We start from the raw sequence: 53,845 nt of genomic DNA on the forward strand, positions 1-53,845 counted from the left end.
GGTTAATCGAACACTGAACACGCAGATAAGTGTGAACCATTCTGAAAACACTCCAATGTACCGGGTTACTCTAACGGAGAAACAATAAACGATAGTGCGACAGGATGGAAGGAGGCTGTTCGTGTAACTAACTCCGTCACTTTACGACCCAGACCCATCCCCGGGGAATGCGCCAGTCTTGGTAGCTACGTCAGGGAAGAGACATGTGTAGACATTTTGTAAACTAATGGGAAATCAATTTTTTTGAAAAAAGAACTTGCTGATCGGTTGTAGTGCTGAATGTCAATATAATCAGAGGAAATTAAAATATACGACATAACGACCTCCTACGAGGACAGTCAAACAGCGGGAGAACCAAACTGATGATCTCTATCAACACGGTGAATTGCTACAACACATATACTATCTGCGAGAGTAAACGTGATTATAGGTGGTGTAGCCGTTCTGTTGTGGAAAGTAACAACATTAGTTTTCTGATCAGTGTTTACCATATCTTCACTGACAAAATGTATATAATCTAGTATCAGGAGACAGAGCGATACGCCCACAAAGAGACACGTGCAACAACTCAACAAAGAGTGTCAGTATTGGCGTTGAGACAGACGAGTGACGGTGCATTGACGACGGAATGGAAAGCTGGTTGTGTTTCAAATGTATTGCTGTAGATCTCCAAACGAATACTGTGTTTTTGATACGCATTAAAATATATGGCAATTCTGTGCTGCAAGTCACAGTAATTCTCATTAAAACACACGTGTGTAGGTATCAGGCTCTCGACAATCACGCAAACCTTCAAATTGCGTATCGTGCATGTTCAAATTGCAAATCACCAGGAAATACATGTATTAATATGTTCAATTTTCAGTTCTGAATTAAATGTATTTTGGATGTACCTTCTGTGAAAAAAAACACAATTACTTTTTTTCTGCTAGGAAAGTTGCTGCATTGATTCGCATGTTGGGCAATTGTTTTCTTCCATGTTCGTTGGTAAAGGTCTTGCAATGACTTGCATCAATCAAAGCAGTGAGCCAGACCATCAGATCCCGTTAGTCACCCACAAGCATGGGTAGATAGAGGCGAATTTTAGCTCAGATCACACCAACGAGTCATACTCAAGACGTGAAACATCGAGAGTACCATGGTACAGTATTCACGTACATACGTTCGTTGGCATATCTATGTCATAACAGAACTCCATGTCACTGGTTCATTAGTGCCAAAGAGAAGCAACGTTGCCCCAATATACAGAGCAATATGAATTCACAAACTGCCATAGCCAAATGAATATTTGGAGAGGTCGGCAATCTGGATTCGAAGTTGATTGTGCCCTCTGGCAATATGTCGATCTCTACTCCCAGACTGAATGACCAGCGTCCGAGGCAAAGGCAAATGTGACGGAGCGGTCACTGGATAACAGTACCGTTTGGTTGTGTGTTAGGAGACACATAGGAAGATTTCCTCTGTGTAGAGAAAGTATAACCTCAAAATATATCATTGGCCGAAAACTAGGCATGCATAAGGTCATGGTGGATACCGGATCTCAGTCTCTCTTTGACACTTAATTTTTTTTTAGGGGTTGTGTTTGTGTTGGGGCCTTTTTGTGTGGTTTTGTTTGGTTTGGGTTTGGGGGGATTTTTTGTAGTCACAGAAAGAAAGTGCTGAGAAAAGCAAATTGAAAGTCGTTTTACTAGTAAAACCATAACTGTGGGATTTTCCACACGAATTATTCGCACTTTTTTATTCATGTATTTTATTCAACGAAAAATAGCGTACATATCTGAGGCTAAGTCATTAAGCAAGGGCTTGGTTGTTAAGTACTAGTATTTAGTATTGTAGCCCATCGGAGATGTGGAGGTGTTGTAGACTCTTCTAACGGGTCTGTCCGGAGCACCCCGTCGTGATGTAACAGAACACCTTATATATTGAACTTTGTGGATGAAGTCGTACGATATCCACAGCAATATGCCGGACTTTTTAGCAAAACAACAGTAAGAGAGCAATCATTTGATGTGCAGGAACAGGCGCCGTGTAACTGACAAGATACATGTGCCACGTATTTTGACATCAGCTGTCTTGTCACCTGAATCTCTGCTGCACATTACAGTGTGAAAAGAACATAGTTTGTTATTTTCAGTCAAGAAAATAAGGATATATTTGTTGAGAACGTATAGGTGAGCTCCTGATCCTTAAAACGTGGATACTAATCTCCTATCAAGGAAGACCTGATTCATTGGCCATTAGCAGCATGGGCTGCGGGAGACGAAGACGGCCATCCATAGTCCAGACAAATTGTTCGACTTCCATTTTTGGGAAGTCGCGGTGGCTGAGTGGGTTAGACTTCTGACTTTTGTGTGCTGGCGATCAGGTGCTTGACTCTTACTGTGCTGGCTCGAATCCAGGATGAGACACAACCCAAGTACCAGAATCTGTAATTTACTAAGAATGTGTAATCCAAAATATAACATAGGTTACATCTGACCACTTTCTAAATGGCGTTCTTTTTTCATATCCAACCAATTCAATCTTCAATACAAGCATGTCTTCACATACATGGTTTCCAACTTACCCACCCCTCATCCGGGCACTGTCACACTCAGGGGGCTATTTGAGGCCGTGAACTCGTGTCATCAATCGCAACCTCGGTGCGTTCTATGAAGTCAGATGACACATAACGTCGTTGTCGTTTGATCATCACCAAAGCGTGCATTTGACAGGCGTGGTTCAGTTCCTCATCATACTTAATGTCAAGAGATTCTAAAAAAACGACCAATTTGACAACATTTCAAAGGAAAGGAAGACGCTCAGTTCATAACTGAACTTATTGTAGGATCAACTTTCAACTTGATTACGTTTTTACTGTCTCACTTCTAACAACAAATCTCGGTTGTTGGTAGTATTGCGCTCTGACGTATCGACCCTTTTATCAATATACAAAATAAATCATTTTGTTATGAGCTAAAGTTAATAAGTGCTGACTTTGCCACCCAAATGTTGGCAGTTCTACTGCTGTGTAAAGTTACATCACAGGAGTCAGAAGTGTGGATTGAAATAATAAAATGGTATGCATTTTCACTACAGGGTTTATTCAGGCAATATCTGAACGGAGGACACAGAAACCGTTGCATAACACTTACATGGGTGTTGTATAGGTGGAGACCATATGCAACATATGGGAACCGAACTTCAGCCTTCGCCTTTACCACCGAGCACCTTACCCACTAGGCCATACTAATAGTTGCAAACTCAATTTCTTACTGCACGTAGAAGTGTCGATAGCGTCGATATTTTGGTCGACTTTAAATTGATCAACCTCGAATAACAATTTCTTGCTTGTTTCATATCAAGACAACGTAAAAAACGGGTGTTGTATTGTCCCTCTGCAGTTTATGGCACCAAAGCAGCTCGGAGAACAGCCAAAGGGTTTGGTCATCTCAGATTGGAAATGCCTGGTTGTAATGGATAATAAATACATGAAAAATAAAACCATTCACAGGGTTTAGAAAATAAACCTTTAAGCAGTCGTCGAGCTATCCGTTTTTCTGTAACCGTAGACGGCTGCGTAACAGTGTAGAATCTTCTTTTATAGCATCAACCTACTCATGTACGTTCCTCCAGAGGTTCATCTGTTCTATCCGCATAGAAAGTTTTACCTTGGGAAAAGTAAAATAGGGCAATGATTTAACATGATACAAATGAAAGGCATTTCGTAGGAAATATATCGAGTTAATATTGACCCGTGTGAAGCACGGTGGTTGAAACATGTATTTTGGGATGGAGGGAGCTTGTCTGTGTGGCTAACACTTCCCCCAGCCCCAGCCCCGGAGAATGCGTGGGTCAGGGAAGGGGAGTCTGCTAGCAATAACAGACACACTGAAAACCCATGGGGAATCAATTTATCAAGTACTACTCTCCCTGATGAACTGAAGTGTAGGCTGTCAATATGATCATAACAAACAGAAATGTCTCTCTCACACCGACAGAACAACGATAGCCGGACAAGGGGAGGGCGTAAGTCCAACGCTCTAGAACAGAGTTCCGCAATATATGCAAAGATGTACTTATGCATTGGGGCAGTAATTGCCATCATCGTTGGATAATCCAAGTATTTGCACCATGATTTCTTGCCCTAGATTTCAGTAGAGACCATAGTCCCATGTTGATTGTTGTGTTAAAAGTGTCTGTCTTAATACAACTACTCCATCACAAGGAAGAGGTGGCGTGGTAGACTTAAAGTAGTTTAACACTTAAGCCATGGACAGTGTCCATGACAAGTGACAGAGCCACGAGAGTGCTCCAAGCTATATATGACAAACCAGCGGTTGACAGAGTGAGCATTAACACCTGTCATGGCACTGTATTCCAGATTTCAACCAGAACAGAAAGCCTTTGCTGCTTGTAATATTGTTGATCATACGTCACCATCATATGATCAACGATCAAACAGCGGCTCATGCTTTTGTCTCCAAAGCAGTTTGTATCACTTTCTCGAACCTTTTAGCAAGTCTCGCTACTTTTCAAGATGATTCTTTCTCAAAAGCAGGATTTAAAATTAACTCCCGCGCAGGGAGCCACTGAATCGGAAACTTTTATAATAATCCATTAAAATTATGTTTGTGTTTGTAAACGATGATGTTTGTGTTATGTTTGTCAAATTTCGGAACGTCTTGGTTTGACACAACCATTCATTGATTTTCAAAGCTCTCTTAGCGGTAAGATAATGCCATACATTAACATAAACTTACGACTATCTTAGTGCTAAGGGAGCTACGAAAATCTAGGCCCTGAATTATAGAATGAGCGTTATTCTACATCAGCCATATTTTAACAAAATATCTCATCCTGTCAGTATTCCTTGCACATACTAGGCCATCTGGCCCTCAAGTGTACTTTATTTGACGTCACCACCAAGGTAGGTGTTGACCCTCTCCATAACGCATTATTGCCACGGTAGTTTATAGTTGTTTAAAATACACAAAAGACGGGTACTAGTTAAATCGCTGAGAAGATTTGCTTGATCTCCAGTTGCCTTTGTAGAAGTAAGTATCGTCATAAACAACAAATCATTAGAGACGAGAAACTTCAACAAGCACACCCCCCCCCCCCCCACCCACCCACCCCCACCCCCAGCAATAAAAGACCAGGAACACACAAAAAACGGAAATATAGCCTTTTAAGTAGTTGCCAATGTGACAAGTATGGTAGTCACAACATGAAAAGAATCCTCCATGTTTTGGTGGAATGGTATCAATACATTCCCTGACGATTGTGGCCTTTCAGTCGTCGTATGATCGGCGTTAAATAGACAAAACAAGAAGTGGAAAGCTCACAGCCAACAAAGTGACAGCTGTATTAAATTGTGTAGCCGGGACTAAACAGAGAAGTACACTCAAGAACACGCACACGAACGCGAACTACAATTGTATGTGTGCATAGAATAACATACACACACGTGCATACACTGACATACACACAGACACATATTCTCACGTGCGCGTGAGAACAATAATGCTGGACACGACATGTGAAGTCATTTCACTCCACTTGTATCTGCAAACAGCCAACAATTCAAACACTCCGGTGTATTTTCCGCCTATATAATGGACGGTCGGTTCATATACAATTTTCAGCTCTGTCTGCACCAGCTAGTTAGTGATGGAGAATCACACGGTTGTCTGCCTTCCCATTGATTCCTGTATAGTGTTGGCAATAACTCATGTAGTGTTTACACTGGGACTCCTCTCAACACTCAAAGAAACATAGCTCTGGTGTACCTTGTCAGCGTAAAGGAGGAGACGGCTGGAGAAGCGTACGTTCACTTTAATTTGCACATATATGGGTATTGTTTAACAACTCGCAAATTTCAACAAATATGAAAAAGGCTAATGTCACATTCGCACGTTTTCATGGACACTCGCCACACCGCACCTTCTACGAAGAAGGAGCATATCCAAGTCAAGATACACGCGCACTTGTTTCATTCCCGTATTACCCACACCGAAACTGCCCTGATAAACAGAACTTGAATGGGATGACTGTATGAAGTTACATCACAGGAATGGAAAGTTTCGATTGAAATGATATAACTGTAAACATTTAATACATGTTTCATTCCACGCCGAACCTGGCCTGTCACAACACTTGTATTGGAACATTGTCAGACAGTGTCAAACATACCGACTTGACCAGAGTGTTCATCTGATAGGCTACGTGGTATAGCGAGTGTTGAAATATTTGGTCCAAAGGCAATTTCTTACTGGCCCAATGTTTCAAAGTCAATTTCTTACTGACTCGGTGTATTCCGATTGCATCGATATTTTTTTAGAAATGTGACACAGTATCGACTTTGATATCGTATCAAATACAACATCCTCAAATAACCATTTCATAGTGGTTTTATTTGAACACAGTATTACAAACAGGTGCGTGCTTTCCTGCTCATGACAGTTCATGGCACACAAGCAGTTAGGTGAACCACAAGGTTTGGTCTACGCAGAGTTGGAATAACTGGCTATCATGGATTCGTTCACAGATGTCAATAAATGACATATTAATACGGTCAATTATTTTACATAAATAATTACATAAGAGTAATATAAGTCAGCTGATCCTTCAGAAGTCGTTCACCTGTTCTAATCTTATCAGAAGGATTCACATTGGGAGAAACAATATTGGGAAGTACTTTAACATGCTGAGACATGACAGGAATATTTCAAGAATAAATCGAGTTAATATTGACCCACATGAAGCACAGTGGTTGAAACATGTATTTTGAGATGAAGGGACCTTGTCTGTGTAACTAACACTCTCACTACCCAAGCCCCACTCCCGTGGACTGCGTCAGTAAGGGATGGGGCACCTGCAGGCAATGACAGACACTCTGTAAACTCACGGGGTATCAAGTTATCAAGTACTACTCTGTAGTACTGAATGAAATTTGCCCCTGTCACTCCAACAAACAAACCTGCTCTGTTATGACAGACAGCCAAGGAAAGGGCGTATGTCTACAACATGTATAACGATGTAGTGATATATTGGGACAATATTTGTTATCCAAAGCGCTCCCGAGTTGTGCATGTTGGTCAACCTGATTATTAGCACTGTGACTTTTTGCCCAGGCTGTCAATATAGACCACAGGCTCGTTGTCAGACACTCAGTGTCAGTGTCTGTGTCAGTGTAAATGTTGCTTCATCTTATGAATGAGAAGAAAGTATGACATGGACGGCCTATCAGAAACATGGGACAGATCAATGTCAGTGTTCCACAAGTGACAGGACGATGCAGCGGTTGACAGTGGCTTGACAGTAATTCAGATATCAACGAATACAGAATACATTTGTTGCAGATAATATCACTGATGATTCAGGTGATGCATAATCGTCTACTGATCAAGTTCAACAGTCGTTTCTACGACAGTTAACTGTCAGTTCTCTGGCCGTGAACACTTATCACTACTTTTGATGATTCTTTTATTGAAATTCGATTTTCACGTGTTTTAGTGTAAACTATATCTAAGGCGGACAGGCAGCCATTAGGTCTGAACACACAGAACATCACCAGTGTGGGCTGTGGGAATCTCTCTTAACCAAATGGATCCCGAGTTTTGTTTTCTGGCGCACACTTTCATGAAGTTTGAAAAGTGAACGCTGTGCGAGAATTGCCCTCGCGTAATCCTGGATCTGCGTGCGGTTATACAATTACACAGAAATGTAGGATATTTTAATTTCCTATCCGTTGATATAAATGTAACTGCGACTACCTTAGGTTTTGAGAAGCAGACACAGTTAAATGTTGTCCAAAACTTAGTGTGCGTTAAAAATCAGATAATTTGTCCGAGTTTTTGTATCGTGAACCGATAAAACACTCTGCTACGATTTGTTTTTTAATTTGTCATCTTTACGGAAAGTGTGAGCGAAGAAAGTGCAGCCTGATGTCTAAACGACATAAGTGTATATGAAATGGATTTGTGTGCTACAAATGCTGAAGATCAATTCTTACCCGGATCTTCTCGGGGTGCGAATACGCTCAACATTAAAAATTATCTGCAATAAATGTCAAAATTTAATTTTCTGCTATGACGTCAAACGTCGACGGAGGGGTCATATACGTATAACGAGAAGGGGGCATAACACCGCTATGTTTTACATTAGGTCAATGGACCTCATATCACATGGCCAGAATGTTCTGTGGATACGGACAGTATATTTTCGTTATGTTCACAGTGAATCAAACTATTCCAATACACATTTCCCCAATGTTTCACAATACATTTCGGTAGTTTCACAATTGATATGAAAAGATGCTAATAGAAAGAGAGCAAAGCAGAGAAAGCAGGTAATAGCGATTTAGATGGCCCTATCCTATGCATATCTTAGTTCTTCGATTCTTATATTATCCTGTTTTTGCAGATGCTAGTTCACACATTTTGCAGCATTACTAACGGAGTAACAGCCACATCTTCAAGCGTATTGAGATTACCGAAAATGATACACCATTTTAACTGACGCCATGGCATGTTTTGTGCATTGTGTGACGTAGGAAAAAGACGACATGCACTGGTTTGCTGATTAGCAAATATCTCACCTAGTTTCCATTGACTGTGTAAATGGCTTCTATGTCAGAATTCAACACTGTTGAATGTTGAATTAGATATACTTCACGGGAGTAATTATTAAACGTGAGAATGGAACTTTGACAGCACAGCCCAGTGAAATGAGTGTATACCTTTGATGGTGCGATATTTAATTTTGACATGAAAAATATTTTTCGAACCGAAGCGGGGGAAATGCGTTGGACAACATTTGTAGATAATCCGGATGAGGTACAATACTGACTGACAGTATAAGGCATGTAATCATCCACATGTAATACCCTGGATACTCAGCCTGGTTGCAAGTTGAACTACTGTTGGCAAGGGATGACTATTACTAATAGTGTAACCAACGTGGAAGAGAAAGTGAACCTGTGGCAAGGCGTCAACACCAGATCGAGCTATTGTTGATGTGTGACTGTTGAAGATAGAACAAGCTCGCTGTGTTCTAGTCTTATCAAGGCATGATAAACTGATAGCTATCCAAATCTGTTTTCTTTGTCGTGTATCACCGTATCCAGTATTCCAGTTATATAACCAGACAATCCTGTAATCAACATCATGAGCATCTATCTACATAGAATACATATGTCAATCAACCACGTCTGCAAGATCACCCGATCCTCTGGTGACAAGCACTGGTTGATGAAGTCCAATTCTAACCCGGATGTTCACGGGTTAATCACTTAAGAGAAACACAAGTTCAGGGAATTGAAAAAAAATACCAGCAATCAGAACACTGACAGAAATTTTGGATGCGGATCAACGATTTGCGGAACCTGGATTGCCAGGATTCATAAGTACTAATATAGGTCTGAAACACGCCACAGAAACATGCACTCGTGATGGAGTTTTCTCCCCGTCGGTTCGGATTGATTGAGCATGGAGACGCTCGATGATACCAGACTACAGGCAATTGATCTCAGTAAGTGAAAGAGCAGCACATACAACCTATCATTGGCCAGAGCGCGGACGGTTTTGAAAGTTCACAGAATGTAGGATTGAGGAGACAAAATACAGGAGTCAGGAGACACATGTAACAGGGCTCAACATGTTGCGTTTGTGTTGATACTGACGGATACTGATATTGTAAACTCCCAACAGGATGTCTGATTACATGTATCTACAGTGACTCTATGTGTTCAGCTGTTCCAGGCCAAAGATGAAGATGACATGTCAAAATTAATGGGTGAACAGGTATGACCTCTTCTTAAATGTAATCCCCTTCCGGTTCCATCACAGGGAAGTTCGAAATAATGCCAAACTTGGAATGCTTACCAGCAGGAGCACGGGTATAGTGCTACCAATCCTGGAAACATTAGGTAAACTTGGACCGTTTACCAGCAGCAGCACGGGTATAGTGCTATCAACCCTGGAAACATTAGGCAAACCAGGATTCGAACCACGATCACTGGCTCCTTACGTGCTCATGGGACGCAACTGCCAACATGAGAAATACCCTACAAACACATCGATATGATGAACCATTCTAGAAATACTAGTCTGCACCAGGTCACCCGAACATAGCAGCAATAAATAGCAGTAAGGCGGGATGGAAGGAGGTTGTTTGTGTCACTAACACCGTCACTTTACTACCCAGACCCACCCCCGGAGAATGCGTCAGTCTTGGTAGCTACGTCAGGGAAGAGACATGTGCAGACATTCTGTACACTCGTGGGAGATAAATATGTAAAAATAAATAAATAAATAAATAAATAAATAAATAAATAAATAAATAAATAAATAAATAAATAAATAAATAAATAAATAAATAAATAAATAAATAAATAAATAAATAACAATTTCGCTGATCATTTGTACTGCTGGTTATCAGTATCATCAGAGCAATTGAAACATACTTTAATAACGACCTGCTGTGAGGGCAGCCGAAAAAAACGTTACCCTTCAAACTGTATGACTTACTGAAAAACTATCAAAGACGTTAAAAGGTATTAGCTTACAAGGAAGGTGAATAATACAACTTTATTCAGATCACGAAATCTTATTTTCAAATGTATTCATATTTAGCTGAGGAATTAAATTGTCCTATTTTCGATCATTCCAAAATAAACAAAAATCAGTGATTTAGATGTCCAAAAGAAAGGTTGCAATAAAATTTGGTTTTTGAGATAAAGATGAACCATTTATAGTCAGTCAACGTTTCTTAACGATTAAGACAAGAAACAACTGCTGTAGAGTGTGCAAAATTGTTTTAAAAAATCATTTTTATGTTTTCAGGCTTCTGAAACATTTTCTGCTAAATTGGATTTGTGAAAATAAGTAAAACGTGGGTTTTAGATTGTGAAAACTTATTTAGAAACATCTAATATTACCTTTGTTAACACTGTTGCTTACAAAGTAACTTTTTTCTGTTTTCTGTTGGCACATATCAATATCAGTCGCAAACATGTAGCAATATTCAGTCAGGATTTGCATCCATTTCACGTGTAGAATGATTCTCTAGGGTATAAAGAGAGACTAGAATGCATGATATGATACACAAGTACGACGAGACATACGCCACGATTAACAGCTGAAGAGAGAGAAAGAGCCATTGGGATGGTGCATTTGGGATCAACATACAATACTGTTGCCAACACCCCGGAAACTACCGTATCACGGTTATAAGACTCATTCAGAGCTACAGCAACTAGAGTCACTGTAGACAGACCAAGAAGTGGACGTCCACACATCACAACGCCAGCTGAAGATGGGTAGCTCCATCATGAAGGAGGAGAGTAACATGCCTAATGGCGTTTAGTACATAATGCGGTGTAGGCGTTGGACTATTCAGAATAACAACACCATTTTCCATCATCCTTCTGATAACTGTTTGTCACAAAATGTCTAGATTGTACATCTACTATCAGGAGACAGAGCGACACGCCCACAAAGAGACTTGTGTAACAACTCAATGAACGGTGTCTGTAATGGATGTGAATAACATTACCGTTGACACATGAGATCGGCGGCGCCGACATGATGGAAAACTGCTGTAGATCTCCAAACAGGTACTGCATTTCAATAGATATTAAAATGTCTGGCAATCCTGCTTTGGGTCATTCCTATCAGCAAGTCACATTTATTCTCATAAAAAAACACTTGTGAAAGTATCAAGCTCTCGACAATCACGCAAACATTCAAATTGTGCATCGTGCATGTCGAAACTGCAAATGTTTATGAATATGTTATATTGTATTTTTGCTTTTGGGTTGAAATGTGACCTGGTATCGATTTTGACATCCAATACGACATCCTTAAATAACCACGTCTTGTTTGTGTCACTTTGAGACAGCATCACAAACGTGCGTGTGCTTTCTTTCTCCAAGCAGTTCATGACACACAAGTAGCTAGGAGAACTACAAAGTTTGGTCTACTCAGAACTGGAATAACTGGCTGTGATGTATAAATGAAATACGTAAACGATTCACAGGATTTCTATATAAATTGTACGTTTGAGCTTTTTAACCAGTTTCCTGTAACCAAAGACGGAATAGTCTCTTAAAACATCAACTCATTTTACGATCCTTCAGAGGTTCACCTGTTCTAATCGTATGAGAGGGATTCCCCCTGGGAAAAGCAATATTGTGAAGTAATTTAACAGACTGAGAAATGAAATAGATGTTCAAAATAATTCGAGTTAACATTAACTGGAGTGAAGCACAAACCAGTGTTGAAAAAGTGAACACCGGTCATGGCACAGCATTCCAGATTTCAGCCAATACAGAATGTCTATGCTGCTTATAATATTGCTGATCACAAATCACCATCGAATGACCAACAATCAAACACCGGACCATGTTTTTGTCTCCAAGGCAGCTCGTATTACTTTTTCCGACCATGCGCAAGTCTCGCTCCTTTTCAAGATGATTCTTTTTCCGAAGTTGGATTTTCATGTGTTTTAGCGTCATTCATAAAATCAACTCTCGGGTAGGCAGCCATTGAATCTGAAAATATTTTTAATAATACTTTGAAATTGTATTATTTTTGTAAACGATGATATTAGCGTTATGCTTGTCAAATTGCGGCTGAACGTTTTGGTTTCACACAATCATTCATCGATCATCCTGCCAACCTGATTTATAGAACTATCGTCACATAAGCGATATTTAATGAAATAACTCATCCTGTCAGTATTCCTTGCACTTACTACACCACGTCTCTCCATCAAACACTCTTCAAATGTTCTTTGTTTCATATCACCACTAACGCTCGTCTTGACCCTACCAGTGCTGTACCGTTACCAAGGTAGTTTATAGTGGTTTAAAATAGGGAACGGCTATTACAGCTATTTTAACCGATGAAAAGATTTGCCTCATCTCCAGCGGAGCTGTTATTCTGCATGTTTTGATTTGTTGTGGGTTCTAAAAAGCCATTGTTGAAGTAAGTATCGTCATAAACAACAATCACTCGCGTCGAGGAACTTCAACAAGGACAAGAACCCTCGAGCAATAAAAGACCAGGAACACAAAACTTACAGCTGATATCTAGACTTTTAAGTGGTTGCCAAGGTGACAATGGAAAGGCGAAAGCATGGTTGTCACAACATGAAAAGAATCCTCCATGTTTTGGTGGAATGGCATCAATACATTCTCCGACGACTATGGCCTTTCAGTCGTGGTAACACCGATGTTAAATAGACAAAACAAGAAGCAGGAAGCTCAGAGTATGATGTCGTTCTTTTTTAACGCGCCACGCTATGGCAATTTTAGGACACCATATCAGAGTTGGTTTTGCAAAGTGATGGTAGTATGTATTAGTATAATTCTGGGGACTAAACTGAAAAGCACATGTGTATACACTGACACACGCTTGCGCCCGCACGCACGCACGCACGCACGCACAAGTGCACGTGAGAATAACGCAATTAACGCAACATTTTGTACTATTTCGCTCAACCTTGTAGTCCCAAACAGTCGACAATTCAACACTCGAACAACATATCTCATTTGTTTGTAACAATGTTCTATGGTGTGTTGACCCTTTTATGAGTGTATAAAATAAATTATTTCTGTTGTTAAATAAAGTTCACTATACTACCTTTGCCATCCAAATTGGGTGACTTTATGAAGTTAGGTCACAGGCATGGAAAGTTTTGATTGAAATGATGAAACTGTATGTGGTTGCACACACAACACTGGCATGGGAATATTGTCACACCGTGTCAACATTACCGACTTCCGCGCTACCAGAGTGTTTTATCTATTAGGTTACAGGTTCCAATGTCAGTTTCCTACTAACCCGATGCGTTCCGAATGCATCGATATTTTTGTAGAAATGTGACACAGCATCGAGTTTGATATCGTATAAACACAACATTCTCAAAAAATCATTTCGTAATGGTTTTATTTGACTGCAAAATTTTAAAAAACGGTGAGTGTTTTCCTGCTCCCGGCAGTTCATGGCGTACAAGCACTTAGGAGAACTACACAGTTTGGACTGAGTTGGACTACCTGGCGGTCATGGTCACTATGCAGATGTCAATATGTGATATAACCAAATGATTTACACACACACACACACACACACACACACACACACACACACACACACACACACACACACACACACACACACACACACACACACACACACACACACACACACACACACACACACACACACACACACACACACACACACACACACACACACACACAAAATATATATACTCAGTCCAAAGTGTGTAGTTCTCCTAAGTGCTTGTACGCCACGAACATATATATATATATATATATATATATATATATATATATATATATATATATATATATATATATATATATATATATATATATATATATATATATATACACACACACACACACACATATATATATATATATATATATATATATATATATATATATATATATATATATATATATATATATATATATATATATATATACACACACACATATATATATATATATATATATATATATATATATATATATATATATATATATATATATATATATTATGCCTTTGACCTATTTTCAAGCTATATAAGTTTCCTGCAATCAAAGACGGACAGCTTTTGAAAGCATCAACTCACTTTACGATCCTTCAGAGGTTTTTCCTCTGTTCTAATCTTATCAGAAGGATTCACATTGGGAGAAACAATATTGGGAAGTACTTTAACATGCTGAGACACGACAGGAACGTTTCAAGAATAAATCGAGTTAATATTGACCCACATGAAGCACAGTGGTTGAAACATGTATTTTGAGATGAAGGGACCTTGTCTGTGTAACTAACACTCTCACTACCCAAGGACCACTCCCGAGAAATGCGTGAGTCAGGGAAGGGGCACCTGTTGACAATGACAGACACTCTGTAAACTCACGGGGAATCAATTTACCAAGTTCCCCCATCCCTGATCAGATGGCTGCCAATATGATCACAACAAACTGAAATGTGCAGCTGTCACTCCGACATAACTACCTGCTATATGACGACAGTCAGACGATGGGAAGGCCAGCATGCACTGGGACACACTGGGGCAGTAATTGCCACCCAGAGCACAGGCGAGTTGTGTATCATTGGTCAGTCTGATTATTATCTATGTGTCTGAATACCAGTACCAAACATCAAACACACCAATATATAGCTGATGATTCTTGCCATACAGTTTATATTGTCTGACAGTAGCTAGGAAGGAATGCTTGACATCTGCAAACAGAATGAACAGTGTCTACTTTATCGAATACAGCATTATTGTATTACATACGTACCTTATTTTCTCACTGAAAAGGACATAACTCGGCACTTGTGCATTCACTGATCATCCTGCCAACATGACTTGTAGGACTCTTTCTATCAAGAAAACATGCCTCTCCCTTCAATATTCTTTTCTCCAACAACACCCACACGGCCCCCTCAAACTTTCCTCAAATGCACTTTGTTTGACGTCAGCACTAATACAGGTTTTGACTCTCTCCGTGTTTGACACCGTCTGACAATGTTCCCATACAAGTGTTGTCTCAGGCCAGTTTCGATGTGGGTATTGCGGGAAGGAAACATGTTAAATATCTACAGTTTTATCATTTCAATCAACATGTTCCATTCCGGAGCAGTAACAATAGTCATTTCACTGCCTGTCTCGATGTCAAAGTCAACATTGTAAACTTAAACAGAAAAGATTTATTTTGTACATTGATGAGATGGTCAATACACCATAGGACAATGTCACCAAAAACAGAGATTTAGAAGTGAGGTAGTTAAAACGTGAACACGAAAAGCTGATTCAACAGGAATTTCATTTATGAACTGGGAATCGTCCGTTCCTTTGAAATTCCGTCAAACTGGTCGTTTGTCTGAATCTCTTGACATTCAGTATGATGAGGAACCTGAACCGACAAATGCTCGCTTTGGTGATGATTAAACGACATTATGTATCATCTGACTTCATTCAATTTGACAGAACCGAGGTTGCGATTAATGACGCGTGTTCGAAGGCCCCAATTGCTGCCGTGAATGTGACAGTGCCCGGATGAGTGCCAGTGCCGGGATGACAATGGAGATTGAGGGAGGGGCGGGGAAGCTTCAGAAACTGCATCAGCAACATTTGTAGGGGGACGCGTGTACTGAACCTTGATTTGGGTGGACACAGTGTAACAAGTCAACCCTGACCACGCAGTGCCTAATGTGAGGGCATGTGGTCAGGCGTCTAGGCTATTGGTCGAGTTCAGAGGAGGAAAGGTGCCTGAGCGGGCTAGGCGGCTGTCTTCGTGTGCTGGCGATTAGGTGCCTGACTCTGAGGATGCGAGTTCGAATCCCGGACGGGACTCAACCCCAAAAAGTACTAGCATTTGTACTTTACTAAGAAAGTGAAATCCCAGATATGACATATGTAACACATTGTTTTTATGTGTTGATCACCATCATTCGCCAAAGTTGATAGACAGGATGACACTAGTCCTTTTAACGACCACTGGACGATACTCAACCCTAGCATTGGGGCCTATGTATAACAGCGCCCCCAAATCAGGCACAGAACAGAACTGAGATGCACTGGGTACTCGTTGTGTAGCCTGTCAATGTAAAAAATCCTGTAATTAATAAGTTGCTCTTACCCAAGAAATCGTCCTGACAGTTCCTTCGTTGCTTGTGCATGGGAAAACCGGGAACCTGACTTGTCGAAGTCGTATAGTGCTACAACAGTGACGGCTGGGATGTTAGAATGTGTTCAAAGTGTATTTTCTTTCTTCATAGGAACGTCCGGTGAGGCAACAAGTGCTAAGAGGACAATAACCCTGTTTTCTTGTTGAAATTCCGTGCATGGGTTGTTAAAGAATGTCTTAATATAATGGACGAAATATGTTCGGCATATTGGTATATTTATGATTGATATCTCAGCAGTAGGTCATTGAATATGTAGATCCTTATTCATAATTTCAAATTTTACATAATATATATCCCTAGCTATTTTTGTCCAGTATATGAACCATTCGCATGCACACTCCTCCTATACACTGACGTGGTACGACAGAGTTGTTGGTAGAGAGGATTACCAATGTAAACATTACATTAGTTACTGCCAGCAGTACATTGGAATTGATGGGAAGGCAGACAACCATGTGATTCTCTATCACCAACTAGCCGGTGCAGACAGAATTACATCTTGTACGTGAACCGCCCGACCATTATGCAGGCGGAAAATAGGGGGAATGACTGACCTTTACACTGAAGTGTTGACTGGTTGGCTGTTTGGGCATACAAGTGGAGCGAAATGAATGCAGTGAGAGTATCGTTCTCAACCGCACGTGTGCGTGTTCGTGTGTTAGTGTATACATTTTGCGCGTTCTTTTGTGTATACGTGTGTGCGCATTCGTGTTTATGTTCTTGTGTGTCCTAGATTGTTTAGTTCCGACTACCAGATTATTAACCAGTTAGAAGTACTACTGTTTCGTGACATTTCACTCCACCCGCTACACCCACAAAGTTCAGACATCTCAAATTTTCTGGTGTAACGGCCATTTATTTCCATATGTGGTAGTGTGGGAGGGGATTTAGTGTCCTTGCACGTCTAATCTACAATACAACCTGATGTACGCTCACCCTGCCCGAAAGTCTTTGGGCATGAACAAAGGTCAGTTTACTTGCATCTCCTCTAAAACACGTGACACGGCGATTACCTCCCGCTGTTTTGAAAGCGTGTGGTTTTACGCCACCTTTAACAATATCCCAGCAATATAACACCAGAGACGAGGTTATACATTGTATCCACATGGAGAATCGAACACAGGTCCTTTGTTTGAAATATAGAATTGGGATTGTAACAAGAGCTCATGGTACTTGACAAGATTGCAAGAGTTACCTCGCTTTTTCCAGAGGAAGATATCTTTTGCACTTTACTCCTTTACTTCCAAATGACTAAATAATTTAAATCATCTCTTGAATAAGCTGAACGAACTGCCACATGTAAGCAGGGATTCTTATCACAGGTGCGAGACGGTACCACTTGAACCTGGAAAATTGCATGCACTTTACGACATTTTTAGGAACATTTTGATCATCCGCTTTAAATTCAAGCACAGGCAAACTGTAGCGCAAGTGGGTTTGCGCAGCGTAGAGAATATGAACCGTATTCATATATGCCAGCGATGCGCTTCGCTCGCATATATGAAGACTGGTCATTTTCTCTACGCTGTGCAACCACATTTGCACTACAATGTGCCTGTGATTCAAGAAGCCAGAGTATTTCATTCGTGATAAGAAATAACGTACTCTAAATTGTGGACGTTGTGCAACTCTGACAATATCAGAAGCTTGCACGTGTTCATTCACGAACCACTAGTTTATTCAACACCTTGTCATTACGTCAGAGGGGCTGTGGTGGAAGCCTTGTAGTTAAAGCGCTCGCTCGTCACGCTTGACCTGGGTTCTATTCCCCACATGGGTACAGTATGTGAAGTCCATTTCTGGTGTCCCCCGCCGTGATATTGCTGGGGCATTGCTAAACGCGGCTTAAAACTAAACCACCTCACTCATATACTAGGGACAGAACTACTGAAATCACATGAAGCAAACTTTGTGTCTGTAAAAGAGAACCTGACCTAGTCGAAAATTGGTGGCATTAAAATATTCAGGTGAAGAGGTTATTTGTGTGTGTTAATTCAAAACTAAAGTTTTTGATCAGAAAACACATGATCTCTTCAAATGTAGTTTCAAAGCTTTATGTTCCCAGTCTACATTAACTTTAGTATGTTAAGTTACTGAATGAACAGGCAACAGTGTTACCATGGATCTACGACTTTCAGTCATCAAGTCATCTGTTTCTCTGTTCTGTTCTATGCGTGGCTGCACCATAACTGTGTTAGTATGCATCATCAAAGTTGTACACATCCACTTTAAGCTTTACCTGGTATTATGCCAGCACTCTGGCAATATTTGAACTATTATTCAATTCACTCACTCATACATTGTGGGGAATACCGATAATATAGTGTTCCTGTACAATTTGATATGTAATATGTGTGATAGAAGTCCTAACTAAACTATTACTGTATGCATAATTATGCATATATTCAGCAGTGTCCCCGCTTGTTTCCCTTTTTGTTGTTTACCAATATACTTATGTTATGCAATCAAGTTAGGACCATTCAAACCTATGAATAACTCCCTGGTCATCAGAATGGTGGAAATACTTCTGGTTTCATGTCAACATCCGTGTTCTTCAATTCAGACCTAATATTAACAAATCATTAAGAAACAACTTGATGCTGATATTTTATTTGATATCAAGCACATCCATTGACTGAAACAGATCTAAGTAAGTAGACATACCAATAAATATATCACAGTTGTGCTTGCTAAATACAGGCATTGTTGTTGGTAAGGGGATACACCCCACATAAAAACTGACCAGTCCAAGCACCTGCCTATGAATGGAACAACACAAGTGACCTCACTACACCATACTGAGTCAGACAAGCAAGGCCTGAGTCAATACATGATCAGATTTAGAAATGAATTTGTATTTTCACTCATCCACAAAACAAACTGTTGGATGAGTACCCATCTGTCTGAAGGTGAAAGTGATGGTCACAAGAAATCCTTACAGTCACAAGAGACAGGTTAATTCCTAGCGGTGGCCATATGTTTATTCAGTGAGGAATATCTAGGATAAAACAACAGGATAATTTAGGATAATTATCAACACTCGATTACCGTTTGTACTAGCAAGAGCTGGAAAGCATCTTTACTTAGTGATGATATTTGAACTGAACACTGACACTGAACAAAACTTCCGTCAGTTGTTGGACCCTACTGAAACTGTTGTCATTGTATAACAGTTGTCATTCACAAAGACACCTGTAGATAGTTACAGATTAAAACATAACACCATTTAATGAATGTGTAATGTAATATTAATACTCTCCTAAAGTCCTGATATGTGGTCCTGAAACTGTTCCCATGGTGACCCCGTCAAGAAACCATCTGTCCTATCTCAGCTGAGTTATTTGACAGTGGAACTGCCAAACCAATGTAACAATGCCAGATAAGAACAAATCATTGTAAGAAACTTGCACTTAATTAAGCACTTTTTAACGCACAAGTATTCACAAAAACATGAATGGTATATTATGGTACCCAAGAGCACTTTCGAAGGGTACATACATAATGACCAAAATAAATATTTTATCTGACTGTAAAAAACATATCAAGATGTTGTCTCAAAAACAACTTTTGCTACTTTTTATTACAAAGTGTATATCAAAATATAAATGGGTCACACAAACATGTAAACACTGATATCATTTCACACTAATCTGTACATTACTATTTCAATGTCGATATATACAAATAAATTACACATGTTAATATCATGCACATGTTGAGAAGTTCCTCCAAGTTTGATGCTTGCACCATCCACGATGGTCTGACTAGATGCCTCCTCTGACCTCAAACCCCTCATCTCTCAAGGTCACTTGGTGACATACACGTCTCCACCTCACGTCGTTTCTGCATCAGACTCTGAAACAACAGGAAACAAACTGTGTTCATGTCTTTTTTATTTTCATATGACAAAAACCTCGGTGGATTTTGTGAAAATGTCATCCTCTGTAACTCCAGGGCTCATAATCCAGTAAACCTAAACCATCCAGTGGATCCATTCCTGTGGTCATTGAGATATAGTAGACATTGAATATCACAAAGAACACAAAGAAGCAGAACAGAATGATTCAAAGGACAACAAAGTAACTATTGCCAGAGATATATAATGTCCAATAAACAACTCTAAAGGCATTTTATATTGACCTGTGGCTACATTGATGTACAATCAACCAAATCACAGACCACCATGACGTCCTGTATTTAATGTCGTTCTGTGACCAAAAGAATCTGGGTGAGAAACATAGTTGACTTATGTCCCTGTGGCTACACTGACACGCAATCAACCAAATCAGACCACCATGACATCCTCAGGACACCTGCCTCCCATGTTAAAAAATAACACTGACCTTCTTGAGAGTGGAAAGTTGTTGCAGGATCATGTCCTGCCTGGCTGTTGGATGACTTTTAACCAGATCAGGGTTCAGAATGGGATCCTGAAAGGCAGGAACAACATGTTAAATGTACAGCAATGACAAGACATACATGTTCTTATTACTTACTTGTTGAAGATATCGCTTTTTAAAAATTTTACACTGTTATTACATATAGTGCAATAATATGCTGTATGTACGACAGCAAAGTGGTTCATGGTTATGACATCACAATACTAATACCTGTGTCACAATAGTATGAGACATTGCTTGACTCACGGAAAGCTGAGAGTCATCACTCTCTTTGAATTACTAGGAATGAAGCACTTTGCTCCAGATTATTTTGCTAATATTGTGTGAGTAATAAAAAAAATACTAAACAATTTGTAATACCATATTTATGAAGCTTGTGAATGATATTGGTATCTAACTTGCTTTTGTTTGTTAGATACCAAACCATTTACTCGTTTCATAACTATGGTATTACACAGGACATTGTGTAGTATTCTCTATATATCTACACAATGACCACAAGGAGGCAGACAGCAACTGGTGAAGGCTAACTTTCATCCTTCTCCCTTTTCTAATCCTGATTTGTTTCATTTTTAATGACAAGCATATTCCAGCAATGTATACGTTAGACGTGACAATCCAGTGATTGACTTCATCAGCACTGACATATGCATCTGGGCAATGATGACATGCATCAACAAGTCAATAAACCCGACAACCAACACACCAAGCTGCTTCTCACAAGAAGAATTGCTTGCTGAAAGACATTATTTTGAATAGTGAAATGATCTCTACTTAGTAATTAGATGAAGATTTTCAGGTTTTCTCAAAGTTTTTTTCTGTCAAAGCAGCAACCTATCATCCAACACAAACTGACACATGTGACTGAATCAGCCAGATGAGACTCTTTCTCCACTAGTTATCACAAACCTAAACAGAAGGTCAGAGGGAAATTGTGTTTTACAAACACAAACTGACACATGTGACTGAATCAGCCAGATGAGACTCTTTCTCCAATAGTTATCACAAACCTAAACAGAAGGTCAGAGGGAAATTGTGTTTTACAAACACAAACTGACACATGTGACTGAATCAGCCAGATGACACTCTTTCTCCAATAGTTATCACAAACCTAAAGAGAAGGTCAGAGGGAAATTGTGTTTTACAAACACAAACTGACACATGTGACTGAATCAGCCAGATGAGACTCTTTCTCCAATAGTTATCACAAACCTAAAGAGAAGGTCAGAGGGAAATTGTGTTTTACAAACACAAACTGACACATGTGACTGAATCAGCCAGATGAGACTCTTTCTCCAATAGTTATCACAAACCTAAACAGAAGGTCAGAGGGAAATTGTGTTTTACAAACACAAACTGACACATGTGACTGAATCAGCCAGATGAGACTCTTTCTCCAATAGTTATCACAAACCTAAACAGAAGGTCAGAGGGAAATTGTGTTTTACAAACACAAACTGACACATGTGACTGAATCAGCCAGATGAGACTCTTTCTCCAATAGTTATCACAAACCTAAACAGAAGGTCAGAGGGAAATTGTGTTTTACAAACACAAACTGACACATGTGACTGAATCAGCCAGATGAGACTCTTTCTCCACTAGTTATCACAAACCTAAAGAGAAGGTCAGAGGGAAATTGTGTTTTACAAACACAAACTGACACATGTGACTGAATCAGCCAGATGAGACTCTTTCTCCAATAGTTATCACAAACCTAAACAGAAGGTCAGAGGGAAATTGTGTTTTACAAACACAAACTGACACATGTGACTGAATCAGCCAGATGAGACTCTTTCTCCAATAGTTATCACAAACCTAAACAGAAGGTCAGAGGGAAATTGTGTTTTACAAACACAAACTGACACATGTGACTGAATCAGCCAGATGAGACTCTTTCTCCACTAGTTATCACAAACCTAAACAGAAGGTCAGAGGGAAATTGTGTTTTACAAACACAAACTGACACATGTGACTGAATCAGCCAGATGAGACTCTTTCTCCAATAGTTATCACAAACCTAAAGAGAAGGTCAGAGGGAAATTGTGTTTTACAAACACAAACTGACACATGTGACTGAATCAGCCAGATGAGACTCTTTCTCCAATAGTTATCACAAACCTAAAGAGAAGGTCAGAGGGAAATTGTGTTTTACAAACACAAACTGACACATGTGACTGAATCAGCCAGATGAGACTCTTTCTCCAATAGTTATCACAAACCTAAAGAGAAGATCAGAGGGAAATTGTGTTTTACAAACACAAACTGACACATGTGACTGAATCAGCCAGATGAGACTCTTTCTCCAATAGTTATCACAAACCTAAAGAGAAGGTCAGAGGGAAATTGTGTTTTACAAACACAAACTGACACATGTGACTGAATCAGCCAGATGAGACTCTTTCTCCACTAGTTATCACAAACCTAAACAGAAGGTCAGAGGGAAATTGTGTTTTACAAACACAAACTGACACATGTGACTGAATCAGCCAGATGAGACTCTTTCTCCAATAGTTATCACAAACCTAAAGAGAAGGTCAGAGGGAAATTGTTTTACAAACACAAACTGACACATGTGACTGAATCAGCCAGATGAGACTCTTTCTCCACTAGTTATCACAAACCTAAAGAGAAGGTCAGAGGGAAATTGTGTTTTACAAACACAAACTGACACATGTGACTGAATCAGCCAGATGAGACTCTTTCTCCAATAGTTATCACAAACCTAAACAGAAGGTCAGAGGGAAATTGTGTTTTACAAACACAAACTGACACATGTGACTGAATCAGCCAGATGAGACTCTTTCTCCAATAGTTATCACAAACCTAAACAGAAGGTCAGAGGGAAATTGTGTTTTACAAACACAAACTGACACATGTGACTGAATCAGCCAGATGAGACTCTTTCTCCAATAGTTATCACAAACCTAAACAGAAGGTCAGAGGGAAATTGTGTTTTACAAACACAAACTGACACATGTGACTGAATCAGCCAGATGAGACTCTTTCTCCACTAGTTATCACAAACCTAAAGAGAAGGTCAGAGGGAAATTGTGTTTTACAAACACAAACTGACACATGTGACTGAATCAGCCAGATGAGACTCTTTCTCCAATAGTTATCACAAACCTAAACAGAAGGTCAGAGGGAAATTGTGTTTTACAAACACAAACTGACACATGTGACTGAATCAGCCAGATGAGACTCTTTCTCCAATAGTTATCACAAACCTAAACAGAAGGTCAGAGGGAAATTGTGTTTTACAAACACAAACTGACACATGTGACTGAATCAGCCAGATGAGACTCTTTCTCCACTAGTTATCACAAACCTAAACAGAAGGTCAGAGGGAAATTGTGTTTTACAAACACAAACTGACACATGTGACTGAATCAGCCAGATGAGACTCTTTCTCCAATAGTTATCACAAACCTAAAGAGAAGGTCAGAGGGAAATTGTGTTTTACAAACACAAACTGACACATGTGACTGAATCAGCCAGATGAGACTCTTTCTCCAATAGTTATCACAAACCTAAAGAGAAGGTCAGAGGGAAATTGTGTTTTACAAACACAAACTGACACATGTGACTGAATCAGCCAGATGAGACTCTTTCTCCAATAGTTATCACAAACCTAAAGAGAAGATCAGAGGGAAATTGTGTTTTACAAACACAAACTGACACATGTGACTGAATCAGCCAGATGAGACTCTTTCTCCAATAGTTATCACAAACCTAAAGAGAAGGTCAGAGGGAAATTGTGTTTTACAAACACAAACTGACACATGTGACTGAATCAGCCAGATGAGACTCTTTCTCCACTAGTTATCACAAACCTAAAGAGAAGGTCAGAGGGAAATTGTGTTTTACAAACACAAACTGACACATGTGACTGAATCAGCCAGATGAGACTCTTTCTCCACTAGTTATCACAAACCTAAAGAGAAGGTCAGAGGGAAATTGTTTTACAAACACAAACTGACACATGTGACTGAATCAGCCAGATGAGACTCTTTCTCCACTAGTTATCACAAACCTAAAGAGAAGGTCAGAGGGAAATTGTGTTTTACAAACACAAACTGACACATGTGACTGAATCAGCCAGATGAGACTCTTTCTCCAATAGTTATCACAAACCTAAAGAGAAGGTCAGAGGGAAATTGTGTTTTACAAACACAAACTGACACATGTGACTGAATCAGCCAGATGAGACTCTTTCTCCACTAGTTATCACAAACCTAAAGAGAAGGTCAGAGGGAAATTGTGTTTTACAAACACAAACTGACACATGTGACTGAATCAGCCAGATGAGACTCTTTCTCCAATAGTTATCACAAACCTAAAGAGTAGGTCAGAGGGAAATTGTGTTTTACAAACACAAACTGACACATGTGACTGAATCAGCCAGATGAGACTCTTTCTCCAATAGTTATCACAAACCTAAAGAGAAGGTCAGAGGGAAATTGTGTTTTACAAACACAAACTGACACATGTGACTGAATCAGCCAGATGAGACTCTTTCTCCAATAGTTATCACAAACCTAAACAGAAGGTCAGAGGGAAATTGTGTTTTACAAACACAAACTGACACATGTGACTGAATCAGCCAGATGAGACTCTTTCTCCAATAGTTATCACAAACCTAAAGAGAAGGTCAGAGGGAAATTGTTTTACAAACACAAACTGACACATGTGACTGAATCAGCCAGATGAGACTCTTTCTCCAATAGTTATCACAAACCTAAACAGAAGGTCAGAGGGAAATTGTGTTTTACAAACACAAACTGACACATGTGACTGAATCAGCCAGATGAGACTCTTTCTCCAATAGTTATCACAAACCTAAAGAGTAGGTCAGAGGGAAATTGTTTTTTACAAGCCAAGCTCCCTTTGTTTCCTGTTTGGTAATTTGGTAAATGTGAATGAAAGGTTAAAACTTAAATGCCAAGAGAATTTTGTTTGTCATGTTCAATAAAGGTCACATGCATCCAAAATATCAAACATACCTAAAACACAATTATCACTCATTCATGACATACAATGTACACTGCTGCTTGTAAAAACAAGAGTCATCAGAAGATGACATATCCCCCCGGCCCCCACATGTTTGAAAGGACAAATAATCTGAGAGTTACTCATTGTTTTTTCAGACTAAGTTTGAATTGTTTCCATGGAATTCATGAAAATTATAAATGCCATATATCTGTAACCAGCAAAGTCACAATTTCAAGATCTGTCTCATATATCTACCAAGATCTGTTGAAACATATGAAATGGTTTGGGGTCTGCCACACATATCTCAAAAGTTTTACTAACAGATATTAAGAAGTTTTTGAGTTCTGCTCTGGAAATGAAACCAACCTCTCACTTTTCAGACAAGGTCCAAAACGTTTCCATTGAAACCGCAAAAATAATAAATCACAAAAACCTGTACATTGCAAAAGGCACTACTTTAGGTTCTGATTGATATATCTACCAAGTTTTGCGGAAAAATATTGAATGCTTTTCTGAGTTATGCTCTGGAAACAAAATGATTGCGGAAGGACAGACGGGGGACGGATGGACAGACGAGACATGGACTGTATCCCGCCGCATTACATGCCGGGGGGATAAAAACAAATAAACAAAATTAGAAGCGAACAATCGCGATTCAAAAGTGCAATATTTTGTACTTGGGCTGACTTCCCTTGAAACAAAGCCCTCGGGAGACCGAACCCAGTCATAGCTGGTGGATGTGCACTGAAGTGTAATGACGGCTTCCGACTGGTTGGTTCAGTTGCAGATAATCTGAGGGCTCATTGTGTGTTCAGAAAGATGAAGTATGGCAAATAACAAGAAAGTAAGATTATTTATGGGTAACAACTTCTTTTACAGTACTTGATGCGTTGTTTCAGTATGGATTCATACACTGTTGTCAAACAGAAAAAATATACACCAGAGGAAGTTATCCATAAGGAATGTATACAGAGATGTTGGGTTTTGTAAATACATGTTCTCTGAATTTGCGTTCGATCCAATCAAAAATCATCTCAGTAGAGATGGTGAACTACTGTGTGGCTGGAATCTGTCATTCGTTCAAGTACAAAGCAGGACTTGAAACTGACAAAAGTTTGCACCAGTTTCCTTCAGATCCAGTCATCCGAGAAAAATGGATGTAGTTTGTTAGCAACCCATAGACATAAAAACATGTCGTGTGTACAAGTATCACACCTGCTTAATCACATAATGTGGCAGAGACAGAACTCGGGTGCAAGAGTCATAAATGAATATATTTTGCGTATGGCGCACAGCCTGATAGGTGTTCAAATTGCATGTGATGCAATGATTGAAGCTGTGTATTGCATATTGTCTTTAGCAGACAGGCAGGCAGACATATAGGTGTCAATAAACCAGACATAGAGCTTTCTCTGTGACAGAGGCTGCTTACCACAATCAACATGTTTTTTTATGTAATAAGTAGATTATTTACTTGTTTGTGTACACAACCAAGATTAGACTACTGCTCACAATCTCATACTCCGGGTATGCACACTGTTTCAAGCTTCACGAACATATTCACTGAGCATGCGTTATGCGCGCAGCTGTCGTAAGAGGCAACTAACAGGATTGGATGGTCAGGCTTGCTGACTTGGTTGACACATGTCATCAGTTCCCAATTGCACAGATCGAGGCTTATGTTGTTGGGCACTGGATTGTCTGGTCCAGAGTTGATTATTTACAGACCGCCGCCATATAGCTGGAATATTGCAGAGTGCGGCGTAAAAATAAACTCACTCACTCATTATGCGCGCAGCACAGCACAGCTGTTGAAACCACTTTTCCCACCAGCGCTGGGGCAAAACTGAGTGAATCGTTTGAACTCCGATTACATGGGCTTTTCTTTCATCGCATTTTTTCAACTTTATAGGTAGAATTGGCATTTTTGATGATTTGTTTAGGAAAGTGCATACCGAAAGGTATTGGAATCTGCAAAGTTGTAATTTACGTTGCATGTTACCTTTAATACACATGACAACGTAACAGTGAACAGTAATCTTTTCCCATCATCCCCCATTTCCTCATTACTTTTATGTAAAAAAGTTCCAAACAAAATCCTTTCAATTTCTCTCACTCTGGTAAAGGTATTCGCCTAATGTGAAAACAGCAATCATAAACAATGTCATCCAAATCATATAACTTTATACTTACATTCTTGTCTGTTTTGTCATGAAGATTCTCCACACTTCTGCCATAGCTACCAGGATTATGGTTTTCAATGTACGCTTTCCGACCCTTCTTTATCTTTGTGTTCTCTCGCGACAACTGCATAGGCTCAACAGCTCTGGCCGGGTCAAGGATCTCAGTTGTCCGAGTAAAGGGTACAAAATCACCCCCATCAACTGGAGCCTCGATAGGGTTCCTATCGTGATAATGGCCCTGTTTAGACTTCCTATCACTGGCTGGGGGATTGTAGTTGGAGTAACTATACTGGTCGTTGTCGTAACTGTTTTCATAACCGTTGTCTAGACGAAGGACCTGGGTGCCCCTGCCAACATCACGCTTGTGTCTGAGGGCTGGAACAGGAGGGGAGAGTCCTGACACTTCATTAGTCCTGAGGGCAGGGATGGGGGGTGAAGGTGACCGCCTCCTTCCCGGTGACTGTCCCCCCTTATTCCTGTCCTGACTCCTGTGAGGAGACAAACTTTTGTTATCCCGTCGTTTCACATTTTGTCTTTCTGGCGAAAGGGATCTATTTTTTGTATCATACTCATTTCTGGGTGAATATCCTTCTTTATGTGGCGAAGGATCACGTGATCTGTTACTGCCCACCTGATCAGGAATAATAGGTTTATTGAGTTCAACAAGGGCAAGTAACTCCCTCCCCCTTTTTGCCCTCCTCTCCTCACTCCTCTGTCGCTTTTTTTCAAAGAAAGGATCTCGCTCTGACTGTTTGACATTCCTGCGAAACGTTTGGTTTTGGTAGTTCCATTTGGCCTTGTCTCCTTGATGTCCCTTTGCGACTCTTTCTCTCTGCCTCCCACGTTTCAGTTCTACTTTAGCTTCCTTCTTCGCACTGATCACTCTCACTTTCTTCGTTTTCTCTGCCTGTGTCTCTCTCATCACCTCCTCTTTGAACTCAATGCCCACTTCACTGATTTCACGCCTCTCGCCAAATTTTTCACTCACATCCTCCACTGAAACGGCAATAAATAAAGCTTAAAATTATTTGAACATGTATTTACAATTTCCTTAACAAAACCCTTGTCAACAATGTCTACTATAGACTTGACGAAGTCCAATAACACATATTTTTCACATTCATACATAAAATATGACCCATGATTACATGTACTTAAACATGAATATAAATGAAAATTAAGCAGTTGTTTGGTTTAGCAAAGGTTGATATGTAATTTACAAGAACACATGGAAAAAATATCATTCATACTGTAGTGCATACTGAAGTCCAAGTATACAAAATGAGTCCTCACTGACACCTTGTAACAAAGGCATTAGATGGCTTCACAGCACTTCACTGGGATAACAATGGTTATTGACATGGAGGTTAGAGAATAATGGTGACACTTTTTCATAGATTTGGGTTTACAGTTTTCTGCAGCTAAAACCAAAATGAAAAATTGATGCCAGAAAGAAACATTGTTAAATATTTGGGAATGGCAATAGATGCACAGCACCTGTGAAGCCCAATGTAACGCATATATAAACACACAGAGAACAAATCTGTCCCTGACATAAGCTGTTTCAGACCCAAACATATTCTTTAACCACAAAACATGTAAACCAGAAACCATTAAACGTGTCGCCAATACATCACTTCACCCATTGTGACTAATATATGTATGTCTATTTATGTTACCTCACACATAAATGTCGTTTTTTGATATATAACCGAAGAGCAGTTAGCCAGTGTACCCCACTTACAAATGTACATTTCAATGTACCCCACCGCCAATGGCAACTCATTCAGTACTTAGTGGTAGTATTTCTTTATCTCGAATAACATTGATTGAAGCATGATGCAATTACCAAAGTTTTGCAAATGCAAATCGATGAAAGGGAGGTAGCTCTAAATCTATTTTTCTTGTGTTGTCTGCTAAATCCAGTGATGGCTACAAAATGATCTGCCTCACATTAGCATAAACAAATTCTGACAAAACATTCAAATGTCCCTGTGAATATTAAGAATGGGGAATTACACCGCAGCGCCTTTACTAAGACAATACTTGTGGGAAACCCAGCAAGAGACAAGATTTGAATTGTTTGATTCACACAGGTTGGCTGAAGTATACGATCTGATAACCATGCTTCAAACAGTTCAAAATTAACATTGAGGTGTTCCGTAAGATAAATATGTTGTTCACTGGTCCCTTGAGGGCCATGGGTTGACATACCCTTGGGACCAGTAAACAACTCATAATATACAGTGAAGAGAGACTAGAACACGAGTATATGATATATATCACTTCACCCACTGTGACTGTTCATTAGCATATATACTATGGGGGGACTAGAACACTGGTCTACCAGTATGTCTATATCTACAGATATGGCACCACAAACTGCTATCACTCTACCATACATACCTGCTGGTCTGGTGAGGGAACAGTGATCTCTCTTCAACTAATGCTACAAGACATTCTATCCACACAGTAGAGAGATCTTTAGCTACAACTAGCTGCAGGTACAGGACTTTGGAATGTAGAGTATTCACCTACAGCAGGAGAGCAAGCAAGTCTGGTTGGCACTGTACTGGGTATTTCAGTTGTATCAGCGTTATATGGGAGGGAAATCTGACACGATAGCACTCAGGCATGTTTATTACTGATGTGAAATCCAAGATCATTTATGGAGGATGACAAACAGGAATCCTGATTAATACAAAACGAGAACCCCAATGATAAGATTCTACCAATACCTCAGACACCTGGTCTACTAATGCCCAATTAGAGACTGTGCAACAGTGTTATGGCCATATCAGGTACACTGTAGAGGGTGGCATCAGTACATTAGTAAGTGAAACAGTGCTGGCTATAATGATGGAGGTTTTAGGTGTGCTCCAGGTCAGAAGATATTAATGCGCTAGGTTGCTATGGTTAGGAGGGTAACTGTTGACTCCCAGTCTTAATCATGCTTTAGGTTTCCTGCTTCTGGGGCCAGATGCACAAAGCTATCATAGTGCTACGGGGATCGGAATTCTTATACTTTAACATTGGCTTACATAAGTCGCAGCACTGAGATCGCCATGTGCAAGGGACCAGTCTGTCAGGAACATGCATGACCAGATTGAAGGAATCAGATAAAGCAGCTGTGGTATAAGGTCTTGGTTTGCAATGGCAGACCAAAGCAGATATCTTCAAGTGGCAATTGCTAATTACTTTTGATTTCTGTGAATCTCTTTTCTCTATTCTTTCTTTTGGCCAGTCAAACTACTTTCGTTTTACTAGATGCACTTACCATGAATAATAAACAAAGAATTTCTTTTTTCAATGCATTGTTTGACTTGACAGAGCTTTTCTAAACATCTTAAATGAACCGTGACAACTGTAGTTGCCCCGTGTTTCTCAGCATATGAAAATATTAAACAAGATTAACACTGATGTTATAGTGAATCCATATCAATTCTTTTTCTTACTCAAGACTTCATAATTATAAATCCAAACATAAGAATAGCTTGCCACTCAAGATCATAACTGTTTTATGCCTACATAGGGTATCTGCTTTTTGATGCCTAACTGTTTACTTACTAACACTGTCAGGACCAACTCCAATGACTTCCCCCTCATTGACATCCAACTCAGTATGAACACCTCCCCCCAGATACAACAATGCTGTATGAGACCAGTCTACCAGATACCGTATGTATGCAGTCTGCCTGTCACACAGTGTGGATATATACACTGATACAGCCTGGGCAGCAACTACAGGGACACAGCAAGCACCTGCCTCTACACGGGTCTCCCTACATCAACAGCTTACCAAGAGTCTGTGTCCCGATCTCGCGCCTAGGGGAACTAGGGTCGGGGCGCGGGGGATGACTGGGATGCCGGTACCTACTTGGAGTGAGGACTCTGTTCTCTGTGTATGGGTCATGACTCCCCACTACAGGGTGGGGCAAGTCCACAGTTCGAGATGAGATTTCTGGAAGACCATACTTCGTGTTGCTGGAGTCATGGCTTTGTCTTGAAGTGAGGTTAAGGCTTGGCACATGCCCAGGCTCCACCTGCTGGACACGAGGGGACATGGCTACAAATAGAAGATAACTCAATGTTACACACCATAATCTCTGATCCAAAGGAGTACACCACTCCCTGTATCATGAAGGAAGAAGAAGACAATTTCACTTTCCCCATGGGTGTCTTGATGGACCTTGACTGATGTTTTCAGACTATTATATGGCGGCTTTCCTGCAATACAAGTTAACTCTGAAAGAATCAGCTCAGCCTGCTAAATATCATCTGATTCACACCCATTACTGATTGATATTGTACAATGTTGAAATCCGAACTGCTACACACAAAATAAACATTGATGCATGCATTTACTGCCATCTGAACTTGGTGGTTACATTTGCTGAGTTGGTTGGCATGTCAATTGTGCAGATTGCTGCTGATCACTGAATTGTCTGGTCCAGATCCAGAGCACTGTCATATAGCTGGAATAATGCTGAGTGTGGCATTAAACAACAAACCATCCATATCTACTTGGCACACCCTGTGGCTCTGAGCCTTGTATAAATTTAGGCCTACCTTTAGAATACAGCATCAGAAACTTTAAAAATATGTCATAATAATGTTTCTCATAATTGTTGGTGATTAGGGTTTGGGTTTGGGTTTGGGTTAGGGTTAGATTAGGGTTAAGTTAGGCTAGGCTAACCTAACCCCAATGTCGTCACGAGAAGTTGTGGTGCTGTATTCTAAAGGTGCTCCTAAATTTATAATGACTTCTCAAACAAAACAGGCATAGGTAAATCAACATGCAAGACATTGTGAAGCTTCATCACATTGGGTTCATGTTATGGCCAGCTTCTTGCAACTGTCCTGTGATGAAACTGTGCAGAAACTCTCAACCAAACAGGTGCATGGAAAAGTAACATACGCCATTTTTCTCAACAAACTCTGTAACTCTGACTGATGCACACAACATACTCTTGATACAACTATGAATGCCCAACTCAACTACACACTCAACTATAGTTGTGTACAACAGACAACCTCAGCAATTATTAAGTTGTTGAGATAGCGGTGCCATACAGAACTGACTATTTTTTTTAAAGTCTACAATGAGCAATTATACATCCAATGAGCCCATTATACATCCACTGAATTGATCATTGTACAACACATGCAACATTAACAGGTGTCTCTGATGTGCAAAATGTGCATGCCTGACTGAATGTCAGTAACGTGCATGCCTGACTGAATGTCAGTAACGTGCATGCCTGACTGAATGTCAGTAACGTGCATGCCTGACTGAATGTCAGTAATGTGCATGCCTGACTGAATGTCAGTAACGTGCATGCCTGACTGAATGTCAGTAACGTGCATGACTGACTGAGCTTTAACAACGTGCAGGACGGACTGGAAATCAACAACGTGCATGAGAGACTGGACGTCAACAATGTGCATGCTGTGTGAGATGTGAGGTACAGATACCTGGAAGTGAGCGTGCGCTGACCACAGGCTCACTGAGGTCAGACAACACTGACTGTCTGGCTTCCGACTCTAAAACAGTGGCAGATGCAAACATAACTGACTTGACAAACAGAAACAGAAACAATAAAAATACGATGAAAATATTAGGAAAAGAATGTGCACCACTAAGAAATGGTGAATAAACTATAGAAGACACTGGTTTTGAGTGTTGTCAGCTCCGTCAGATTTTGGAGGATTAAAATTTTATAATATGCCATGGTATCATAACTCATATGGATGGGTAGTAACAGTCTAAAATATGAAGATGCTAAACTAGCTGAGGCTACTTTCAGCACTGTTTCTCATCTCTTACCAAGAATCTCCTCTCGAGTGACCTTGACTATATACAATATAGGCAAAAAATTCTCAAACAATATTGAAAAACTACTATATTTAAAGACCCTACACATCCACCCTGTAGGTGCCTCTTACCATCAAGATGGGCCTTGAGATGGGTGATATCATGCCCCCCTTGACGCAAGTGCTCCATCTTCTTGATGAGCTTCTCCTGTTGAGCCTTCTCCTGGGCCTCATCCATTGCCATCTTCAGCTCGTTGATCCGCCGCTGTCGGGCCTCCTGTAACACATGGCAACACTGGGTGACTGATTTGAATCCTTCAAACAATTGTTTCTGTAGTATAAATGTTTACTGCTGCAACTCATACCTCCTTCTGTCGTATCTTCTGCTGTTCATTATCGAATTGATTCTGCAAGTTGTCTCTCTCACTCTTCATCTTCATCTCTTCCTCCATCTCCTCTCGCATCTTCCGTTCACGCTCCTCACGCTTCCGTCTCTCCTTCTCCTCGATTTGCAGACGCAGCGCCTCCTACACACAAACCGTGTCAGAAAGGTACAAAGCAAGGGGAAACCAAAATGAAAAATGTCTGAATTACGGGTAATTCAACGCCCTTCTCTACACAAGTCTGTTTCTTTGCATGTAACTACAAACTCATTAAAATACATCATTAAACATTTGGCTAAAAGACAACAAGACTAGAACATCAAGTCAAAGATACATTATCTAGTATTTTAAACACTTTCATAAAATGATTTTTGGGACGTCACATTGTCAGACCAGTGATGTAACATAGCTACCTGGTGATGAATGTATTTCTGTTTTTTCAATTCCAGCTCCTTGCGAGTGATGGGGTCAATCATGACGTTCTGACCTCGCAAGTAACTCCTGGAACAGAGATAAATGAGCAAACCTTTGGCCTTTAGACTGTATTAGTAAACAATCTAGTGAGAAACTATTTCCATCAGGTCAGGACAGCAAAACAAATGAACCATAAATCAACAGCAGACAAAAGCGAAACATTCATCACCTAACTCCTCAGACTTGTGATGCTGTTACTGAGTCCCATACTCCTTGGCTCTCATTTTTACCCAAATTTTACACAGAAGCATGTAAACTATGAATGAAACCCCTTAAAATTTAAATACAAAATGGTTCCCCTTTCTGAGCTTTCAGCATAGTTTTATGTATATTCTATATGTACAATGGCACCCTGCCCAGCCCTCCTGAGATTAAAAAATGTGCCCCCAAAACCACCCCCCAGCACCACCAATCATCACCACTCACACCACAACCATTATTATGAACGGTTCCTAAGCATCTAGCTCATGGGTTGTCAACACGACTTGCCTCCACTTACATGTCATTAGCATCCCTGGCAGAAACCTGTGGGGCGCTGCTGACACGTCCGCCGTTGTCCGGCAGATAACTGGCTTGTCCTACAGTATTCTGCACATCACTGTTGTCCAATGCTGATTGGTTGATGTTCTGGGTGAAGCGGTCCGCCCATGTCTCAGCTTCAGCATCCCGCTCCTTGTCGCGCAACTTCCTCGCTTTGTTCTCCTCCATCTGCTTCTCTGTAACAAACAGTGCAGTCATCATGGGTAAAATCCATTTTCATGACTGAATAACCTGTGAACATCCACATAAGAATCGGTCTTCAGCAATCCATGATTGTTGCAAGAGTGGACTGACAGGAATAGGTGTTCCGACTCGGTGGTCAGACAGACTCATACTATTAACACTGTCCTATTTCTTTATCAGAAACACACCATCACTGTCATGGATAAGCGTTGTCATTGACACAACCACACTGGCCACCACCACCATCACATCATCATCATCAAGGTATAGCTGCCAACCATGTTTAAGTTGGGAGTCTCCATTTGTAGCAAAGTCTGTGAAGGCAATGGGGAGACTTCCAGGCATTATGGCATCAATACCATTCTATCTGTCAGCAGTCTTGCTGATTCCAATCACTTACCAACTGACTTTATACTGCATCTTTCCTCTGACTGCACCGTTTAAACCCCTCACTCAAATGATAGCATGCATAACTGGACCTCACTATTAATGAGGTGTAATAGGGCAGACTAGTGGCTATACAGTGGGATTTCCGACATGGGTACAACGTGTGAAACCATTCCAGGTGTCACCTTGCTGTGATAAAATCAAAAACGTAAACTCATTCATTCAATAGCTCACTCAATCACTCTACATGTGATACCTGTACTCAATAAGCATACATACCCAGGTCTTGAAGCCACCGGCGCTTCTCCTCTTGTTTATCTTTGAGAATTTTTTCATCACTTGGTGCAGCATGCTTAAAAACAAGTTAATCTGCATTTTGAAAAGAGCCCAGCCTCACATGCTACAGCTAACACAATCAAACATTGGGAGCAGACTTGCTAAAATACCTGCTTGCTGAGTCAGCACAGTGCATATACCATATGTCAGTATAGGTTATATCAGGTTAGGAGAATAAAAAGCTGTATTTCAACCCATTTGAGATATGATGACATGCATCATACAAGTCAGCAAACCCAGACACTCAAACCTGTATTGGTAATGCTCTAGTGCGTTACATCTTTTAATTGGCTGCTTTTCATTGGCTGTGTAAAAACTACTGTTTGGGATAGGTCAGTTTTTTTATTAGCTAATTAATCTACAACACTGTCACTATGCTATCACTGGCCAAATGTGAAGAACAGACAATTCAAGACCTTGATCGATGAGATGTAGTGGCTTGTATTTTCCACTTGCTTTAAAAAGAATACTAAAAAGACAAGAAATTCTACCTTTGGTAATAGTTAAGAAAATATCATATTGTCCATGCCATGATTACCAAAGCATAACTTACACCAACTTTAAATGAGCTCCTTACAGCAGCATGTTGTGAGTCAGCAATGTCAGGAGCACTTGAAGATTCCAGATGAGATGATCTGCACAAAGGGAGATAATCATGTGTCATAACAACAGTATTTACAATTCACTTCACAGGTTCAATCACAATGACCAATGATATAGTCGGAGTTACCTCTTATCGATGACAAGAACGACAGTCTCTTGTTCTGGCAGGGGTGCAGGTTTGTACGAGCCAAACCGATCAGCCCAGGTGTCATCCAGACCGCCCTTGTCTCGCTCCTTGCTTTTCTGTTTCTTCAGCCGCTGTTCCTCTCTCTGTCTCTCTGGAACAGAGCGAGTGAGGCAATGAGTTGCTTTACTCATAAGATCTTTGTTCAGGAAACAATCCTTTAAAAGCCTATGTTTTGAAAAACTGACTACTGATAAAGCCTGTACTTCCGAAGTGAGCTTAAGGAATCAAGTGTGCATAGTCCACCTTTCAAAACATACTCACCAAGTTCTTCCAACCACTTTTTCTTTTCATTCTGCTTTGCAGTTAGAACCTTGTCCTCATCAATAACAAAACCCTGGAACCAAATCTTGAATTATACATCACATATATAAAATCATTTACTATATCATCTTCGCTTGCCTCACAAATAATGCTGTAAACTGGTGGGAGATACCACACAGACACACAAACAGTGTTACCCATTAAGACATAACTACCATCCTTGGAAATCTGGGTATACAATCAGATAAATCTTCTCTGGTGTCATGGATGCATCTATGGCTCTGTCCGATAACTATTACCTCCCTTTCCTTGCTCTTAATTCAGTCAGGTGTCTACAAGGGACGTTGTGTGTTCGATTCACAAAGCTACTATGATCACTCACTTCCGGTTCTTTTATCTAAGCAATTAATTTGGTAAGACAACTATTGCTGAGGTACCCGGACAGTAGGTAAATTTAATTAATTTGTGTTAATTTGGGTGCTTGATTTTTTTCCCTAAATCTAAATCACACAGCGAGTAAACATTCATGGAGGCGGCGGTGATTCTTTTTTCACACTAGCAAGCTTGGTTGTAAACGGCTTATCTGCTTTATCAGAATGTATACCCACGAGATTATCAACCTTGCCTAACCAAGACAGAGTAACAGCTGCTATTCATTAAGACATATTACATGGAGTGACCGATGATATCTAATAAGACACATCACACAGTGCAATGGATGTCATCCAGCGAGACACATCACACAGGGCAATGGATGTCATCCAGTAAGACACATCACTCAGGGCAATGGATGTCATCCTGCGAGACACATCACACAGGGCAATGGATGTCATCCAGCGAGACACATCACACAGGGCAATGGATGTCATCCAACGAGACACATCACACAGGGCAATGGATGTCATCCTGGGAGACACATCACACAGGGCAATGGATGTCATCCAGCGAGACACATCACACAGAAAAAGTCAATAGAGGATGTTATGCAAAGTAACATATCACTCAGACACAGCAAGGGATGTTATCAAATAGATACATCACAAAGGCCAATCAATACCATCAAGTGAGACACATCACTCAGACACAGACACACATGTTATTCAATGAGTCAATAATCACATAGACACACGTTATTCAATGAGTCAATAATCACATAGACACACATTATTCAATGAGTCATATCACACAGACAGAAATGGCTGTTATTACAACACTGTTAGGTCAGAGGTTTTCAGACACTTCTACTGAGGTTTCAATCAACAAACAATTCCTCATAAGAGAAGCACATCTGTTGGCCTCCGTTAGATTCAGGTTTGGAGTTTCTAGTTAATCTCAACACTGATCAATTAGTCTTGGTCTAACAAGTTTTCTTGACCACTAAGTAAGGTACGCCAAGATGCACTGGGTTCAACAAAGAATGCAAATGAGTTTAAGCAAACTTCCCAACCTATGTACTTCAGAATATTCCTATACTTGTTTACACCAGGACACATATATTTTGGTCACTTACAATAAAATGATGAAAAAAATACTCAATAATAAACAAAAAACCTAAACAAAATTACTGTAGTTTCCAGCAACAAATCATACCAGTGTTCAGTAATAATCCTCCATATGAAACCTGACTGAAAGCAACAGACATGCCTGAATGTGGTCCCGAGATACACATGAGAAGGTGGAAGTGTGTGAAAACCCATGACGGACCCATCACGAGAAGCAGAGAGTGAACCCAGGAGGAAGCCACCATACAACATGGGGTACTCACTGCCAGGACAACCTTGCCCTCCAGAACAGAGTGCACACCACCTCTGTCCTGCCCCACCTTATCTTTGCTTTTGTCTGCAGTCGGCGTCTGTTTGCTGTCTGCCACTGTCTGATGTGTATCTGGTGCTGGTGCTGGTGCTGCTGCTGCTGTCTGTTTCTTTTCTGGCAAATTTTCCACAGACTGGTTTAGCTCATCCTGTAACAGATATGACCATTACACATCAGTAATCTAGCTGTTGGATTATTCGATAATGAAACCAGTTTTCAAGATGACTTGTGTTGGTGCTTGATGCATGTTACATCTCAGTTCACTTCCAGTTACCATACTTAATGTGTATTGGCAGTTTGAAAATAATCCTATGCCACATATGAGTGATAACAGATGTGTGACTTGATTATAATAGACTACCTACATGAAAGAAAAACCCAATCCTGTCATTTTACTAACGTTAATAATTCATGGCTAGGGGTGATGATGAGTTTAAATGGGGGCTCATTAATTTGTACACATGTACTGGGGGTGGTACACTGTGGGTAGTGGGTGGTGGTGGTGTCATTAATTTTGTACATGGTATGTTGGAGGTGGGGGATTACTTTGTACATAAAATTTAGAGGGGGTCATTCACGCTTCACAGAGCTGCCAGCTGTCCAAAAGTGTTCTCAAATAAATTGGTCCTACAAAATTTATCAGTGTAATTGTAACCTTGACATTTTGCCAGCCAAAGATCTTCAGCTAAAAGGCTACAAGGAGACTGATTTCTTGGCAACAAAACATACATTCAGTATGATTACACGCATAATGTGCCAACTAGTGACGCTGTGTACCTTTCTTGTATTGAAGTCAGCTAGCACATCCCCTCCACTGGTCCTAAGAGGGGCACCTGCTCCTGGTCGGCCCCAGGGATCATAGTTCTGAACCAGCTCAGCTACAAGTAAAGATATGTCATCAGTTACTCACAGTCACAGTGCATCTACACTATGTTTACAACATTTCTAGTTCAACCTTAACTCAAATTATCTGATGTCTTCTATGTACATGCATGGTTGCTACGGGAGTGAATAAATGAAGATATTACATGCATCATGTTCCTTGACATAATGGCCAATCACAAAAGGTAGAACTGACATTCCTAGTAAAAAGAATAACACTATTAAAATAGTACAGAGAGTTTAAGTGAAATGACCACTTTACTAAATATTATTATTCATGTAAAAGGAGACACTACCTCTCTCCCGAGCCCATTGCAGCCTCTTCTTCTCCGCAACTGTCATATGTTTCCATGGTACCCGTGGACTCTCATAGAAAAGCACATGGTCACCACCATCCTGCTTGTCTTCCTGATTACCTCCCTTGGCCTCCTGATTATCTCCCTTGGCCTCATCGGACTTGGTGACATCTGACTTCTCCTTTCCCTGAGAGTCCTCTGACCCAGACTTGACAGACTCGACAACTTTCTTGCCTGACTTGTCAGACTTTCCCCCTTGACTTTTTCTGCCTTTTTCTTTGACAGATAACACAGACTCTGATGTGTCATTGTCCTGTCTGGAAAGATCACTTCCGTTGTAAAACGTGTACTAGATAAAACATAATCAACCCCTAACACAATTACATGATGAACATATTTACTTCAAATGGATCACTTCACACAACTGTTTTCATATAATGTACTCAGGACAACAATGTTTGAAGTAAAACTGAAATTTTATGATTCCAAAGTCCAGACATTTTTAATGTTCCAAACTGCTCATAATGACACAATATTCATTAATCATAGTATCTGAGGTCCAAAACCTCACCTATATTCTTTATACAAGTAAGACTTTTTGGGCTGTTTTCTCGAAACATGTTCCAAGCCAAGATACTTAATTCGTGTACACATAGTTTCAATGACATTCTTGACAGCACATGTCTTCATACCATTCCTTGAAAGACTATATATTTGGAAAAAATGTCATGATAATTTCCAAAGAAATCCAGACACCAATGTCTCCAAAAACTATTCTAAAGTTGAAGTGAAGGGTGACACCCTCACACTGAAAATCTTTCTAAAATTGCTGATGATGTGTTAACATAAGGATGAAACAGTACACTCTCACCATGGTTAGGTATGAATTGGAATACAAGGCCTTCGGTTTGGTCCGTTTCAGTTCGGTATATGCGATATGATCATGATGCCGAAAATAGACAAGGGCCAAACTAAACTTTTTGACAGTATGGAAAAACTTAACCATAATTTTTTGCTAGTTTGAATGAACATAAGTGTTATTATATAAATTATACTAAATAAATGAAATAAATTAACACACGACATAAGAACTGGATAATAAATGGTGATCCTTCACACAATCAATGGTATTGTTCATAACAGCATGCATTCCAGATCTTACACAAGATCACTCTGTTTAACAACAGTTTTGCAGAATAATCACATGTCTATAAATAATACCTAATTCAAGTCATCACATTCCTAATTAACCAGTTGTTGAAACAGATCGAGTATCAAGTAGATCATACATGCCGCTGTGTTTTTAATTGATTGGATTGAACAAAAAAGAAGAAGAAGAAAATGACACTGATACCAGCTGCAAAACTAAACACTCATTATTTAGTACATATCAAATTGTAACTACATCTGCATCAGACATAGAACTAATTCGATCTTATTTCCAAAGAGCTTATCTGTTCAACATTGACTCAAGAAAAAAAGTATGAAGACTCAGACATGGATAAATTTGGAATATCTGCGATACTAATTTCAAGATTCTAAGACAGATTTACTGAGAACATAAGAGGTAAGTTCTGACACACCAAGTGACAAAATTTCACTGTCGATATAATAAGCTCTCAGTAAATCCAATGTTCATGTTCTACTTAAAACTTATTCATAAAATGTGTGTGGCTGTAAGAAAACTGGGGGTTTTTTTTAATGTATGAGATAATATTTTTGCGTCTATACTAATGTCTAATGCATTCTACCAGTCATATCTGGATAAACCTAGACGGAATTGTACACTTATGATATGTAATAACTTGTCCTTACTGCAGATGACACATTTTCACAATGTATGCAGTTACAGAAGGTATAGAACCATTGGACAAATATTTTCTTTGGAAATAACTGAAAAAGGAAGCCAGGTACTGACGTCTTGCTGACTTGTAGATCGAAGTAGATGACATTCAAGGCAATTCAAAACTTACTTCCAAGAAAATGGCAGTTATCTAGGAATGCACAGATTTGGTTAACATGATTTGATTTCTAGACATTTTAGAAGTGGTATGAAAAGGTTTATTAAATCATATCAACACAAGTTGCAAAGTAGACACTTGGGTGAGATTCTCTATATCTTCATCAACAAGTTCCCTATGTTTAGAATGGTACCACACAGATTACGGACAACAAACTAACTTTGACCTATCTGACAAGGCACAAAGCACATGCTACAATGCTCAATCTATGTAATGCAACAGCTTCACTACTGGACTCCTAAATAAAGGCTTCTAGAAAACTGACAAAATAACACACTGTGTGTTACAGTGAAACAAGATGCCCATGAGGCAGTGACCATGCTGTTAGTGGCACCTATAATTCAGTCATACCACAAGCAAATACTGCAGGAGAAAAGAGCAAATGAAGAAAACAAATTGAACAAATTGTGTAAATAAAGAAATCTCATATTTCTTCAGTGGTATATTAGTCAGTTGAACATATTTTTAATAGGACTCTAAATATAACTGTGATCAGTATTTCAGATGAAGGTTGTGTGTCAGGAAGAAAAATGAAGCAAGAGAGGTTGACATCTTTGGTGTAACCCACAAGCACAGGATGGTGCTGAGACACCAAGAGTTACGATCAATATGAGACTCAAACACAAGATAGCAAGGACCATGCTCAATGGACACCTCTGAATAATTGAAATGATAATTGAAATGATAATGACATACTTGACTGACATGTGACATGAAGGCCAAACAAAACTGTACTGAACTCGTATAAAAAACTTTGCTATCCAAATAATTGTGCAGATGATCATCAACTATAACATTGTAAGCGCAAACGGAAAACAACAAAATCAAACTATTCTAAACAGGAACATCTAAACAAAGGAATCAACGGAAAATGCAGTTAGTTGCCAAAGAGAGACTGCAAGGCATGCTACAGCCTCTATGGAGAAGAGACTAATGCTAGTTCTAGCAATCACCTCCTGTGTTGGCGTCTACCATCTCTCCTTCGAGGAGACACATGTCCTGCTCTTAGTTTGCGACTTGAAACTTGCCTTACAAAATAGAACATGTTCACAAATAAAGTATCAGTGTGGTTTGGCATACGATATACTGTCCTACAGACACAAGCATCAGGATAATCCCCAACTGGTAATATTCAGAATTCAAAATACATACTGACAAAGAACTTGAATACAATCATGTACACTTTGGTTTGCGGTCTGAAGCCCTAGTTCAGGATGTTTGTAAAATGTCCTCTTGAGGGAACAGCTAAGCAAAGTCCAAAAGTCAAGATTTAAAAGCAAAACAAGTAGACTGTTTCTTTATTTGTTTGCTTGTTCAAACACTATATCAAGATATATTCCAGCTGTACATTGGCAGTTTATAAAGAATAATGTCTAGATCAACCAATCCTATAACAGATGTCATGAGATTTGATATAAACAAGTGAGAGATGATGGCATGCATCAGCCAAGTCAGCAAACCCAACCAATCGAACCTGTTTGCCACCTCTGTTCAACAGCATCTTGGCACAGAGAGTCACTATCAAGTATTGAAACTGAATACTATATGACATTTAACACCATAAACATTCCTATATGTCAAACTTTTACCACAGTTACACTCAAAACATATTCAAGCTCATGTTCACTGTTCAACGATTAAAGATATACATGTGGGAATGTCTGGTACAACTTGTCAGAGGCCAGACAATCTTACCCATCATCAGTGTCTTTCTTGGAAGCATTGAGAAGTGAGGAGATAGTTCCTTCTTCCACCTTCTCCTTGTCTTCTTCTCGAGGAGATGCCTTCTGTTGGTCGGTTTTCTCTGTTTCAGCATCAGCGATAGAGATCTCATTGTTCTCCTTATCTGAAGAAGACCCCATGACCCAATGACCAGATTGTATCGCCTGTCTAACCAAATTGATTATGGACAGGCGAACATGCTATGTGACTTAGTTAATATGAAAAACATTTTTTTCAGACTTGAGACCCTCCATAACCCACCAATACAAACATCATGAATTACTCTGAAGTGTAATATGCAAGGTCAGGGCAACCATTTTACCCAGTTATGTAAGTTGAATTACAGAACTAACTGTTCTTACATTTGGGGTACAGAACATAATGGAACCATTACACAGGGTTTTCCTCAATATCAGAGCAGTCCCTTATCCCATAGTTTGCTTAATATATTCAACAACTGCACTGTCGGCATTAATGATTAACACAGCTTATACACAGGTGTCCAACTTCATCTGGTCTGTCATACAGACCCTAAAGGAAATATATCCAAGAAAGCCCATGCAAATCTAGAAAATGTAGCAAATCTAGTTGAAGAAAGTCTAAAGGTTCCTTTCTTTATGCTTCAGTTTTGTTTACGATGAATTTTTTTCTGTAAAATATGTTCATTTGAGAGATTAGTTGTTAGTCTAAACTTAATCTTACTGAAAGTTTCAAAGAATGTATCCACTAAGTCATAACAATAAATACAACAACAACACCTAGTGCCATGACAATACGTTACCTGCCTAAGTGGTCAATAGTTTCAAATAGGCTGTTAGCATTTATATTCAAACATTTTCTGTAGAAATACTGAAGATGAAAGTAAAGTAACTTAAGATATAACATTGGGGCAATCTGATTTTATCTTTGAGTGCTTCCTACCTATGCTAATTCTCAGTGCATTCTCCTTGCCCGACGCCAGCTTCCCCACAGAGGCTAAGATGGCATTCAGCTGGTCCTGTGTTAGAGTGACAGTGTTTGCCATTGGGTGGTCAGCCTTCATATCATTTGCTTGTTTCTTCTTCTTTTCTACGTAGCGTTCTCGGTTCCGTCGAATAAAATCTTTTTCTGGTCGTGGTGGATTTGGTGGCTTCTTGTCTGTAGCATTGACCTTATCTGGCTTAGACGTGGTATTATTGTCATGGCGATAAACATACACCTCTTCCTCCGATGGAGCACCACCATTTGGGTTAGACCGTATTGGGTGGCGCAGGTCCTTGCTCTTGTAGCCAAACTTTGGACAAGAAAACATGTATAAGATAACTGCAACATGTTTTCATTTTCTGTTGCTAATAGTAACTTGCCAATCTGATGTATATCATGAGTGAGAGAGTGATTTTTGGATAACACCCCTATAAACCATATATCATTTCATTTCACTTCATCAGCTTCAGGTCGGAGGAAACTCACAGGGTGGAAGCACTGTCACACACAAAATGTGGAGTTGACCCAAAAGCAACTCCATTTCCCCAATGGACAGTGAAAGAAGAACAAATGACACAAGAGAAAATGTATGTTTTCCCTCACATTTTCATCATTTTGCAAGTATATCAGGTTTTGTCATTTGGCAGCAGGGTCTAGAACTCTACAGATCTTTCTGTAATAGCCTGACACCCTCTACATAGCTGCAATTGCTCATTAAGCAAGGGCAGCATCTTGCGTGTCGGAAAAAGATCACAGAAACCATCATTTCACAATGAAATATGACATCCTCATCAGTAGATGTGAAGGTTTTAGCTGTCAGTTCTTAGATATAGTTATTTAAGATCTTCATTCACAGTGTAGGATTTATGGCGTCAGTATTTATTCAATTATCGTTGAAAAATCAAAGTGCACATTTTATATGGAGTTGGTCACATTTAAGCAAAAAGACTGTCCATTGCAATGTGATTTTACTGTCCAAGGAGTTGACAGTTTGTAGTTTGAACCACCATGTCTTGTGTCATGTGGTCTTCTTTCAATATCCTTTAAGGAAATGGAGTTATTTTGGGGGCAACTCCACATTTCATGTGGACAGCACTTCCACCCTGTGAAAACTTGCTTTATATATTTACTATATTTGACAGTGAGTTTAGTTTTACACCACACTCAGCAACATCAAAGCTATATGGGGCCAGTCTGTAAATAATCAAGTCTGGATCAGACAATCCAGAGATCAACAGCATGAGAAGCAATCTCCGCAAATTGAGAACAGATGACAATTGACATGTGTCAACTAAGTCAGCAAGCCTGACTTTCTGATCTCATTAGTCACATCCAACGACAAGCATTGTCAGTTTTTATGCCAAGCATGGATTTATGATGACCTATTCTACCCCTGATCTTCACAGATCACATTTGTGAAACCTCATATACTTGCCTACCATACAAACGATGAACAAATCATCAGCTCAAAATGACACTTACATGTGCAATTCACAGAGAGTTAACAACACTTTATACCACTAACATATATTAACATTGAATGAGATGCAATGAATTCTTTATTTACAAAACTGAAGTGAAACAGTAGCACAACACCTTGTCGACATCAAAGTACAAAACATGTTCAGTTGAATGAAGGACCAAATTGTGCAGAATCGCAAGCCTGACACTGAGAAGTATGAACATAGGTTTGAAGCTTAATACAATAGGGATGTACATCCTGATATCAAATTTTCAAGATTAGACTCATGGTGACGAAAAACGTTGCTGACCAAAGCCTGTTCGTCTCCCCTCGCCACCATCATTGATGATATTTATTATATATTATGTGAGCTGAGTTTTGATGATTTGTTCACATTTGCATGGTAGGCCTGATATATAAGCTGTATAGTATGTAGCTTACAATCCCATAAACAAGTTGAACTGGGATTCATAGTCATGAAACAATTCCATGTTCACCTCAGAACCTTCAAGTTCATGTCTATGTCATACTTACCTTCCTTGTCTTTTTGGGCTTCTTGCCTGAAAATCAAACAAACTTCATCACCAAGTTGAACATCAGGAGAATCACTAATCAGGGTAACCCTATCACTTTAGTGTCAATCACATATCCGTACTTCTTCCACACATACCTTTGGGAACTTCTAATCAGGGTGACCCGATCACTTTAGTGTCAGTCACATATCCCTACTTCTTCCACACATACCTTTGGGAACTTCTAATCAGGGTGACCCGATTACTTTAGTGTCGGTCACATATCCCTACTTCTTCCATACATACCTTTGGGAACTTCTAATCAGGGTGACCCTATCACTTCAGTGTCAGTCACATATCCCTACTTCTTCCACACATACCTTTGGGAACTTCTAATCAGGGTGACCCGATCACTTTAGTGTCGGTCACATATCCCTACATCTTCCACACATACCTTTGGGAACTTCTAATCAGGATGACCCGATCACTTTAGTGTCAGTCACATATCCCTACTTTGCGACACACACTTTTGGGAACTTCTACATATATGCCATGCATACATAATATTTCATATTGTTTACTTGTATCTATGGACAATTTATTCAAATATTATGGAAACTCATGGAAATGAACAATGACACTGGGAATGGCTCTGTCCAGAAGTAATCCTTTGCCTTGTCTCAGATTTACCAAAATATTCTTGCTAAAGTCCACAAAATGTGGTGCTAAAGATACTCACCCTGATCCCAGAATATTGCTGGCTTCCCACCCTGGCCTCCAACCTCGAACCTCATGGCCGACCTGTAATACATTAAAGACTGGTGTCAGTCTACACGCAGAGAGTAACTGATAACCAAGAATTAGCTCTTGTACAACCTCTCTAAAGTTACCATGGTTACTGCAAGAAGGTAGAGGAAATGGTGAAAGTGTTCACAAACCAGTCCCAGCATCTATTCAGTGCATGGATGAATTAAAAGCCTACTTCATGTGTTCAAGATAGTATTGGATTACCCCTAAACAAGACCAAACCTTTTTTTTCAGAAGCTCACTGTGAGTGTAACATTCAGCGCCTATGTCAAAAATGGATTTTCTGATGTATTAACCTGATGAAAGGTAGCAAATCAATTAAATCACACCTTGTTCTCATGGTATATGTAAAATTTGTGCATTCTTTCATTTTTTAAGCTGCAGTTTCAGTGAATGTGAATTGTTATCTTGACATTAGATTCTTTATTCTTTAAATACAGCAATTTGGTACAGGAGCCAGTCTGTAAGTCTCATTAACATTGCCAAGAATGTCTGACACCTGTCAGTGAATCACCGAAAGAAAAAAAACATTCAAATCTGACAGTCAGCTTTTACCATGGATACTGATGAACACTTACTTCCAAGGACTGTCCTTTGAAACTGATGTACTCCACTTTTGCAGTAAATCTTTTAGCCTCATGTTTACGCAGTCAACTATCCCACACAAAAGGTTGCCCTCAAGGACGTCAGAAGAAAAGTCTCACAAACAGGCAAAAGTGGAAACTCAACTCTATATCTATTAAATTATCTCTACTGAATACCACAAAACAAGGCGAAAAACACAAGTCAAGATATATGAACTGAACTGAAAGGACCTCTTGAGGACAGAATGAACACCACTGGCCATGCAGTGTGAAGTGATAGCCACCAAGATGTTGTCAGTCACCTGTATTCACATATCCTCACACTGGCCAAGGAAGCAATTATGATAGTATCAGTGTTCTTATTCTGCCACTGCACACATGTTATGTGTCAACCAGCCTGTACAATACATATACGATCTTTGTGATATGCCAGCCATGGAATAGCTGTTGAAATCTAGATACAGCAATTTTGTGGCCTTGTTCTGAGTGTTTCAATCTGAACACATGATCTACAGTAGAGTTCTCTATAAGGTGACAGGACTTACCCCTATGTTGTTGGTATGTTACTACAGCTAACATGCCCTGAAAGGTATCTGAATTATGAATATAAATAACAATGTAGATTTAACCATTTGTTTTCATTACATAGTTTACTAAGTTAAACAAGATCCTGTTACCATGGTTACTGATGTAAAAGTTTAGACTAAAGTCAATGGGTCCTAGTCATTATGTCAAGCCCTGTCGTGAAAAACGAGTTATTTGGATGTCTGCATTATAACAATATCCAACTGTCCCAGTGTTTGAAACACAGGGAGAACTTGAGCCACTGATATCTTCTTAGGTAGTATATGAATCTGGGACCACCCATATCTGCTAACATCTAACACTTAAGGTAACAATATGGGTCACCTCTCTTTCATGCTTTATTAGAACCACTGCTGGCAGAACATATATGGTACACTGGCAATCTGCCCACGACAACCCACTCAGCTGATGGTGTGGTGATAGTTCCATGCAGTAATGCTGCAGTATCAGATGTCAACGTCGACAACATCTCCACTCTACCATGTCTACAGGCCTGACCGTAGAGCAGCAGTCAGCAGTATATGACCGCTACAATCTACAAAGCAGCAGAAGACTGACACCAGGATATTCCACCATGATCTGTGGGTTTGTTTATTTACATTTATTTATTAGGTCTGCTTTAACATAATTCAGTTTCATATCATGAGATAGAGAGCTATCATAAGTCTATATATCAGACATCTGTTTTCAGGTTAGACATACACTATCAGGCATACACCATAGTACTTGGTAATGATAAGTAAGCTTTGTTTTTCAACAACAATCACATTTGGTGGATGGAGCCTTACCAATCGCAGTATTCTGGGAGATCATTGGAGTTATAAGCTTTATCAAGATTTCAATGTTCGAGGTTTGTCGTAAAGTTCGAAGAGGGTATGATTTTCTAAACTAGTATTGGAAAATCTTTGTCTTGAAATATCATAAGCTGGTCACACCGACATAAAATGTGCTATGTTTGTCTTGTATAATGTTCAATAATAACTGCAAAATCTCAGGTTTCTAGCAAAACTCTCTCTCACCATAATTTGTAAATCTTCATATTCGTGATCTCTTGAGATATGTGTGTAAAGTGTGTGAATGAAATCACCATATGCAAATTAATTATAAACAGCTTGTGTACTAAAAACATTTGAAAATAGACAATAATATAATAATAATGCATTTACAGTGCACCTAATATCCACCATAGAGATGCTCAGTGGCGCAGTGACAGTACTGGGGAAGGAAATAGTTCACACAGCTTTTACATAAAGGCAGCAGTGAACAGGTGAGTCTTTAGCAGACATTTGAAAGTTTCTTTTGAGGATGTGTTCCTAATTCCCTTTGGAAGAGAATTCCTCAGTTAAGGGATCCACAAGGGAAGCTCGACAAGACAATTGGTTTGGAGATTGGCATTGGGTGAGGAGAGGGTCAGAGGAGGATCGGAGACTATGGTGAAGTACATACATGGAGACAAGTCAGGAAAGTTATCACTGTAGAGACAGTCATGAGTCAGAATGACTATTTTGAAGGAAATTCTAGCCATGATGAGACGCCAGTGTAGAGACAAGTACTGGTGTGATATGGTCATGTTGAGGAGTGAGGATGGTACATCTGACAGCGGAATTTTGGATTCTTTGTAGTTTCTGTACTGATTTAGTGGGGAGGTTGGCATACAGTGCATTACAGTAGTCGAGTTTAGAAGTGACAAACATCAGAAGTATACAGGTGTCAGTATCGAGATTGTGGCAGACTTTGCTGATATTGTAGATGCTGTAGTAGCAAGCTCTACTGGTGGAGGTGGTGTGTGCATCAATGGACATGTTGGAATCAAGGATAACACCAAGATTCCTGGCACTTTCTCTGACATCTATATCACCAATATGAAGAGAAAGCAATGGAGAAGCAGTCTTCAACTTCAAAAGTAGATGTTTGGAGTCAATAAGGAGGAACTCTGTCTTTTCCTCATTCAACATCAAATAGTTGGATATCATCCATGATTTGATTTCTTAAATGCAGAGATCAAGTTTGTTGATACTGAGTCATCAAATTCAATGGCAATGTAGAGCTAAGTTACACTGCATATATATGGAAACCGATGAAATGCCTTCTGATAATGTCACCAATGGGGAGAATGTAGGCTGTGAACAGAAGGGGCCGAGAACTGATCCCTGGGGAACTCCACATAACACTGGTGACTTTGATGACTGTACATCACCAATTTTTACAGACTGTGCGACCTTGCCAATATGAGGAAATGCACTTGAGGGCAGGTCTTGTTATTCCAATGCCATTTTTCATTTGATGCAATAGTATGGTATGATCTATGGTATCAAATGCACTGGACAGATCAATGAGAGCATGCGCTGTCACCTTTTTCTGGACAATATTGATAAGGATGTCACTGTGTATTCTCACTATAGCTGTCTCACTAAAGCTGGATAACCTGATAATACAACAAAACTATGACAAATTATCTAATGCATTCATTTCAAGTTGTGCAACTGTATTTGTGTATATCTTTATCTCCTTTTACTGATCAACTTAAGGCATCTCACATTCATTAGTCTTCTGCAGTGAATGAGCATGCTCTTTTAATTTCAGTCTTTAGACACGAGTATCACTTTCATTATGCCTATGTGGCATATGAAACAAGGTTGGTGAGTTTAAAAATACACCACAGACTTTATCAAACTGAGTGATAATACACTGCATTCCAAAATAAATATACTAACATTGCTATATAAGGGCACAATCGGTACAGTTTACCTTCTTCTTATAGCCTCAGATAATTGACAATACACCTAACCATTTCCTATTCTGTTCATTTCAGTTAGCTCTAGCAGATATCAGTGTAAGATCTACTTACTATCATTAGTGTCCATGTTGATATATTTCAACACAAAACAACACTACTGGAATAACTATGGTAGAATGTGTACTGATCTTCAAACAGGTGTTTGTATATATTGGTAGGTTCCTCATTTTGATCACATAGACTTTCTCTTGTAATGTCATACAAAACATGATCAGTTAATGTGTGAGATAAACGTGTAACTGGCTAAACTTCTAAGCTCATAACATGATTCAGATTCTGTAAATTATCACCAGAATGAAAGGGGTTACCCGTTGAAGTAGTTGTGTCATTGTTTATAGGTCGAGAGTGTCGTTCAGTTGGTATTGTCATAAAATACTTTTAACACAAAATATGAGGAACGGATAAATTTGAAATCGAAAAGCATGACAACTGTCACTTGTTGAAAACATGCTCAGACTGGCCAACGCTTATTGCACCAAACCCACCTGAGTTGAATGTAACAGACTTGACACGACTGGAACTATGATTATGGAGTACACTTCTCCGCTTACCCGAAGCTCATGATGTCACAATTATTCCGTATCCATCAGCAACAGCATCTCGATCAATAAAATAGACAAGATAAAGTTTACCGTCGTCAACAACTATTTTCTCGAACATGCGTACAGGCGCTTCCGGTTCCAAGGGAGATAATCCAAATATCACGGTCTGTCATATTTAACAACAACAAACACTGAGTTCAAATCTCACCATCTCGATTGTCTATTATATTTATTGTAGTCTCTTTATAAACTCGGATAACATTATTGAAAGAGTATTTACATATAATCCTGTCATCATTAGTTTCAAACTTTTTTAACCACAGTTAATAACTATTAAGTCAAATGTAACAAATAATTCTTGACATTGATTGTTGTTAATAATTCATTCATCCATATGTTAATTCAAAACTGGTTTTCATCAGCTTCAAACTATCTTGTTTGTCACAAACCTAATCTGATTCATTTATAAGGTCTTCATTTGTTTTGCATGTGTCCCCAGCAGTCACAAAGAAAAAAGACCTCAGTAACTTGCAGCCAATGTATATAAAATAATATTTATAAGTCTGCACCTTCAGTGTGAGGCTTGCTTACATTATATTATGCCTGGGTGCAGTGCAATGTTATAGCTACACCAAAGATGTATATTCAAGTATATACGTCTTTGATTACACATATTCTACTGTGGCCTGTTCTTAGCTGTATCATAGCTACACATATACCACAGTGGTCTGTCGTCAGCAATATATCATAGCTACACATATACCACAGTAGTCTGTCGTCAGCAATACCACAGCTACACATATACCACAGTGGTCTGTTGTAAGCAATACAATACCTACATATATACTACAGTTGTCTAATGTCAGCAATACAATAGTTACATATACACCACAGTGATTTATAGCTACACATATTCGACAGTTGTCTGTTGTCAGCAAAATCAGAACAAAGTTATTCAAAATAGAATTTCATACAATGAGGTCCTTTTAAACTAAAACCATCAGTTTCAGAGAAGTGTTTCTGAGAGGCCTTCAAAGTCCAGGTGGTGCTCCATAAAAATTAATATCACCATCAAAAAGAACACAGGAAGAACAAAACACTTCACTATTTCAATAATATCTTTAATGGGTCACATCTAGAATAACATGCCATAACATTTAATGAATATTGATGATGTGCATGCAATGCAGTCCAAATGATCTTCAAGAATTTGGTTCTCAGTTAATCGTCACCATTTTCAATTAACAGTCACCAAAACATAATATTACCATTCCACAAACTCACTAATAAAAATATTAAATCACATAATAATAACAACATGTATACAGTCACACATGAGGTTCAGTGAATGAAACACTTTCTCCAACAAACACCACTTATTCATTGAGCCATATAT

General features: G+C 39.5%; 1 protein-coding gene across 5 annotated transcripts; it reads right to left on the reverse strand.

Annotated features, from left to right (window-relative positions):
• Window positions 1-19,312: 19,312 nt before the first annotated feature.
• LOC137296168 (coiled-coil domain-containing protein 66-like) lies at window positions 19,313-52,589 on the reverse strand. Of its 5 annotated transcripts, none has more exons than XM_067827872.1 (22): window positions 52,459-52,581; window positions 47,874-47,935; window positions 47,157-47,182; window positions 45,119-45,470; window positions 44,171-44,321; window positions 43,429-43,503; window positions 40,455-40,771; window positions 40,054-40,154; window positions 39,287-39,424; window positions 37,465-37,537; window positions 37,144-37,294; window positions 36,967-37,048; window positions 36,357-36,429; window positions 35,467-35,683; window positions 34,907-34,994; window positions 34,476-34,637; window positions 34,243-34,387; window positions 33,772-33,840; window positions 32,174-32,362; window positions 28,307-29,292; window positions 21,062-21,148; window positions 19,313-20,573 (listed from the first exon to the last, which is right to left on the reverse strand). In XM_067827872.1, the coding sequence occupies exons 1-22, from the start codon at window positions 52,467-52,469 to the stop codon at window positions 20,511-20,513; spliced, it is 3,618 nt and encodes a 1,205-aa protein (XP_067683973.1). In that variant the 5' UTR covers window positions 52,470-52,581; the 3' UTR covers window positions 19,313-20,510. The 5 variants fall into 5 exon arrangements, with proteins under 5 accessions (XP_067683973.1, XP_067683971.1, XP_067683974.1 ...); XM_067827870.1 differs by having other exon boundaries at window positions 32,096-32,362; window positions 39,230-39,424; XM_067827873.1 differs by lacking the exon at window positions 33,772-33,840 and having other exon boundaries at window positions 39,230-39,424.
• Between the last annotated feature and the right edge of the window lie 1,256 nt (window positions 52,590-53,845).

The sequence above is a fragment of the Haliotis asinina genome, chromosome 9, assembly GCF_037392515.1.
Source record: "Haliotis asinina isolate JCU_RB_2024 chromosome 9, JCU_Hal_asi_v2, whole genome shotgun sequence".
Taxonomy (NCBI): Eukaryota; Metazoa; Mollusca; class Gastropoda; order Lepetellida; family Haliotidae; genus Haliotis; species Haliotis asinina.

Bases quoted from the DNA above. Each gene is read 5' to 3' on its own strand.
- LOC137296168 (XM_067827870.1), bottom strand. The intron at 43,504-44,170 runs GTAAGATTGTCT...CTATTTTGTAAG, and splicing joins AAGAAAGACACTGATGATGG to GCAAGTTTCAAGTCGCAAAC. The intron at 37,538-39,229 runs GTGAGTACCCCA...ATTTGGTTCCAG, and splicing joins AGGGCAAGGTTGTCCTGGCA to GGTTTTGTTATTGATGAGGA.